The sequence below is a fragment of the Scophthalmus maximus genome, chromosome 3 (genome assembly GCF_022379125.1).
Source record: "Scophthalmus maximus strain ysfricsl-2021 chromosome 3, ASM2237912v1, whole genome shotgun sequence".
In the NCBI taxonomy this organism is placed as follows: domain Eukaryota; kingdom Metazoa; phylum Chordata; class Actinopteri; order Pleuronectiformes; family Scophthalmidae; genus Scophthalmus; species Scophthalmus maximus.
This window is the reverse complement of record NC_061517.1, coordinates 25,772,501-25,844,093: the sequence shown is the minus strand read 5'-3', so window position 1 is coordinate 25,844,093 and position 71,593 is coordinate 25,772,501. Positions and strand designations below refer to the sequence as shown.

Here is a 71,593-nt window from a genome sequence, read left to right as displayed (position 1 = left end):
GTTAATAAAACTGATAACAACTTTACCCATTCATCTACACAAGAGGTTCAACAACAGTCAAACCCCTTCGTGTGAGTAGTTGATAAATTCCTAAAAGTTCTACTTGGATCTTGACTTTTCAGGTTTATTCTCAACATTTATATTTTTTCCGTGACATTTCGACCTTTTTCTCAAAATGAATGGAAAAAAACAATCCTACTCTTCTTGCCTGGCCTTGATACTCCTCCCGTGAACTGTTTGAGTCACTTACAGTGTATTTTTTCTTTTAATTATCTTTTAGATTTTTTTGCGAATAGAAGTAGGAGTAGCTGAGGCCAAGCTTTGTTGTTCAGCTACACTCTAATCCCATTTCACGTTATAGCCTCCTGACTGCCAAATGATACCTGCAATCTTTTTGATCGGAAGAGGTGTGGTTCCCAGCAATGGAATAATCTCCAATGGGCCACCTGATAAGCGATGAGAGCGATGAAGAGGAGTCGGAGCCCTCAGGCTGGAAATCATCTGAGCCGAGGAGATTTGTGGGGGGCTGGTACAATCCAGTCCCTGCATCTGAAAGAAGAGGAGGAAGCTGGATTTTAGGAGTTAAGGTGAGTGTGGGATCTTCTACCTTTTCTCAGCTCTCACCAGCGTAAGGTTTGGGTCACGAGAGAGAACAAGCATAAGAAAAGTAGTGGGAAAAAATGAATCCCTACATCTGGGATGGAGGCCAACCAATCCAGTGAGATAATCTATGCCTTCCCATGATGCATAAAAAATATGCGTTATTGCCCTTTTTTATGATAGAGGGAATTAGGGAGTGATTTAAGAAGCTTTAGTAAAGCATAGTGAGCCAGTGACAGAATTTACAATCCAAGGGAAATTGTGCAGACTCCTTTTAATTCATAACCATGCCATCTTCTGTATGCTAGATATATGTGGTGTGCTGAATATGCTGTACATTGACTGTGCCATAATTAAACTAAACAATCATTTACATTTGTATTTCAAACAAACAAACCAGAACAGAAGTAGCAACGTTTTTGTTGCAATGGGAGGAAAATATTTCATGTCTCATGAGGGGGACCTCCAGTAGCTACTGTCTTACGCCCAGTGATCTTGTCAGAGCCATGGATTTTAACAAAGTGTAGGATCATTTTAAGGCTTAAAGGTGAGTGTGTATCCTATCTGGACAGTATTTTCTGTATCCTGATTAAAACACCTATGGATATTTATGACCTGGATTTATGAGAATCTCCACAGACATGTAGAGCCAATGGTGTTTGTGTTATACCTGATGTTTCTTTACCGTCACAGGGGTCAGGTTAGCGAGCCCAAGCTGACAGATGTCTATCAAGAGTGTCATGTGGAATGCAAGGATGAGTGTTTCATACAAATTGCAACTCATTCCTGGAAGTTTCTTCATTTCTAAATACACAAAATGTCAATATATAAGCTATCTTCACACTGTGGTGACGCATTTTGGACCCTTTGCAAGAACGTCCCTGCTTGTTTTCTTTGCATATACCCAATGCATTCATTGAGAAATATAATCTATATTCATTAATAATAATGTGAATCTACATAAATCACAGATAATAAACAGTATTTTTGAATTAGTAACTGTATGCGTCTCTGACATTGCAAAAACTATTTCTCAACTGCCTAACTTTAAAATCCAAATTGACATAACATAGATGTGTCATGATTATTAGCTCTGCGTTCTGATTGGTAGATTTTCAACTCTGCTCTTAATTCATCCATCTCTGGCTGAACATCTCTTCTTGGAGGAGATGAAATTCTCTCTCTGCATACAAAGTGGATGGAAGTTATCAGAGAAAGTAATGAGAATGAATCAATTTTTAATGGCACATTAATAAAATATATGTATTTTTTGCTTCACAATTTCCTGAGGCTGAAACGCAGCTTCCTTAAACTTCCCTTAGGCCGACTGCAAGCTCTGCTCTCATTACCGGAGCAATTTCCACATACGGCAATATATTCAGGGGGGGAAATGGGCACATGCTGCATGCCTCTTGTCACCACACCCACTGTACATACACACAAGTGTGAAGACACATTTACATCCGTTCAGACACATTTCCAAGGACACATAACATAAGCCTTAGTCAGGAAAATCACTTCCTGAGCTTATCAAAAATAACACACATGATGAAAGGTTATCAAGAGTATAGGAAGGGAAAAGTAATTTGCCTTTTCTTTCAAATAAAATGTATACATTTTAACCTGTGTCTGAAAAAGGGCTGTTTTCTTTTGCTATGATGCTAAAGGGGCATTCCACTGATTTTACACGTAAAGCTTTACATGTTTACATGCTTAGTGGCAATGACATTTTGTCTTGACATGTAACCCTATACATATAATCAACACTGTGCATTTGAAAGGGAAACTATCAGTATGAATACAACATGAAGAGCAAAAATATGTTATTCATACAAATATTTAACACTTTACAGGACACTTTACAGAAAGAAACATTGCTTTACGACAACTTTAATTACCTTAGAAATTAAGGGGTTTTATGTACAGTACAAGCCACATGAAAAATATTACAACGTGGTAAAGTATGTCTTCATGCAAGAATGCCAAATATTTCAAGGGTTCCATCTTTAAAGTGGGAGAATTTTGCAATTTTTTTCTTTAAAATTATTTTTAATAAAACAAAACATTGGACCGCTGGTTGGACAACACAAGCGTGCTATTTGTAATGAATATCAAATGGTATAAATTGTAATTGTTCTAATGACTTTTTTGAAATAGTGCATTTTAACTGTGGTATATACTTCCACTACTGCCTTAAACCTCTAAGGAACAGGAGGAAAACACCCCCTCCCCCACACATACAAACACTTTTTCATCCCCACTGAACCACTGTTTCCTTATGATAATGACATGAAGCATCATGTACTCTGTAGAATACATTCCTTATCATTTATTTATTGTGAGGGTTTCTAAATGTGCTGTAATGTGTACTAAACAGGAAAGCACTACCATTTCCCATGGGTCACATGTTGCAGATAATATATCCAGAGAGGAGAATGAATTAGCAGGCTGTCTCATCCACTTTGCTCTTGCATGGTTGGACTGCGAGATGATGTTTGGAGGGAATTTGGGCTTGTCAAGGTTTATCCGTCTGCACATCATCCTCACTCCACTGTTGGTTCCACATGTCGTGGAAGTAATGTGAATCTTGTTTATACAAACAGGTGTTACTTTTCCTCCTTAAAGTTGATGGTTATCAGAGACCGGCCATTGTCTTGACAATGAATTCCAGGTGATTAAATGGTTCAGTGTTTCCCCACAACCATCAGACCAGTGGGACATTAAAGCTCAGAAATCAAACCCTGATAATCACATTACTCCTGACATTCTGATGAATGTTGTGGCTTCCCACGGGCAACAGGTATAATTAACTGTCACTCAAGCAATCTCAAGCTCATGCATTATACTGACAATGAACAGCCCCTGAGACACTGATTGGCTGACTTCCTCCTTGAGACAAATATCAGCCCCATGTGTCTTGATTTTTAAATTGTGCAATTTAAATCATGGACATGAATAGAGATAGAAAAAAAAAGATTCATGACATGACAGTAATGACAAAAAAAAAGGAATCCCACCCAAACATGCCTCCCCCAATTGCTTGTGTCCTGGGGGTGTGGCTCCATCAGGGCTGCCATTTAAACAGGCTACAATGGAGCAGCATTCCTGTGGCTGCAAAACATGCCAAAATAGCTCCCACCAAGGGAGATCGAGCCAGAAGCACCATGCATGTCATGCAAAGGCATATGAGCACATGGTGTGCGCCTGAACTCTTTGGCTGTCCAGTCGCCCCAATTTCAACAATTTCTGTTGAGTGATCAACCCTTTTTGTGGAATGAAAACGTTACACAAAGTGTTTTAGAATTCAGCATTTTTTTTAACACATGCCTGGAAGGGATCCAAGGCTAAACGCCTCTTTTACACCTAAAGACCTTTCTGACCACGCTCATCAAGCATAACCCGACACAGTAAGAGTCTAGAATCATGCTCTTGGCTCTGTTAGGATGTAGCTAAAACTGATTTAAATGCTAGCATCAGCATGCTAACAAGAATGCTGGCATGCTGATTTGTAAAAGGTTTAATCTTTACTTTGGTAAAAAGACTTCCAGTCGTTTAAGGAGAACGTTGACAAAATCCAAAACTCAGAAAACCCCAAAACTAACACGTAAATATGGACAAAAACAACACTATGGGACAAAGAGCAGAGCGGACAAAACAAAGCATGGCTACGCAGAACGAAACAGACGAACCAACGGAGGCACAAAGACTATATCCACACACAAGAGGGCACAGGTAATGAGACACAGGTGAGACACATTGGGAACAGGTGCAGACGACTACAGGGAACACAGGAAATGTAAAGTAACAGAAAACCAGACACAGGAGCACAGGAAATGAATTTAAAGAACAGGAAATACAGAACTCAGACTAAATCACGAGGGATAACAAAAGTAACTTAGTGCTAGATACACAGGAAGGGTAAAATCAAAGAAATAGCTACACAAACCAAAGTTCACAAGAAACAAAAGAGTTCACAAAAGTCTTTACAAAAGCTCACAAGAGGTCTTGGTCCTAGCGGACCATGACAGGATGTTTGAACCCCAAGGCTGAAAACCACTATTGTCTTCTTCCTCCTTCTTCAGCATGGAGTGCAGTTGCTGGTGTTCTAAACATGTAGGTTCAAAAACAAGATCCTTACATTTCCACAAATTGCTGCAGCATTGACAACGGCTCATTTTAAAATACTGTATAATATAATATTAATAATTGAGGTGCTTTGGGGTAGTTAAGCTGCACGAATTGTGTGTTGTCAGGTAACCGGAAACAGAAAACCACTGTGGCGGATGTAGTCATATGTCATATAGGCATGGGCAGCGCCAGGATCTTTTCACTGCTGTTGCTTAGTAGTTGCTATATGACAGCATGATGTTGCTGCGGCAACCCATGCCTATAGGCTCTTGAGGAAACTTGTATGTCAAATGTCTGACGTGACAAAAGCCGATATGCAGCACCCTGGACACAAGTCACCAACCGGCTCACATGAATTCAGCAACAAATGTTGCCTATGCATAATTGATGGGCCTAAAGGGCAGCGGGATGGTCTCCCTTTCAATCTCATTCAATCTCAAACCTCCAGAGAGCTTGAAAATATTATTACTGGAAAGCATCATTGAATCCCTCCGGATTATTGCAATAACGGAGTGATGCCAAAAGGAGAATTTTGACCTTTAGCCCAGAATGATTTGTGTCTGCCACGTCTCATCTTGAAAGCTGTTCCTCAGATAGTCATCAAGTGGTTGTTGGTTAGATTACTGTCACGTTTTCTCATAACTGCAGACAGAGGCGCATCGATCATGTCAGAGTCTGCACTGCTGTAACACATACAACTGTTTGTTTTTCCGTGAGTTGACAATGCTGCTGGTTAAATATAATCTTTTGAAATGTGTGCATGTTCAACAAGTTCAATTAAATAGTGCTGGGCTGTATGTTGCATGTATAGCAGCACGTGACTGCCAGCACCACCTTTGGGGTATAGAGTAATATATGCAAATCTACAGGCCCTTCCATAAGCCGAGACATGTATTTTTAATGAGCATTTCACTCTTTTTTTTTCTTCTTTTGGCTTGAAGGGTGTCTCTGTGTTTGTGTGTGTGTGTGTGTGTGTGTGTCATTTCATGCCACTCATCTGCATGCAAGCGCACATCAGGGAAAACTCCTGCCTCACTGGCTTAATCAAAGATTCATTGACTACACTCATTTGGCACAAGCCTCTCCCATCTTGGCACTTGCCACTAATTCTCGTACTTGCTCTGTGCCCATGGGTAACAGGGAGGCCTGCCCGAGTAAACCATGCCTTTAGAGATATAATTCAGTGTGGGAAGAATCCATATCAATGTATTATTTAAGGTTTTAGAGATATTTCATTCCAAAGTCCCCATTACTCACCTCCCAAGTGATCTGTCACTGGGTTTATTAACATTGGCTGGTATGAATGGGTGCAATATGTGGGGCTTTAAACCGACCTCAATTGTGCACAGTGAGATCTTTGGCCAGAGGTATTTTTTTTCCAACTAAAGCACAAGAATCTTTCTTGTCTACCAAAAATGCACAACATATATTATTTCTATTAACAGGCTACGTACCAAAGGCATTTGAAAGGTTGCAGTAGTTCAGGCGGTAAACCTCTGCTTTAAAAGCTGACTCTAGACAAAAATATCTTAGCTAACTATAGACCCATATCAAACCTCCACTTTATTTCTGAAATCCTCAAAAGATCTGTTGCTAAGCAATAATGTGACTATTTGCACAGAAACAGTTTGCTCGAAGACTTTCAGTCAGGGTTTAGAAAACATCATAGTACAGAAACATCACTGCTGAAGGTTACCAAAGACCTTCTCATGGCCTCAGACAGTGGACGTGTTTCTATTCTCGTCCTATTAGATCTTAGTGCTGCATTTGACACCATTGATCACAAGATTCCATGAAACACATAATTGGGATTAAAGGAACAGCACTAGAATGGTTTAGGTGTCACTTAACAGATAGATTTATATAGTTTGTTGACGATACTTTTCCCTTTATATATGCTTCCGTTTGGCAAAATTATAAAAAAGCACCACATACATTTGCATTGTTACGCAGATGATACCCAGCTGTATTTATCTATAAAGCCAGATGAAACCAATCAGGTAGAAAAACTTCACGACTCAATTAAAGACATAAAGGCCTGGATGACTTATAATATTTTACAACTAAAAAAACTGAGGTCATTGTACTCGGTCCTCAACACCTCAGAGAAACATTATCTGATCATATAGTTACCTTGGATGGTATAACCTTGGCCTCCAGCTCTACTGTGAGGAACCTTGGAGGTATTTTGACTAGGAATCACACATAAAACAAGTCAAAAATTTAATGAAACGTCATATGCATAGCAAGTTCTGTGTATTAAAATGTCTCTTTGAACAATCTTTGCACAAAACTGACCTGGATGACGTAATATCCCCTGATGTTTATGCTTTGGCCACCAGTCGGAACAATTTGAACTTTGAAATTTCAGACAAATCATCCTTTGTCTGTCATATTGACAAGGCTGACTAATCAAAATACTGCAATACCCATATAGTCTCTGCGGCTGTTGCCATGGAAAAGGACAAAGTCAGCTGTAACAAAGTGCTCCTTTGTGTCCATGTGGTACAAAGCCTGGCACCATAGTGAGTGAAATCATCCAAAAAATATATCCACATGGCCAAATGTACATTCCTATATTCTTTCATCACAAAAATTCCTTCTGCACTGGTTGTGAAAAGATCCTTTTTTCCGTTTCTGGCAGAATCCACCATTCACTTGTTCTGTGCAAAAATGCATATTAAAGCTTGTTCAGCCAAAGTTCATATTCAGCAGCAAATATCCCTTTTAATGTTGCGAACGTTCGCCAGCAAGCAGACACTGCGTGGTGAAACACTGAAAACTGTGATCTGATGTTTTTTGAAAATACCTTTGTTTGATTTAAGTGTCCCAAACAACGCTGTTGCCACGCACGAACATTGATATTAGACAACTTTACAAAATCCTATATAAGCTTTAGTGACAACGTTTTTTATGCTATTACCTTTAAGTTCTTGCTCTCGACGATATCTGTGCACGGCAACTCAAGCATGGTTAAGGTCAGGGCAATGTTGTAGTCATGGCAAAACAACCAACATCAGGGTATGGTTAGGGTCAGACAACTGACATGAAATGGAAAAATGTTTGGTTGAATGAGCAGTGGACCTCATGACAACACATTCATGCAAATTCAAAGAAAAACAGTGCTTCCACTCTGCATCCAGGCATCGTCACTCTACTTCCATTAGTATTGACTGCAGCCTGTGCTGATGGCGGTGGTACGTGCTCCAGGCCAGAGGCAGCTGACGTATTGATCTGCCAGTTGGGTTGTCAGTACTGCTGGAAACCTCCGATGACAGTTATGGGACAGCTGCGATGGAGGCCCACGCCTGTGTGTGGAGCGATGATGAGTGCATTTAGATGCAGAGCAATCTCCGTATTCCTGAGTGCTTTATTTATTTATTTTCTCAGAGAGTGTGCTGCGTGTCATGTCATCTCCATCTTATTTGGATCACTGGATCACTGCTGGAATTGCGATTTGTATCTAAAAGCTGGCGAGTGATGGCCTGGTAAAACAACCAACCTTAAGGGAAAAAAGGTGAGGAGGGAAAAAACAAACGTGTGAAACGTAATCTGATTGAAGTCTTCCTGGCAGGAGACATAAGCTTTTAGGGCAACATATCTCACGCAAAGGAAACAGTGAGTTGGAAATGCAGTAGTTTATATATTTAATAATATAAATAATGAATTTCAGGAAACCAAAATCATCACATACAGTTCATTACAAAACCCTTGATTTGTGTGACACGGCATGTATCGTTATTGATAAATTCTACCGGTTCTGTGACTGCAAACATCTTTCTGAGACAAGATGGACACTACCGTATCAAGGCAGGGATAAAATGGTTCACCTATGATCTCCTTTTCTATGGAGACAGGGAAGGAGAATTAAAAGTCAGCACCCAGCTTTGGTTGGGCAAAGTTAAAAACAGAAAATTAAGCTAGAAATCTTAATGTAATCATAGAGTCGGAGACCTTAACTCCAACAGCCACATGAACACAATAACAAATCTGACAGTGGTCACCTGAAGATAATATCCAGGATTAAAGGACTTTTGTCTCAGTAGGATTTGAAAACTGTGACCACTGTGATGGTGTGATTACAGCTCTCTAAAAAACTGGATCAGACAGCTGAAGCTGATTCAAAACGCTGCTGCCAAAGCCCTCACTAACAACAAGAAATATTGATCCTATCCCTCCACTTTACGCTGGCTTCCTGTCTGTCAAAGAATTGACCTGATGTTGGTTTATAAAGCAATGAACAGTTTAGGGCCTAAATGTATTTCTGATCTGCTGCTATACGTTATGAACTCTCAGCTCTCAGTTTTCATGCTCCACACACCTGGAACAAGCTCCCGGAGAACTGCAGGCCTGCTGAAACTTTTGGTTCTTTTAAATCAATGCTGCTTGCAGAATTTTTCTCATTCGCCATGGCCTTTTTTGTACTCTGTGCCGTTGAGGACTTCAAAAGAGGAGCTTTGTGTTTGAGCTCCCCATCGCCCTGGCTCTGTCCGCATTTCAGCAGGTCGAGCTGCCTCCTTCAGAGCCCCGTTTTATTCTCTGAGGGACTCTATTCATTCATCACTTTAGTTAAATAGGGCGTCTGTGAGGCCCATGCACGGTGTCCTGGAGCAGCACTGCAGTCGGCCTGTGCTGTGGGACGTATTGAGAAGCAAGCCTGAAAAATAGAAACATACATTGTAGTAACATACTCTAGTTCCAGCTGAACACAACCTGCACACTATCGTCCTGCAGACAGGACTTGCTACTACTAATTGATCACCGTGATGCTGCCACATCCGTTTCAGTTGAGTTTGTTTGGGGTTAAGTTTGGTTGACTTAGACATGCTTGACTAGTTATGTTACAATGCAAATTTAAAAATGTTTAATCCATCAAAGAGACACTGACACTAAGGCACATTTTTCCCCAAGAAAACCCAAATGTAATCTTAAATTCATCCTTTTTCTATTTGTATTTTCATCTAACTATATCAGAACTATTGTATTTCTCAGTGGGGCTTACTAGATGTCAGAAATCATTGTAATTAAAACACGCATTGTCATGCACTCAACAAACCGAATTCAAAATGTTGTCAAATGGTGTCCAATCACAACGATTCCACAAGAAGACGAAGGGACGAGTTCGGGGCACTGCAGCCACTTTGCAGATAGATTTGTAAAAACAGATCAACATGCTCATAACAGCACACGGTGGCACTGCATACCTGTTATCAAACTAACGAGACTGGCTGGGTAGATATGCCGGCAAAAGCCGTGTTAGCCAAGGCTAGCGGTGATATTAACTTTGGGTACATCGGCAACGACATTGAGAGTCAGAATCAGAAATACAACATGAAACTATTTTATTGTGCTGGTATCAGCCTACCAATTTCCAGCGGGGCCTGCCATTAGAACACGGTGGAACACGAGCAGTAAACCACTACAGGGATCGGCTTATGCAGCAAATGCCACCAGTTACATACCATTTGCCACTTTTGGATCTCGGCGCTACAGGCCACTGAACATGGGCAGAATCAATCATGTTCACTGGCTGTGTTCCCCCTAAACCCATCCCTTTGTCTTCTTGTGGAAACGTTGTGATTGGACACCAAACAGCCAATCAGGTTTGACCTTCTCCGATTGGTTGATTTTCTGACACGTATGTAACGCTGTGCCATGTTGAGCGTGTGCACAGGCAAACCAGAGGTTGAGAGGGAGAGGGAGAGACACCGTGAGCGAGCATGCTGGATTCTGGTCAACATGCAAATCCTTTTTTTGAGTACAGAATATATTTTTATGATCTCAAAAGGAATTATTTTTTCCTTGCATATCATTTCTCTTTAAAATCGAATTTTGTGCTTGCAAAATGTATTTTCCTTTCGCTTCATTTTTCAAGTTGCTCGCTTAGGAAAGAGGCAAAAAAATGATGCCATAAAGCGGGTCTGTATAGTTCAGTATTTCTCCAGAATTGCTAGAATCTTTTAAAATCAAGATTGTTCCGAGAATTTCTGTGGAGACACGTCACTGTGGAGACACGTCAATGAAAACAGATGGAACTGGTTCGAGACTTTCTGACACCAGCTCTTGACAGATTCCATGGGGTAAATGGAACTGTCACTTCTAAACCCTGAGGGCAAGAGGAGCGATGAACAGAGGAAGTCAATTGCAAAGATCTAAAGCTAAAGTTAAGCTGCATATTCGCATCAGATTCATAGGCACCACCTTCCAATAAAAAAGCATCCACAGTGAGAATATTGGTTGACTTGGATGTGATTGGCTGTATCCTGGCTCATTTCTGGAAAAGTAGACTTCTCATATAGAATTCACGGTACTGTCAGCTAAAATGCAAATATGAATTGTCAATGAAAAAGAGGGTATATTATCTGCACCGGCATTCTGATAGATTTTGTGAATTGAAAGTCTCTAAAAACATCACATAATTAACAAAATAATTGATGAATGCAAATGTACATTTTTTATTTAAAGTGTTTTTAGGGCAAACAGCCGACCCTACATATGTCAGTACTGTATCTTTTTCCGCTCTCAGTTCAAAGAGATCACAATTCACCAGGAACTTTTTCCTGATATTTTCTTGCAACTGCTGAATATGAAAGGACAGTTTGCAATTTCAAATTTGCACTGGTTCTGATTTGACCTCCTCCTGCAGGTCCCCTGGTGTGGTCTGTCTGGTTTCGAAACATTACCTCCACGGGGAAGTCCGTCTAGGAAGCACCGTGACCAACTGACCCAACCACCTAAACCGTTAACCTTAAGTTGTTTAAATTCTTTAAAATATTCCTTATTAGATCGTCAGTGAGTCTGCTGCTCATGAGAGCAAGCGGCTGAGGCAGAAAAGAGGGGTTGGCAGGTTATAACAAGGGGGAGAAGCATTTTTATCATTATTCAATCGTCCCCTCTCAATCACCTATACTGCATTAATCTCACTTTACATGGAATTTGATCAAACATATTTGATTCATGTGACACATTCTACTGATATAGACACGGCAACTGTCGTGAAAGATGTACTGTTGTGGGGTATGATGTCAAAATGAGCATCAACAGAATCGGCTAAATTTGATTCGAAAAAGTATTTAATTAATATTAAAAATAACAAGGACTGAAATTCAACCGGGATTTGACAGCCCTAGTTGACCAACAGGTGGTTTCTTCCCGGCTGAGCGTGCCTGGAAAACAACCGTCAGCAGTCCCCCTGATCAGATACCCGGACCACCTCAGCTGGCTGCCTTTCAATGCAAGGTGCAGCATCTCTTCTGTGAGCTCCCGTTGCATATTTATCTTGGGTGAGTCCAGCCACCTGACAGAGGAAACTCATTTGGCCACTTTGAATCCGCAAGTCATAGCACAAAGGTCATGGCCATAGGTGTGGGTTGGCTTTGTCTTCCGGCTCAGCTTCCTCTTCACCGCAATGGGCCTGTACAACGTTGGACCACCACACTAATCCACTGAGATAATGAGACTCCCTCACCTGGTGCAAGAACTCACCCCCGACCGACGATGCTGTTAGAATCACACAGCTACTGTGGAATTGGAAGGTTCCATATCAAATCCAGCACATGATTAAAACTAGGATCAACCGTGACACATTAGTGTTCAGGCAATGATGCAAATCAACAGAAATACATTTTGCAGATGACAGAACAGAAGTTGAATGTCTGTTTTGATTGGCAGGTTTAGAAGGAAAAGGTCGATCCCCTCGGTGGAAATCTGTCTTGGCGCCCCAAAAAAGTCCAGGAACAACCCTGATCAGGACGAAGATATTCAGCCATGTGATAACGTCATTGTGAGCGGGATTTCTCTATGTACAGTACGCAGGACACTTGCTCTTCCGCCACGCACAATTTGACATGAAATGATTTCTCCTTCAAGTGCAAAAGGTTGTGGAAGCAACGTGGAGACAGCTGATCAGTCCACCAGCTTTTCCCTGGATTCCGAATTTTGTGGGCGAATGAAATGTCATCTACATTTAGATTGCTTTGGCTGGCAGAGTAAGTCTCGTCTGTTTTCCTGCATTCATCCACCCATCCATTAGCCACACCTCCTTATCTTTCAGGGTCGCGGCAGGCTGGGATCCTCTCCCAGCAGACACTGGACAAGGGAAACTGGATTCTCTGTTTGAGAATCTGCTGTTTGACTTCTTGTTCTTCTTTTTTTCGCTCGTTTCAATCCTACCATGTAAAACATGCCTGTAAAAGATGGAAGAGCATGGGACATAATAAACCCTAATAATCTGATTGACAAGCTTGTGTGTCTGGGACCCAAAGGTCAGCGAAACAATTACCAGCCTGTCGCAAAGCTTTATCACTAAATTAGCTGTAAGTGCCAGAAATAAATGGCATAGAACTTCTTCACACTCAAATATCATCCTCTCATCCTCATCCACTTGTGAGATTGCAATTGCAGAGGATTTATTAAAATATTGATGCCAGATTCTTCATCATATGCACATAAACCAAATGATCTGAGCCCACAGCTTTGCTTTTCAAACTGCAGCACCTGCCAAATGAGTTGCTGCCAGCAGATCACTTCACCGGCCGTGTGACCGTTTGAGAAGATTTGAGACAAACTGAGTGTTGGGGGCCACCTCTGTGCCCCCTTTGCTCTTGAGCTCCTGACTGCTACATTGGTCGAATGCTGGGTGAAAGGCCTGCTCCTCACAAAACACTGTCCCAGGTGTAAAGGGCTCTGCACCACAGGCGGGAGCTGCAATCATAAAACCAACCACCTCCTGGAGGCCACAAAGGCAGAGAGACGTGTGACGGTGAACAGGAGAGTTTGGCATATTTTACAACAGTCGGAAACTGGACGTGTTAAATGAGCGTGAGGCCTGACACTGCTGCACCCTGTGTTGCACTGGTTGAACGAACGTACATTTCCCTAGCCGACCTGTTATCCTCAAATTTACTAACGTCATTCATCCTTGGGGCTAACTAGGCGAAAAGAGCCTGGGGTTAAGTTGACCCCAAAAAACACTGATGTGTACAACAGGAAGCAGCGTTCGAGGCTTCACCAGAGTCTCCATGCGATGTTGCAGCATGTATTCCCCAACCCCTACACGCTTGTCTGCTTTCTTGTTTGGTTCTGGAAGGAGCTCCCCTATTGGTTGTAGACAATGTTCACGTCACCATCTGCGTGAGCGAAGACTCAAAACTAGCGATAATATCAAACGCGGTTGATTTTATCGGAACGTCAAGACGAGAAAAATACCGACTTAAAGCAGCTCGGATCCCCACCTTAAACCAAACGATCGAGATGACGGGAGCACGACTCAACTGGAGCATAACTATGTTTGTCTATTTTCTATGACAGTCAAGTCGCTTGAAAGTCGTTAGGTGTAAGGCCGGCATATGCTGCGCTAAAATATACATCGGACAACTGGAGCTAAATTCACTCTAACTGGAGCTCCACTGTTTCCAAATAAGGAGTCCTACATCAAGTGAATGTAAAATATCTTGTAGTACTGCGACAAATTTCATTTTTACCGTCACAATATCATAAATATATTCAATTCAATTCAATTTTATTTGTATAGCGCCATATCACAACATACATTGTCTCAAGGCACTTTACATAGTGAGGTCAATATTACAATATTACAGGGAAAACCCAACAAATCCCACAATGAGCAAAGCACTTGGCGACGGTGGAGAGAAAAAACTCCCTTTTAACAGGAAGAAATCTCTGACAGAACCAGACTCAGTTGTGGGCGGAGCTTCTGTCTCAACCTGTTGGGGTGAGGAGAGAGAGGAGAGGTGGGCAGAAAGAGGGTGGGAGGAGAGACAGTAGGAGAGAAGAGAGAGAGAGGACAGTTGTACAACCGCCGCTGTAATCTCTACCAGACTGATACTTATAATTAAAAAATACAATTATGTTGTTGTCATTATTAGTGATGATATTAATATTAATATTAATAATAGCAATAATAATAATGACGGGTTTGGGTCCTGCAGCTCTGGGGTCAGAGATATGAGAGCCTCTTGTCAGCAAGATCTCAGCTCAGGCTGAGCCGCTGGGCAGCCGAGATACCGGGCAGCAGCCCCTCAGTGCGTTTCCTCAACCCTATCATGTTGTGTTCATCAGCCGGAGTGAGACGGGACAGGCCGGGAGAGAGTTTTCTGTCCTGCTGTCAGTCCTCTTCAAGGACGCAGCATCAGCATCGGCCCCGGCCTGCGCAAACACTGTCCCGCTCCAGATCCGGTGTCAGTTCAATAGACGGGCAGCCCGGCCTGCGCTGCGCTGGCGGCCAACTGTGACGTTCTCCGGTTACAGTCATATCGACTTCTTTTGGTCTTCTTTATTAAACTGTCCACCATCACCTCCTCCCAGGAGTGCAGGTCTCCACACTGACAGATACGAGATGAAATGTTTTAGCATTTTCTTACTCCCAGCGAGGATGTGACTGCTCTCTCTGTGGCCATCCGGCTCAAACATTTGTGGAAAATAAGACCCCTTCCACCAACCGACGGTTTATTATATCGTTGGAAAGTCGATGACAACGTGCTGAATCGTTTACTCTTCCTCAACAGTTATAGCACCCGAGGAAGTGACTTACAGTTTATGAAACGGTGTCTCTGTTGGGAAATCAATGGCTCTGTGTGTGTGTGTGTGTGTGTGTGTGTGTGTGTGAAAACAATAGCTTATCTAGATGTACTTTATGGTCCAGTCACATAGGAATAGCTCCCTTGAATGCTGGTGGAGTTGACGCTTACACTAATTCGGCTCGCATGAAAGATATTGATTGTTTCTGCAAATGTATTTTTTGGTAATTTAAAAAGTTTTGTCAGAAAGTAAAAAAAAAGTTAAATTCCACCTGTAATGTCCAATGCAATTCAGAAGTGCCTTGACGGATTTCTGCCTGCCAGCTGAATCAACACTAAGTTGAACATGTGCCCCTTTGACTGACACACACACACACACACACACACACACACACACACACACACACACACACACACACACACACACACACACACACACACACACACACACACACACACACACACACACACACACACACACACACACACACACACACACACCATGGTGAATTCAGGAACAGAATGTCATTCCGTAGAGGCTTTGTTTGATGCAGTGTCATCTGAAATGTCACCTGCTGTAGCTGACAAATTGCTCTCAGGGAAAAGAGGAAAAGAAAACGGAAATACCTGCCCATCAGTCTCCCCTTGGGTAAATGCTGCAGAGACAGCAGGATTTAGAAAGTGCCCTCTTCAATAATGCAGCAGAATTTCTTCCTAACCCAACCTGGGACAATGGAAATTTGTCACACTAGCAAAAACCTGGGGGGGGGGGGGGGGGGGGGGGGGGGGACAGCTTAACATAAAATTGAACTGTGAATGAACCTTTTTTTCAGTAGAAAACACTGTAAACATAAACCATGAATGGTCTCACTGCAGGACACTGCCGCAGGAACACCGGAAAAGAGCCGTTGTGGAATGAATTTATTGTGGCTGAAAAAAAAATCTAATTTATCAGATCGAGTAAACTTTTCTTGCAGTGCACAAACGGAGCACCGTCAGAAATGGAAGGAGACAGCTTTATACTCGCCGAGCGAAATGAACGGATGGCACTCGGTCTTGGTCATATCGGTGCGGGTATTTATCGATCGCTGACAGAATGCTGACGCGCGGCGCAGCGGGAACTCACAGTGGAAGTGAACAGTGCCAGGCACAGTAAAGCATGCCGACCTGCCCGGGCGCTGTATATATCACCGTCATCACCCAGGGAAGCTACGTGAGCAGCTGCTCAAGAGGCAGTTAAAAACAGCTACTTTCAGGTTTGCAACAAGAGTTACCGATGTGTAGGGAAATTAAAGACCCCCCTCCAGTCGCGTTTTAAAGTACATAAAAAGAATCGTCTATGCCTAATATTTTGTTTGACATTGTTTCCCCCAATTAAAAAAAACCAACTTAACTCTGAAATGGGGCTAGAAAACATCCACTCTCTCTCACTCGCTGAGGAATTCTGAGACGATGAATATTCATGATATGCAAATAGCACAGGCCCCGCCCACCACAGCTGCTCGCGCCAGGTTGACTGGTGGAAGAGTGTTGCGCAACAAGATGGTTAGAGGCGACATCGGTGAGATTCAGCCGCAAAGCTTTCACGAATGCTCAGCGTCTGCTGACACACCTGCCGTCCTCTCGTGGATTCGCTGCCTTTGTGACGAAATTAATCTAGCCTGAACAGGATTCCTTTGGATTTCAAATTGCAGAGAAGCGAGACAGAAATGTGAAAACACCAGCTAAAAGTCCCTATAGTCGATGTCAGACATGTTAAAGGATAGAAACAGCAGAAAAACTCTTTTTTGAGTGGAGGGGGACTTTAAGCAGAAATTTTATCAGATTTTCCAAAGAAAAAAGATAGAAATATAGAATTATAAATATACATAAAAGCCTAATTGAGCTTGACGTCACAAAATGGATGTTTAAAAGTTCAGCGGAAACATAGATCCCATCTGGTTTTGACACTGGAGAGGTTGAAACTCATGGCCCCACACTGAGATGCCTTGAAATCAGGCATCTTGGTGTCAAATAAATCACAAACATGCAGGGATTAGGAAAAATAACAGCCAGAACATTAATATTCATCACCTAATGCCTTTTTCAAAATATATTATAACATATAAGCCATACAAAATCAACACCCGGAGCCCAGCATAAACAGACACATACCACCTGACACTGACAGGACTACTGATGCTAATCTATAATAGAATCTGCAGGGGTCAGCTTCTGTCAGTCGCATGTCACGTTGACCGAGGTAATTCCACACTATGTTTGTACAGTCCTCTGCCGCTGGGTTAGAGGGAGAGAGTGGGGGGGAGGGGGGCAGATCAACAAAGAAGGAGAGAGACGAACATTTTGTTCGAGAGGTGCTCTTGTGGGAAGTTGCCAGGCCTTGTCCTCGGCAGCAGCATGAGGCCGGCAGACATGGGCACGTTTATGGGCCAAGGTAAAAACTGTATATTATGATCCTCGTGTCCAGCAGAGTTCAATTCTGTTATATGTAAAGTTGACTTTACCAATTTGAACTTGAAATTTGACTTGTTGAAGTTTAGCTCAATTCTAAATTAGAAACGATATTAAAAGTGAAGGAGTCATTTTCTGCAACAAGTTACATCATCACTACAGATATGACCCTATTTTACCATGATGATAATACTGCTATCAAGTGTAACTGTATATGTTCTCTACCTCTACAGGGGCTCATGGCATTCTGGGTAGTCACATTGGGAGCACTGGTATACTGAGATTTCAGAGGGACATGTAAGAAGGGAGATGAATTCTACACCGAAGAGATAAATGCATGTGCACACGTCAGTCCTGCGACTATACTGTAGATACATAGACCGTTATGAAATTTCCAACAAAATAGTGATTGATTTGATCAATAGCAAACAGTTTTTTTAGGATCATCCACGGAGAGGGACTTGACTAACGAATCCAAAATGTCAGCATGCACACTAATGTCACCAAAGTTTGAGTCTAATCCCACATACAGTCATACTGTACAGTCAGCAAATCCAAAATCTTTAACAGATCTCCAATTTAAACACAATTAATGAGCAGTTATCAGGAAATAAATCTGAAGGGTGGCCCGTCAAGAAAGTTTACTTCAGTTATCCGCTGCAGTGTGCTCCCAATGACACAGTGCTAAGGTGTAGGGCCGCAACTAACGATTGTTTTCATCATCGATTAATCTGGCGATTATTTTCTCGATTAATCGATTAGTTGTTTGATCCATAAAATGTCAGAAAATTGTGAAAAATGGAAATCAATGATGTTTCCCAAACTACAAGATGATGTTTTGCACCAAAGATATTAAATTAAATAATAGGAGCAAAGAAAGCAGAAAATATTCACATTGAAGGAGCTGAAATCAGAGAATTTTGACCTTTTTCGACCGATTAGTCGATTATCAATATAGTTGGCCATTAATTTAGTAATCAATTACTACTTGATTAACTGTTGCAGCACAAGAACAGTGTAAACCAGGGTGCGAGTAAAAAAAAAGATCCAAAAGGACGTTAAAGGCAGTTAGTGCAATACCTTTAATATCTGCTATTTCTAAACTATTTTGACCCCATATTTCAGCAATGGAATTTAACACAGATGACAGACATAATGGCCAAAACTACAAAAGCGATACCCAGGGGGGGGGGGGGGGGGGGGGGGGGGCGGAAACTCCCTTTAAGGTCGTCATTAGTACCACAGTTGAATTTTGACGGATGGAGCAAATTCCAGCGTCTGCGAGTGGGATATTCTTTCACAGTTCACGTAATTTTGTGATTTAGAAAGCTGAGGTGTGCATTTAAATCTTGCCGAATGCAGTTTTCTAATACTGCAATATAGCTATTAGATCTTAGTTATTAGTTAGCTATTACTCCTTCACCCGCTTCCTGAAAGTGATCTCAAACCTTTGGAACCGGCTGTAAAAATTCCACACCCAATTTGCTTTCCCTCTCTCTCTCCACTGTCTGAATATAGGCAGAAGTCCTTATTAATGACTCGCTCTAGCCCAAGGCAATTTCTAACCCGAAGGTTAAGAATAGCTGGTGGCAGATGTAACCTCATTTTACAGTACTTTGCCTCATTTAGCTCTGCCTTCGCTAGCAGAAAAGTTGGCGCTCGGCGCGCTCTTGTGCGAAGGCAGACAGACCTTGGCCAAAGTTGGGAATAACACTTTGAGAGCATTAGCTGCTGGAGATCACCCGGGGTTAATGGTCCACGTCTCAAAGTTTAGCAGCATCGCAGACTGAAATCAGGCTTGATGAACCTGTCAAATTCAGCACTGCAGTTGGTAGGGGTGTGATGGATGTGGGGGTGTGAGGGGGGGTAACAGTGGGAGAACACAAGTCATTAGATGCTGATTTGTATTCACAACACTGGATCATACTGCAAGACCTTTTTAACCACATTAAATCAAAGTCTGAAGTGTGTGCTGGCCTGTAGCAGTGCCAGCAGCTCTTCAAGGCTGCGACCCCAGTGGGACTATGAGCTATCGTGCTAATTTTAGCATGCACAACATCTCAGCGCATGCCAACCAGCAGGTGTAGAGACATTTCAGCTGGACTGACCAACCAAACAACAGATAATATCAGCCTTAGAGCCATGCGGCTAGTATGGATGAAAACATATTGTAGAAGGTCAACTAGGTGAAGATGAGGTGTAGTTCGGATGTGACAAGAACTGACAAAGCTTTTGACAAAAACATGAAAAGCTGTCTTTGCCATTTTGAAAGCTCTTGTAAGACGGCCCCGAACTTAAGCTCCTCATTTTCCCCATTAACTGTCAAGTTCCACAAAGTGTCAGTGTCGGTTCAGTAGATAGAAAAATATGTTTTCACCGGTCACGTCTCACCTTCTGCAAAAAACATTGAAGTGTTACCGAGGGTGAATAGAGGGTCAACCTGATGTCACGGTGCCTTTTTGAATGATTTCCAGAATTGGAAACTGGATGATTATCACTGAGTGTGTGATATTTGGAGCAAATTACGTGAAAAGGTTGACAAGTCAGCAGGAGGAGGAAAAGGCAATGTCACCGCATTATCTATTCATATTTGAATAGCAGGTAACAGGCAATCAGGATATAGCATCTGACCTGGAGTCGTCACCCTCGACTGTATCTGCACTTTCAGTCTATTTCCAGCAGTTTACCTAGTATCAGACTTTAAAATTGATTTCTTTTTTTATGACGCTGTCTTTGATGTCAGCTTTGAAGATCCACATTTTGCCACGGAGCCCTCCATCAGAGCAATGCACATGTTGACCAGTTTGTGTGGATCCCTTCCAGCTCCACCACCCCCACCCCCCCTCAGACTGCAATTGCATCGGTTGACTTTTTTCAGCAGAGATTTAGCACAAGTCCTCATAAATATTCCAGCGGCCTCTTTGGCTATACTTAGCCAGTTGAATCATGCATCTTGTACAACAGATGTTTCCTCCAGCTCGGTTAGATGGATCCTCATTTGTCCCGAATGCGTCTTGACTGGAGGAGTGTGGGAAAAATGAGCTCGACAGTTGTGATATTGTTTCTGAAAATGTTTCATTGCAGGTGATGAAAGTGTGTGAGACCAACCAAGGTCACAAGTCCCACTCTGCAGACGGAGTATGGCTTCCTTACTGATTTCATGTACAGTCGGCGCATTTATCTCATGATTCAAGCAATATTTTTTGCTATGGTTGTCTATTGTCACAGCAGCATGTACTGAATATTGTGCTTTTCACCAGCCGAATCTCCAGAGAAGTTTCAAGAGGCCAACTGCTAATGCAGGTGGTATTTCATGAAGCAGATGGTGTTTCTCTGTTCTGTAATTGGTAGAATTTCGAATCCACCGTGGCTTTTACACCTGTTGGCACAATCCCCTGGCTCTTTCTGCCATTTAGATACATTAGCGAGCATCCACTCTTTTGTGAAAGCCCTTTTCTCTCTCTCCAGGCCCATCTACCCCGACCGGAGGCACGCAGGAACTTGAGTGGCCACGAGGGGCTAGTTTTGGCCTATAATCATTTCATTTGTCTCCTGCGCTGCAGTAAATACAGTGCGATTCTCACACAGCTCTTGGATGCACTGCAGAGACAACAGCACACACCAGCGTGTGCACACTAATAAATGGACTTGAGCGGCTCGTCTCACAGGGAGACAGATCCATTTTTTTCAACTCTGGGATGAATCAGTTCACCGGGCTCAGTCCCAATCAAACGGTAACCGAATCATTTCGCATTAGAGCGGGGTAAATATAATCGCAGAGGCAAACAAATTACATGCTGCCGCTTATCTGCAGCAGCACCGCCGCTTTCACATGAGCAATTCATATCAGATGAAGGTGTCTCCTGATAAATGAGATTAACAGAGCATTTACAGCTGTTTTTCTTTTTTTTATTCACGCTATTAATCAATTCTGTCCATATATTTGCTGCCTATTTTTAACTAGCAGCTTTACTTTGTCTCTGAAACAAGAAATTGTATTTCACATTATCGTTTAGTCATTTCTTGAGAACATTTGCAACGTAGGGTTGTGATAATTCACTGAAAATACTAAGCACCAAATTCTTTTCAGCTTTAACTGCATATGCCTCCATTGCACTGCGCCCTGGAGTTTGCATAGCACTGGACATTTTACGTGGGGTGGTAACTGAGTGACATGGCCAGGTTGTGGATCCTGGTTCCCAAATAAAATTGTAGAATACTTCTGCAGGTAAATGGCCCCAAAAATAGTCAATAACCATTTAACAGTGTGCCTTAACGAAGTGCATCTACAAGCACCAATAAACACTCCCATATCTACTCACTTGATTGAAATGCTTAAATTTTGTATGTGGTCACTTACATCATGTCAATTGATTACGACCAGTGAGACTGGAGGTTTTTCAAAGCCCGGGACCCAAACGGATCCTGGGAGCTCATTTCAATTTGCTCTGCCAGAATACGGTCTGGATCTCCCCCGTTGGGAAGTGATTTCCCCTCCGGGAGAAAACTTGCCGGTCCAATCACAACCGATTATCTGATAATGACCTGTTCGCGTCGCTCAACAGACGCCACGTGATTCGTTGCCCTCACTGGTTGTAGGTCTATCCAATTGCGTCCGGGAGGCATTTTGCTCTGCGTCCGTTGGTAACAGCTCTTGCAAATCGAAAATGAACTGAGAGGTCAATAGTAGTTTGCATATTACATATCTGTGTGGATGTGTGTGGGATGGTGCCAAACAGATTGTTCTCCATCAGAAATAACACTTTCCTTTCCAGTTCCGTGTGTGATTTCTTTTGCACTCCAGCTCAAGCTCAGTTGTTAGTAATTATGCAATTTCAGAACTATGGGATGTGTGTCATCAAAATGAATTTTGCTACATCCCCACCAGTCACCACAGGTGCTGCCAAAGCAGCCAGGACTGAACGATCTGAGGGATTGTATGTCATTTTGAAATCAATTTCAGTCAACAATAGAATCCGACGACAGTAAAACATCGCAAACATTGGAATCGGATCCTGAAGACACGTGACCATGGCTTGGCAGTGAGACGTACCGATCACCTCTACGTGTCCAGCCCCGGCAGTCAAACTGAGCGTCATATTGTGAATTCAGTTCAAACCAGTTCTACTTTCCCCTTGATTATTTTTCATCAGGTGGACATGCTCCCTCATGCATTTCCACCTTTAACGTTGAAAGATAATTACTTTAATATTTCTCCGCCAGAGACGAGTCTCCGTCAGTCACTGCTGTGAGTCAGCGCTTCCTCTCTCAGCAACCCACCCCCCCATACTTCTCATCTGACATCTCAACCTCAATCCATTCCCCGGTTATATCCGGCCCTGTTGTCAGAGGGTGATTACATAAGGCATGCATGAAGACTGAAGGTATGAGATATCACTGAGATGATTTCTCAGCGGTGTGACGGAGGGTGATGTGCAGAGGACACATAACCCGCCTCGCACTCCCCCCCCCCCCACTGTTCATAAAGTTAACAGGGTTATTCTCAGAATCACGGCAGGTCTCTCAAATCGCAGTGGGACCAAAGTTTCTAACTCCACAAACTGTGAGGCACAAGGACGTCCGCTGCCTTTCAGCCTTCCCGGCTGGAAAACAGATCTGTGCAGGTGTTCATCAAGGTGAATTGAAGGGCTTTAGATAGTGACTCTTACATCGCAGTTAACGGCCTTCGATTTCACATGCTGAGTGTAATTACTCTTGGGAGACAAGCAAAGTCAAATTATCTCCAATTCCGACACCGAGGGGAAGACGGATGACTGTCAGCAGTCATCTTCATCTATTGACACATCTTGAATGACTGAACGCCGCATGTTAATACCCTCCAAGTGACCTCACTAAGGATACATTTGTTTGTGCAGAATTGGTAGTGGGACAGAGAAAGAAAAGGCACTTAGTTGCCACTAGCATCAAGGCTACCGTCAGCTTTTGAGGTTTCGCAATTCCCGCATGTAAGCATCTGTCAAATGGTTACACTGGGTAATTTCAAGCATGGTCTGCTCGGTTTTTACGACACGGCTTCGGGACAGCTGGGGAATGTAAATGGATCCATATTGTCAAATGTTTGCATGAGAATTGGAATCACAGTCTCGGTGACAGCGCCCACAGGCATAGTGCATCGAGACGGTAGAGCCCCACGTATGAGACAAGAGTATCGGTGCATCATGTTCAGTGCAATTTAACACTACAATCACAACTGTGTAAATAATCTGTGGCGAATAACCTCACTGCTCACCACACAGGTCCATGTGAGGACCGGCACATAGCAACGATAACTACGACTGCACAATATTGTCCTATTTAAAATGACTTGAAAAGGGGGTTTCTTGTAATGACAAACCAATGGTAGCTCTGCAGACGAACATCCCTCCGACCTGAAGGGAGCACTTGTTTTAACCCAAACCACAACCTTTTCCTAAACAAATATAACTTTACCATTGCGTTTATGACGCTCGTAATCCAAACCCTGAGCAGGAAGCGAAACATGTTTACAAGTTTATTCAATTGAGACGGGTAGGGCGCACACCGAGCAATCCATTATTGGTAAGGATGGTGCAGGACCCAGACGCAGAGTGCAAAATAAAAACTAAACAGTCTTTCAGAAGTAACATTAATCACAGACGGAACAGCAAATATCACAGGACAGGTAACAAACGGGAGCACAGAGACTAAATAGACACCAGGTAAGATTGGACACAGGTGAGACACATCAGGAAACAGGTGCAGACAATCACAGGGGGAGGAGACACAGGAAAAGTAAAGTGAACAGACAAGAGACAGGGAAACAGGAAGTGCAGCGATACTACAAAGTAAAACAGGAAATCACTCCGTACGAATATATTCAACAAATGTAAATTAAAGCATAAACAGAATGTCCAAACAAAACCCAGCAGTCTCTCAAAAATGTTCTTTTAAGTTCAAGTCTTCATGACTATTACATTGTGTCCGATGACATCACACGTTACAAATTGCATTGTGTAAAAAACTGTTCCAGCACCGATCTGAGGGCTGATGGAACGTTATTCTGCTTTTCTAACGAAAACTACTAATACTGAACTGACGAAGAGGGGTTCATATCAGACAAACATGAAATATCAGAAGGGCTACACTGAAAGTCAACTGGCATTTCACAAATGCAAGAAGCTGCATGTGGTGACATTTGTGCCTTCCGAGCACAGCGGCCTGAGTCCTGATCATCAAAGCTTCCGATGAGCGGCCCCGTCGCGATCCGGATCTCGCTGACAACGGCGGAAGCTTCGCGAGGAGGAGAAACCGTCTCATCTAATCGCCATCTGAGGAAAGAGGATCGCCTTTTTTCCCCCTTTGTTGGCAGGCGACAGTGTGCGGGGAATAAAAAACCCACTATCTAATCTACGCCCCACTGCCAAAATGTGGTGTTAACAAGCCGTGGCTGATTCAGAGCATCTTAACACAGGCGGGAGAAAAGTAATTGCCACCACTGTCTGACCTATAGAGTCGTATTGATCTGGATGCAGTGTTGTTTTTTACCCCCCGCTGATGCAGAGTCACTCATTTGTTAGAAAGTAATTGAATTCTTCCTTCGTGATGGGATTCAAATGACCGTCTGTTCCAGTCTATTGTGGAAACTGATTCACTAAAGACTTTAAAATGTCGGTGGCACTATATTCAGCTGTTAAAGACAGAAAATGGCTTTTTCTGCACGTGGATAAGTGAGGATCAATGGAGTGAGGCTGACTCAGCTTTGTGTTTGGGTTTGCGGTTTTTTTTTTGCGACTTTCCATTTGGTATATATTTAAAGGGTTTCGATTCAAATTGATCGAAAACTGTTACGGTGCAAGGCAGCAATGGCGCCGTGTCAGCGATTATGGCTCCCAAGGTTTTTGGATTCAGTTGTGAAACAGTAGAGATCTCACTCGCAATGAACTCAGCGTGAGATCAATGTTTCAGTAACCGTGTTTCATGTACCACCTCAACTACATTTCCAAGTGGCCTAGTCATGTAACATTACATCACCAAGCTGCATGATGCTACATCACGTTACAGTATGTTGTTTTCTGTAACTCTTTCTTTTGCTGCACCTCGCCGTCTTCCGATTCAGCAGGGGAGTCAAGCTTTCTCACTGTTCTTGACGGCGTAGAGCGGAGGGAGTTTTTCCTCACCCGTGTGCAGCTTCCTCTTGATTTCTTCCACCAACAAACAACGTTCAGAAGCCTGAATGAGGTGTTCACATACTGTATAATCCAGTACCTCCAAAAACTGATGGGTGCGTAAAGATATTTGCGTGCGTATAACATTAACACACTACACATAAACGCACTCATTGACGCGTGAATTGGTACAATAGGGACACTTGACAGTCACTGGATTAGTGTGCTCACATGCACAAGTCGAGCAAAACGGGGATCCAATCATTACAAAAAAAATGTTACTGCATTACATTACTGTGGCTGAAAATTTCTATAGGGTAAATTGAAGTACCTCCAATATAGTCGGTCCCTGATACTACACTTGTATCTAGCTATGGAGATGGTATCAGTATTATTCACCAGAGTTTAGAGAGATTTCTGCCCCAGTGTGGGGTTGAATTCAATTTTGGTTGTAGCACGCACGGAGATGAAAAATCATACTTTGAAAAGGATTAACTCAATCGGCGTCTTTTCAGAAACAGCATCACGGTTACTCTGGATTATCCAGAACAAGATTATCCAGAGTAACTGGGGCGCCGTGCGTGAAAAAATACACATGACTCCAGCGTTTTTTATAGATTTCATTTCATTTCGACTCATAAAAAATAAAAAAAACATAATCTCACCAACAGTGTTGTAGACTTTAAAGTTGTAGATGGGGAAGCTCAAGCTTCTTTTAAGCGATTTCCCGTTCCATAAGTGTGTGCAAGGCTAGATGCCCACAAGGTGCCATTAAGACTAATAACATGAATCTGTCCCTTTGTTTTTTTGTAATGTAGGTTAAATTTGGTTGTATTCATGACAGATTATTACAGATGAAGAAGGCTTTCAGTGTTTCAGCTATGGCTCCTCACCAGTAGCATGAGTGCAGCTGCCATTTATCCTCGTAGATGTAAAAATGGCAACACAAAGCCCGCCATGCAACACGGCATGGGCCGGTGAGCCACTTGGCCATGTGTGTTGCTAGCCTGCCGGAGATCTATGGAAGACACATCCACACTCTAAAGTGGCTAATAATTCATTATCTTTTAACTGTAGATATCCACCCTTTGCCATCCATCACGGCATCAATAGTAATTCTCTCTTTTTCCAGGAGGAGAAAATTGAACCCATCTCCTCGGTGCAGAGTGTGAGAAGGAGAGAGTGGAAAAATGTGCTTCCCGGGGGCTCACCTGGAGAATAAATGATAGATACGATCGTCGCGTTTCTCCCCGATCTGCTGGAAGCTTTTTCCGAGAGAAACCTGACCTTCCAAAATGAGCCCATCCATCTGCCAGGTCCAGACGAGGGGAGATGGCCCGATACCGTCTTTCCCGGCCTCTCTGGACCCTCATACGCCTGACTAATAGACACACAAAAAGAGAAAAGCTGCAGTGTAATGGACTGCAGAGGAGGGAGATCAATATCATTTTGAGAGATATTGGCTTTTATAAAAAATCTGATCATGGGAAGCTTGGGGGCTGTCCCACTCTGGAATTATGCAGCTCGTCTACGTGCATATTTAGATCATTAATCTTGCGGCGGTATCATTAGTGTAGTGCTAATGCTATTTGCTCGTGTTCGCCTGCAGTTTTACAACGTATCAATCTGTGATGCCTAGTTCAGTCCGGGATGTGTTTGGGATAAAGGCTTGTTTCTTCAGTTGCCGTATATCCACCATCACTCATGTCTGCTGCTGTTTTGTACATTTCTCCCGTCTGGCGACAGCAACACGTGTGAACCTTGGCTGTATTAAGGGATACACAAGGAATCCAATTGTCACTACCTCCGAGAGCGTTTGTTCCCAGAGGGGTTCTCTCATTGCAGCAGCAGACGGGGTTGGTCAGTAGACAAACGCATGCTTGTGCAGGCAGAAGTGGACAAGTCAACATTAGTGCGGTGGCTTATGAATCAGTTGTTCACTTTTTTACGCTTTTGCCATGAAATCTGTCCAGCAGGACCTGTTGAATCATCAACATGAAGACAGTACAATCGTTGGATGCCATCAAATCCCAGGTTGTAACATACAAAACATAACTGTTTTGCTCGACTTCTTTTCTGCTCCAACAATGTATGAATGTAAAAGCCTCGACGCCTCTCTTCCATTTTACTTTCTTTAATCAACACTCACATCAAATCTCTGAGCGGCCTGCAGAAAGCATCTGACGGCGGTGAGAAACTGCAAAAGAGGAGAAACAGACACGGATTTAAATATCTGATTCGAAAGAGAGTCCCCCAGTTCGTCGCTCGATCTCTTGGTAACTGACGAATCATAATGCATTCATGCACCTTCTCAGGCCGGGAACAGCAGCACCGAAAGAGAGGAAGAGGAAATGGCTTCTCATTATAAGCGGGAGACAGGTGCCGTGCATTATGTGGAGATTCTTCAGCACCCTCGCTCAAAGGTGTTACACAAAAAGAGACGACCCCTGAGAGCTGTTACTCATCTGCGGAGTCGGGGGAAAAGAAGGGGACGCCTGTGCCGTGTCAGATATTGCTTCATTAGAATCTGGAGTTTGTGATGAAAGCGCCGCAGCTCCAGCGATGTGGCCTGAAGCTGTTGATCATGTTAGCAAGTGGGCAACTGGGCAAGTGGCTCAATTCCACCCACGCGTTCGGCTGCATCACCAACAAAGGGACACATGTTGATAAAATATAAAAATCTGTCTCCATATCAAACAACATTAAGGCTTTAAATATAATGATGAATACGCTTACAGGCTACAGCTTCATCAGGGCATCTTCCAGCTCAGTTCTCTGGTCACAACTTACTGTTCTCGCTAAGGGTCGACCGATTATCGGAAGATTTTGGACACCGATGGTCAACATTTTTACATAGAAAATGTTTAAATTGTGCTACGAATTGTCTCTGATGAGGACTAAGGGGGCTTGTTCCATCTGGCTTGTAGAATGGAGGTGGTGAGCTGGACAAGGCAAGGCAGCGCTGGACCTGGAGCTGGACCTGGAGCACACAGAGGTCGGGGTCAACACAAACCAAAAGCTAAACAAAAGGATGCCCGGTTATGCTGATACCTACTGGGAATCCTGACGGAGACTCTTTTTAAAGGAGTTGCTGCACGGAGGCACATTTTCTAAGTTGTCCCAGTCAAGGTTAGACGTTTGCTCCCGTTCATTTGACACAGTGCATTGGCTTAACGACCAGCCATAAAATGAAAATTGGACAAAGCCATTATTTGTCGTATGTGACGACACTAAAACACCGAATGGTTCACACTTTACGCTGATGAACGGCACAGGGTGTTTTGGCTATTACAGAATAGAGCACCGGGCAGTCTGTTTAATTCACTTTCTCCTCTGGCAAACTTGACCTTGACTTCCACTGTTGGGACCTTCGACTCTCTCAGACCTGATGTAGTGAGAGTGTCTGTGAGTATGAGAAGACTCTGTTGGTCCTTGGCTTTGTCAGATCAGGTTGCCGCCGAGTTATCCCACAGCGAGCAGGTAGAAACCAATATATACATTCCTGTTTGGTGTGGATAAACCAATTGTGTCTTTTTAATAACCCGTATTTTCATCTCACGTGCTGTTAAAAAAATGTGGTTTTGTGTGATGGCAGAGGAGGCGGGTGGCGAGTCCACAGACATCCGTTATCACCCTGAAGCTGCACCGCGACTGTAAACCTATAGCTCAAGCTGCTTTTATTGCGTCTTTCTGCAAACTGTCCGGGAAAACACTAAAAGAGAGAAAACATTAAAGTGTAATACAGAGCAAAGTGTCAACACTTTCATTTCTCTCTTGGCTTCCCATCTCATTTCCCACCTCTGCAAAGATTCTGCTGGGTCCTCAGAAGGTGATTAATCCACACACAACGGCGGCCCGTTTCTGAACTTGCACCGTGGCCCCGCTGCGCAATCTCTGCCTCGTTTTTAATAATTCAATTGAATGTTCTTTTTTCACAAGCCTCCCCACAGATAGAGGCTTGACTCGTGCTGCAGAGTCACGGACGAGAGCCCCCGGCACGTGGGAGACGGGTGTGCTGGATTAAATCTCGTCATTTCCCAAAGATGCTGCCCTTAAACCGGTCAGTGTTCATCCTGTGCGTTCACCATGCAGGATGAAAAGATGCCCTGCTCAACGACACATTTAAACCCTCATTTCGATCTTGGATGAGGAACAGACTGCAAACGATCATGTTGAACTAAGTTCTAATTCTGTGTTCACAGCAAAGGCGAAGCATCTTTTTGTGTTGGGTTGCTCGCAGGAGTTTGGCCGGTGGATCATTTGTGTTTTCTCGTTGCCTGGATGTGAACGCAGCATTAGAGCCCATTTGATTGCAGTCTGTTCCTCATCCAAGATTGAAATGTGAATTTAAGCGTCAAAGAACATCCAACCGGTCCTCTGACGGACGTGGTCGCAGGTGACGTCAGGAGGATCCCAACGCTCATTAGCTTTCTCGGATATTTTTGCAAGAGTTTCAAAAGTTTAAATTCAATTTTATTTGTATTGCACCAAATCACAACACACATGGACTCAAGGCACTATACATAGTGAGGAGAAACCCAACAGTTCCCATGAGAACAGCTCGGATTATTATACTGTGTGGGGGAGACACATGAAACAATAGTCTACAAAACAACCTCACCTTAAAAAGGTCAAAGGGACTAAAAAAAGGATGAATCCAATGTGTATAACTTAACTAACCAGCACCAATAACCTAAAGAGATCAATAAAAGATGAGGGAGTGTGTTGTTTGTTTCGGCCTGCTTGGTCTGATCTCTTTTCCAAAAGCATACCGTGTCCGTTTGAAGGAGTCATCCCTCGTGACCTGGAGCCCGTCGGGAAATGCACAGACTGCTTTATCCTTCATGCTACTGCACTCGTCTCTTTCTAGTTCCAGAAGTACGTGGGTTCAGGAGAGTCAACCACCGAGCCTTGATCTGTCTGCGCGAGAAACCTTTTCATTTCCTCTGAGGTGACAAAGTGCCTCTCATATCTCAGCAACGTGAGGCAGGGTCGGCGTGATTACGGTCTTGTGGAGTGAAGTGACATATTGCATTTGAAAAAGATTAACGTCCCGGTAATTGTTTTTCCACCCTCTGGTGTTCCATCACAAAAACAAGCTTTGCACAGTCCTCTGAAGATTTGTCAGAGTTCTTTCTGGGAAAACAACACCAGGCTCTTTTTCAAGAGTCAAAGCAAAGTATTGAACTCGTGGGCCTCTGGAGCTTTGGCTTTCGTTCCCCTAAAACGGGAGGATGGCATGGGCAGAGAAACAAGAACCCGTCCACCGACAGAGCTCTAACTAGATTAGATCCTCCTTCATCACTACAGTAAAGGTCAGTCTGCACCCTCACAGGGTTACAGTGGGTCGACAAAGTGCCAGTACGTGGCCCGTGTTATTCAAACTGATGTATGAGACTGATGTGGCCTTTAATTAAAAAAAGAAAAGGATTTGGTCAAGTCACATTTGATGGATTCGATGCATCTTGTAGAGGGCAAACAGTATTTCTTGAAAACACACTTGAACATTTTTGGGAGCCTTCAAACAGGAATTGCTTTTTATTCACAGTTCGCTGTTTTGCAGTTATGTGCAGTATCAGAATTAGTAGCATGACTATGACTTCAAGTACACTACATTAATTATCTAATTGACACTCAAAATTCCCTTTAACCTGCAATATCAGATTTCCTTGGATTCCGCAAGCGATGAACACAAAGATCCCCATCATCACCTGTTGAATTGATATAGCCGACTTGCTAGCAAACATTGACCTATTAATACATTGAAAAGACAGAACAACAATAGCATTCATTTAGAATGATGTTTCTGACAAACTGATGATATTTTAATCAGGAGGGAAACGAATGAGCATAAGCAAATTAGAATAAAATTTGATTTATTGTGAGCAGGAGGAATAGATTTTGGCGCTTAGACCCAAGCAGATTATATACTGGGACTAGATTTGCAGTATAGCGTTTACCACATGTGGCTATGGAATGACCTGGCGAAGACTGAAAAGGAGGAAGTATGGAAAAGCATGGAATTTGATTTTAGTAACTTCCAGGTCTGGATAAGTATTGAAAAATATTTGTGTTTCCAGACTGAAGTCTAAACAGAATCCAAAGATTCTCGAATACCAACGAACCGTCTCAATCTCTCTCGTCTAGTGAATCATTTTCCCACGGTCGGTGATAAATGTCGCCATAGCAACACACTGTAGTTCACATATGACTATGACAGGTGGAAGGATAAGTAGTTCCTATCAACTGGGCATTATTGAGATTATCCTGGTTACAGCTAGTTACTTTGTACTGTTGATGATAAAATACACATTTACCCCAAAATTACTGAGTTTAAATATCGATATTTTAATGTGAGAATCAGTCCAAGAACTGGTAATAGTATCAATATGTCAATGTCACAATCAACTTTCTGGAGAAATTGTGAATTTCTGTGTATGAAGTGCAACACAATCATGACATAGTCAGAATGAAAATTTTACTTAATAAACATCTAGCTATTTGTCGTCGGATGTCAAATATGGTCCCAGAAATCGACCGAGAAGAAGGAAATTTGAGTCTGGACAAAGTCTGGAATTTTGAAATGGAGAATGTGTCGGAACCCTGATTTAACCAGCCGCAGGTGAGTCGTGGCAATCATCAGGAGGAGCAGCAGGTCAACCGGTGAAGTGGCGGGAAGAGGAAGTAGGTCAGCCACGCCCAGGCCAGCTGAGGAGCACACACACTGAAGACAAACAGGGGACAAAAAACACCGTCACAGAGAACACTAGGAGACAGGGAAACTAGTATTTTCCTTCAGATCAAGCACAATGTGACCCATAACCCATACCTCGATCCTGCTTTATTTCCCCAACCTGTAAGATTCTCTCCAGACCTGCTTCGAGACACAGAATTGCAAATATTATGTATGTCTCACATGTTTTATTCCACACTAGATCTAAAAAAAAAAATACTTAATACAACATCTACTCATCTAAAGTCCAAAGTTTAACTGCTGGACAAATGCTTTCTTTCCTTCACTGAAAGGTCCGTTCTCATCATCAGATTTCTTGCGTTTGGACCGTGGGTGGTCTGCAGACTGCATGTGGTGCTTCATTTGCAATGTGCCCGTACAGTACGTGCATGTGTTGAATCTAATATGGTCTCAGAGAATCTGAAAACTGCCTGCTAGTGTCAGATGCTGCCCAGTGAATTTCAGTGAAGTAACAATGAGCCTTTAACATTTTTTTTGAGATTAGGGGGACTTTAAGCATCCCTTGGTTGATATATTTGTAGGAGACTGACCTCCACCAAAAATACGACCAGATGGGTCATTTTTAAGCAATGTATTACAAATCATGTGATTATTTTTTTATAGCGGTGGACCTGGCAAGTCCGTCAAGGTTGTGTATTTAAATGGATTTCCTTCAATAGACGTGAAGTAATTTTGATGAATCTCTGCCATTTCACCCTAACCATGACCATCACCCTGACAAACTCATCAACCATGCGTTGGTAAAGCAAATAAAGCCCCACAATGCTCTGAGGCGAAAAAAAGTATTTGTGGTGTACCACCTGTAACCTGTAGAGGCGCTGTTTTAGGAAACGGTCGATTTGGTCGCTTTTACCACATGCGACATAGTTCGTCGTATGAGTTGGAGGATGGTGGTTTGTAGATATTGTTCAAAGTGAGAATTAAAAATATATATTTACACTGGTTCCCCCTGAATCCCTGCATCACTATTGAACTGCTGAGCTGAAAGTGTCTACACTCCACTCATGATTCCATTAGTGCTCAATAACTGATGTCCACTCTCAAACCAAGTGGTAATTTGATCAGCTGACTGTGGGATCAGGGAGTGGCCGGAGTAGCTAGTTTAAAGTGGCATCTGACATAATATCATCATAATGGATCTATCTGCAAAAGAGCAAGCTCTCACTAATATCAAACTTTGGAACGAGAACTTTTTTATTTCGGCGCGCACACAGAACCGACATTTAGCAGACCATGAGGAATTGTTCGCTGATTTTTACAAAATGTGCATTGCTTTAGAATCGCTTACCGCCCCTTTAAGTAAAACGTCTTTCACCACATGGTGGGCTGTTATCTATGTTTTGGTGAAATACCTAATGACAAATAATCAATTTTTCAGTGAAACAAAAAACCACTCTCTTCTATTAGTTTTTTTAAAAACTATAGTAAATTAATTTATATATTTAATTTATACACATAAAACTTCCAAAATGGCAAAGTCATCTGACACTTGAGGGCAGTGACATTTGTCTGCCTTCTCTTTCCATCACTGCGATCATTGATGAGTTGATATAAAAAGTGAATAATGAATGGCCTTTGCAGTCAATGCCCGGAGATTGCTTCATGAGATGAAGTAAGACAGGCGGAAGATAGTTCTTTGATGAGTCTGGTGAACAGACTGTTTAAGGCATCGACTCGTTGGTAAAGAGAGAAAAAAACTGAGGACTCTCCGTATATGATAAATCTTTCTGATTAATTGAAGCACTCCCTTTTACAGAAGCCGGATTTATGGACCAGCTTGTGGTGCTTCATCATCCTCACCTCAGCGTACTCATAGTCATTGGAAGGAAGCAGTGATAAGTGGAGAAGAATCTACTCCTGGCTCGAATTAAAAGTTGAACTGACGTATGAAACTAATCAACGCAGGAATGGAACTGAAACTGAGTGTCGCTGAAACAACAAAAGTGTGCACACACAGGCTGATGTATTGATTGCAGCTCCCTGTTATAGTACATTCAAGAAAACTTTAGGAAAAAGAGATGGCTGACCAGAGAATAAATTGTAACGGAAACTCAATTCTGCAGAACACTGAATTCATTTTAACACCTACCATTTACAGTGTGGACCGTCCTACATAGAGAAGAGCAATTTATCATTGAGAATGAGGCTATTAGGTGGGAGATACAGCACAGTGTGTCCATGAACATAGACTAGATGCACCCAAGTACGACTCCCTTACATGGCTGGACTGTCCAAGGGTCTAGGTGAAATTTTGCGCTGCTGATACAACGATGAAAGGCCAGGCTAAATGGGTCTCACACTGCAAGACGAAATGGGCTGGGATCAGTGCAGGGTCTTCTAGGCACTTGTGGGATTACAGATGGATCAGGTGAGGTCAGATGAGTGTGATGTGATTGGGATTAGGCCCCTTCCACTGTGCAGCTTGGCTTGATAGTTTTGGGGACTTGGGGCACTTGGCTGGCAGTGAGAATGCTCCTAATCTTCTTCGTGCCTCTTGAAAGACCATTGTGCCGTCTACAAGGTTTATTACAGGAGACCTGTGGTCACCCACTAGTTGAGACTGTGCCCTTTGCTGATGGCCTTTCAATTGGCACTTTCCCCCATCATTCAAACAAAAGGAAGAAAAGTTGGCTGCAGAGGCCCAGCAAGGCCCGCATACCGTATCGGTCAGGAGTGAGTTAATAGCCAAAGGCGGCCATTACCACGGGAACCCCGAGTGTGGGACCATCTGTCATCACATGACAAGTTTCCAGACTTCCTTACTAGATCACGTGATGACAGCTGAGCTGTGTTGCTCCCAAAAATGGTATTGGGGAGATTGCTGCTACAAAAGATGAATTATTGTCCACATTCAAACCTTTCCATTGTGCAGCTTTGAATCATTTCATTCACAGTTTTTAACATGTTGTGTATTGATGCTCACTATATGAGGCATTCTAATCTAATCGCAAATCTCTTTTTGTTCTTTCTCTGGACACTCTTGTACTTCACGTTTCTCAACTAGTGTGGTATTAATTGACATTTTCCCAAGATTGTTTCTCCAATACACTGTTTTCTCTTTCTGGCTTTCAAGTATTTTAGGACAGTGAAGCTAAAGGAAAGTGTCTTTCCTCCATTGTCGTCTCTAGTCAGTTCCAACAATGAATGTCCCCAACAATGACATGGAAAATGTATGGATTAGTACAAATCCCCTGTGATCAACTAAAAAAATAATTATTTATCAGTCTTGGGAGAACCTGTTTTGTCTCAGTAAACACGAGTGGCAGGTGTGTTATCTGAGACACACCCTTTGTAATCAGATCTTAGAGAAAGACTCCATGAAGTGGCCATTTCGCTCAGTGGCGCAGGTTATTCGAGAGCTTTTCACTGGATCTTTTTTGTCTGAAGTCTTGCGAGGTAATTGACAAGCCCGTCAAGATGCTGTCATGGCCCAAGCATTTCCATAAACGCTGCTGGTTAATACTGCATGGGCTAATGTGGAGGCATAGGGCAGATGTGTGCCGGGGGATACCTGCTGAATATTTCAGCACTTTTTTCACAGGTATCCCTGACATTACTAAATGTCACGCCTCCTGCTCTCACATTTCAAACGCATTATGGGACATGGGCATGAATATAACCCCAGCACTCATAAGAAATTAATAAATAGAAATACTGAATTGTTTATACAGTCATACAACTGTAAATGTTATTGTTGTTTTGTTCATTCTGTTTCTGTTAATTCCGGGGGTTGGCTGCTGCTCTCCCTGCCTCACATTCCATGAAGGCTGATGGAATGGTAGGGAGATGTGCTCTCCCTATCTCAGGCTTTTCACGTAGGCAAGTGGAAGGGCAGGGTGGTCCCAGTACAGAGCCATACCACCAAATGTAACTATTTGCTGTTATTGAAATTAATTTACTTTGATTAAAGTGGTCCTGACTGAACTAGGTTTGCTTTCTAGTGTTTACATTTAAAGAATGTCATTTCAAGGCGATAGGGTGGTACTGTTAGCTCTAGCAATACATCATGTTCTATGTTACTTGCAATTATAGATTTATGAAATAGCAAAAGAGTGCAGAGATAGATAGAGCCAAACAGTACCAGTGGTTGTTTGACTAGTCTTCTGTAAAACTGTTAGGTTTGCAGAGTGTCTCCCTCACGGGACAAAGCAAACAGTTTGATGTCACAAAGGAAGGAATTGGATGTCAAGAATTTGACGCATTGTGGCCTATGTACACATGTCATATTAATCGGCCGGTCGCTTGGGCTGTGTTAAATCAGGTAAGCTGCTGATTAGTATTTGGATGGGCTTGAAGTGGCATATTATCTCTGGCAGGTTAGCTGTGACTAGTGGAGGGTGCAAATTAAACGTTTCTTATCTCCATTCTGCACAGGGACAACTGTCACAGTGCTGAAAGGATCTTAACAGAAATCCAGATTGGTTTAGATTCAAATATATTTCAGTTAAAATTCGAGTTTTGACTCAAACTCAGTATTTTATCCCACTTTCAACAAACCGATGGAACGTGCCTCGCTATACAATTAATCAACAGGTACTTTTATTCAGTCTCCGGGATCTGCATGAACCGGAGCTCCCAGGAAATATGTTCACATCTCTGCAAATGTAATATGGATATCATATTATTTTAGTACAACTAATCTCCCATCATAGGTATTCCTCATAGACATCAGATTACAACCAAGATATCTTTGTACCAGTGCTGAACGACATCAGATCCATCTTAGGGCTGCCAAAGTATTGGATTCAGGTAAGTAATTTAGATGATGATGTATTAAGGTCAGTGCTGATACTATGTTGCAAAGAGCTTGTGGATAAAGTCTCAGTTGGAAGGATTACTAATGCAACCAAGATCAGCCATTAATACTTCAGCCATGGACAGGGAGGTGAAAATAAAATGTATAAAAGGCTCGACCGAGGTTTGACCTTCTTTATGACTTTCAAGCCGCCGTGCCAAGTGATCATTAATGTTATGGTTAGAGCCATGGCAATGTCAATCGGTGTGGCCAGATCCTTGGTCCACAGACGTTTTCGGACAGACATTCATGGGCCACACAAAATGAGACCTGAGGATTTTGGCGATCACCTGGCTTTTTAATCTTGCGCCACCATGCGGTCACTTTCTTCTTCACCAACTATAGGAAGAAATGCCATGAAATTTGCTGTTCCCCACAGGATGAATCCCAATGATTCGGTCGTATGTCTTCATTCATTCACTAGCTGTGCCGTAGCGTCTACCACATGTGGCTGTGGAACCAAGTGGCGAACACTGAGGAGCAGGACCGGGTGTTCGAGCAGGAGCAGGTGAGTCGGGGCGATCATCACGACGAGCAGCAGGTGAAGTGGCGGGAAGAGGAAGTAGGTCGGCCACGCCCAGGCCAGCCGAGTAGCACACAGACACAGACACAGAAGAAGAGAAACAACAACCACCACCACAGAGAACACGAGGAGACAGGGAAACTAGACGCCCCTAACAGTAACATAAGCACAAACACGATGAGATTGCTAATAAGGACAAGCCAAGTGGCATGTACTCAAATTAAATCTTGAACATTCTGGCACAGAGGGAAGTGCCGAAGTTTAATTGATCGATTCTCAAAACTCGGCAGACTAAATCTAAATAGACAATTCATCACTTAACTAGAAAAACAGATCTGCAACTGTAATCAGAAATGTAATCCACTGGAATAACAGTCGTTAGCGCTCGTGGGTTGCCGTGCCAAGAATCTGAAATGTAAGTATTTCATTTTTAGATTTATATACATTTGACTAGCAAAAGCAATTTTCTAATGTGAAGGGTGTTTTTTTTTTTTTTTTTTACTGTGACTATAAGAAAATGTGATTTTCGTCTTTGCACAACTAACACTGTTAATGAGAAGTGTAAACACTGCGCTGTCAATGAGGCATCTGGACAGTTTACGGCGCATCACGTCACGCTGCGACATGACAAACGGACCCTGAGCACCCGTCTGGCTGCGTGGCCACGGACAAGGACGCCCGCCCGCGCAGCCCATGGCGCTTCGTTAATTTCTCCACAGACAGAATGTGGCACATACGACATCCTCCGCCTCCCCCCCTCTGTTCGACGAGTCGCGCCCGCTGCCAAAACCTGTGTCTTCTCTTGGTGATGCAGGGCCATTAAACCTTCATGCCGTCCACTGTTGCTGCATCCCAACTTGGCTGTAGGGGTTCTCAGCGCGCGCCCCCCCCCCCCCCCCCCCCCCCCCCCCGGTTGTTGTCGTTCCGTGAGGCCTCATGGGAATTAACCATGCACGTCCTCTCCCATCTGACACTCTTCCGTCTCTCTGGCTCCAGCCCATCGAAGCACTGTGAGTGACAACAAAGGGGAAGGCGCGCAGCCTCCAGGCGTCTCGCAGGCAAGGGATTTTCTCACCCTATCTACAGATCTGAGATCTGCTTCCATATTTTCAAGCCGCATGCTGCTGCGAACACAAAAAGGGGATGCCTGGGGTCATTACCATACTCGGCCGACTGTGTGTGTAACCTCTGCACACTGCCTACAGTTTCACCGCACACACACACACACACAGTGTCATACACATCAAGTTGAACTTTCTCGCCTTTTTCAAGTGAGTTGTGTGGACAACTTGGTATTTTAGCAAGTGTTCAGGTCGGTTCGGTGCAGGATAGATGGCAGAGCTGACCTTCACCCAGGCCACAGATCAGAATAATGGCAGTCGAGCGACAAGGTGAACTTGTGGCGATGACCCGGTTCTGTAGGCGCCGGTGTGCATCCATACTTCCTGTGACCGAGGGCCACGTCTTGTTCCTCCTGACGGGGTGAGACAGAAGCGGGTCAGGGAGGGGAAATCTCCTTCTGAAACAGTCCAGAGGACAAATGAGATAAGTGGATATCAGCTCGGGTTTACGACAACGCTTCGGTTGCAATGCGGGATTTGACTTCCTGTTCTTTCAGAGAGGAAGTGAAGGCCTCATGACTGCGCCACAGACGATCCTCTGTCTGGTACATGCTTCTCACGGGAACACATCTGTTGAAAACTCAGGAACCGAAACCCCCCCTGGCCAATGTCCTGGCTCAGGGTTGCGTGAGGTCATTTTCGCGCCACTCTAAGCACCACGCACCGTCACATCCACTTCCATTTGCAGGCCGAATGGACATGTAGCATTGTGAGTCTACACTTTCACTTCCCGCCTTTGACTCACGCTACTCAAGGCCCCATGTGGAGGCCAAGCACACACACACACACACACACACACACACACACACACACACACACACACACACACACACACACACACACACACACACACACACACACACACACACACACACACACACACACACACACACACACACACACACACACACACACACACACACACACACACACCTCATTGCCTCTGGCCTCTAAACGACAATTGAAGTGAGAATGGCCCCTGTCAAATGCAATGACCATATTTCCGCTCGTCCACATAATTAGGAGCCTGCTGTTGCCGGCGATGCCCAGGCAGAGAAAGACACGGCAGGTGGAGGAGGATGACATCAAATTCAGAAAGAGGGAGGCGGAGGAACGACCACGGTGGCATTAGATTACAGCAGCGAACAACAGAAGTGTCTGTCAGTTTAGCCTGAATCGCTTTTCAGTTTGATGTCCTCTCTAAAGTCTCCTCTGACTCTTTCTTTATGCACATCACTTCTAACAGGTTGCACATACTCGAGGGAGAGAAACTCACCAGGGACGTCATGAGGAACGCCTCGGCCCCGTGCTTATTCCTGCAGCCGGGTCCGATGAGTGTGGACGGCTGCTGAGGCTGCAGAGATGGAAGGGTGAGAATTGAATGAGTCCAGGCGGGTGGTGGTGTAATGGCGTGTGGAAATGATATCTTCACACTCTTCATACCAATCAATGATCATTTGCAAGCCGTGGCCTATTATTGCTGACCTGGCTTTTACTAACAGCTACTTCCGGCGTGAGAACGGATCAAACTGAACACCAACGAGACGGTCGACTTCGACGTCCAGTGTCGTTCGGATCGGGGAACTCCCATGGGAGGATGATGAACACTGTGAAACAATCGTATGTTCGGGGAAACCTTTAATTGCCCCAGAAAACATCTGAATAATTTGAGACTCACTCTCTTACACGCAATAGATATTTTTTGGATTTTTTTTTGAACGGCTCATTCTTTTGATCAGATGTCAAAAGAATCCCTGGCACAGCATGTTGCTCATGTGTTGTTGCCTAACGGACTCGACCGAGTACAACAGGGACTGAATAACAGTAAAGGAATCAGTGTAATGTCTCAGAGCATTGTTGTCCTCTCCCGCAGCAAGAATCCAACACAGTCACTCATAAGCCTCCGATCGGTTTCGCTTCGCCGAATGACAAATAGTGGAATTAAGAGAGAGTAAAAAATCAAACAATGACCGCTGAAATCTGTGCAAAGCACAATGTAAGGCATCAGCGTGCCAGACAGAAAACAGCTCAGGCTGCTGGATGCAATCGCAGGAAGTGCTGTTCCCTCGCCGGATGGGGCTCTTTTGTTTTATGACATCATGCTCTTGTTTGGTTGGAGGTCAGTTATCGCTGCTTCGCTGCAGGACAAGACTTCTTTACCTGTCTCTTTGATCAACATAACATAATATCTATTCAGGGCCTTGATGTTGTATTATGTGCATGTTAGTTTCTATCTGAGCCCCACAGGTGGAGTACACGCTCTGGCCACTAGATGGGGTGGTCGGACAAAGAATCGGAAGGCGTCGAGTTTTGCTGCAGTTTGATGGAGTTGCTTCAGTGAAATGTGGAAAAAAAAACCAACGTATGATAAAACAGTGCATTTTGTACTTATGGCAAACTCTAAATTAAATACACAGAAGTACATTAAAATACAAAATGAAACACCCCACCGAAAAATGTACAAACTGCAGTCTATTAATATTTATAAATTAATAAATCTCCTTCACTGGACTTGAACGCAGGACCCCAGGTTGGCTAAATAAATATGAATAGGCCTTTTTCATAGATGATGCATTGACATGTCACAGCAAGTAACGCACAGGTGTAAATAACAAAACTGGCAACGGCTAAAGTTCATTTAGTCCTTTTCAGGGTTTTAGTATCATTGTTATGAGCACTCGTGCTTTTCCTACTATGACTTTTTTTCATACTATGACTTTTTCAAACGACTGCGGTAGAAGAAGAATAGTTTGAGAGGTCTAGTTCCAACAAATTAAAAAAAAGAAAGAATAAACATAATCCCACTTTGAAATACTATATTTGATTACAAACAGCAGGACATTGTTTTGTTGATGATATATTTTACTCTGGCTCTTCCGTGACTCAACGTTGATGCACCATATGGCGAATGCATGGCATTCATTTCTGTCAGCTTGTTCCTTTCATTATATTTTACAGGAATGAATAAAACCGTGTGTTTAGTCTGGTGAAGTACGGATGTAAACGGTTCTATATGAAGGATTCCACAGGGAGCATGATCAACGATGACCGCCTATATTTAATCAGATCCAGATTACCTCTTCTGAATATATTTTTGCTGTGTGATATCTAATTTAGATTTTTTTTTTTCTTTTTTGAACTTGGATCAAAATATTCATAAAGTGGCCTCGGAGGGTTAAAGCGAGGGAGAATTGAACACCAGGTGGCGCTCTCCACATTGCAACCACACTGGAGCCTTTGGACCCGTCACTGACTCCAAATACCAATTAGTCTCAGCGGGTCAAAGGTCACACCAAGCACCTTACACACGTCACTTACTATGTCATTGTGATGCATGAGGCAGACAGGTAGGAAAAATTAAAGCTAAGTGATATATATATATATTAGGGCTGCAACTAACGATTCTTTTCATAATCGATTAATTTGTCGATTATTGTCTTGATTAATCGATTAGTTATTTGGTCCATAACATGGTGAAAAATGCAGATCGTGTTTCACAAAACCCCAAGATGATGTTTTGTTTTGTCCACACACCAAAGATATTTGATTTACTGTCACAGAGGAGCAAAGAAACCAGAAAATATTCACATTTAAGAAGCTGAAATCAGAAAAAATCTGACTTTTTTATGAAAAATCAAAATAGTTGGCGATTAATTTACTAATTGATTAATCAATTAACTATTGTAACTCTAATATATATATATATATATATATAGATAGATAGATATGTTTATACTTATACACACACACACACACATATATGTGAATATATATATAGTTTATATGTTTATATTTATACACATATATACTGTATATACACGTGTGTGTGTGTGTGTGTGTGTGCGTGTGATTTACAATATGACAGCAACAAAAATAAATTTCAGCAAAATCCTTTTGAAAACCACGTCGATGCGATTCAGAAGGGGACTGTCACGCCGAGCAGAGCGCGTTACACTGATCTGACCTGTGGCCTTTCGTGTAAGTCGTCAATCCAGACTCCATCTGGGCCGTGATCCATACACAGATCAGTGACACACAGAGCGTTTGTTGGGAGCGAGGCGGCGCGAGTTCACAGAACAAAGGAGGAGGAGGGGGGCTCTCGTTTTACATGCAAAATCATGAAAACTGGTTGGAGGCAGTTTTCATGCCGACTGGCTGGAACCAGTTTTCATGCCAGCGGTAATCTCATCCATCTCATCTCAGTGTCCCGGCTCCTACAACAACAACAGCCACCACGCAAAGGAGGCCACACAGACCGTCCTCTCTGTACGCTTCCCTCGTTTCCATCATTCACTCACAAACAGTCGAGCGGTCTCTCGTCTTTCCCCCGTGGCTTTTGGCCGACCACAAGCAAACACATCCAGGTGTGTGCAACCTCCTGATGGCTTGGATTAGTCAAGTCAAGTCAAGTCTATTGTCAATTCCTGCAATATTGTTCCAGACATACAGAGGAATTGAAAAACCGTTTATCTCGGACCCACGGTGCAATAAGTACAAAAGTACATAAGAAATATATACAATAAATACAGTGCAAAAGCAAGAGTAAGGCAAAACCGCCCACGGGATAGAAACGCTAAAGAAATGGAAAATGTGCAATAGAAAGGAAATACTGTACAGTGTGTGTAATATACGGGAAACTAAATAAAAAGAATCAATTGAAAATGTGCAATAGAAAGGACATGCAGATTAAATGTAATAAATGTAGAGGGGTTGCAGACTGGTCCAGAGGAGGTTCGGAATCATGTGAGATAAGAAGTTACTTCAGCTTTGGAGAAACTCAGTAAACTCAATCCTTGGGATTAAATATGGGCCGGGTACAATTTAAATCAACTTCATGCCGCCCCCCCCCCCGCAACCTGGCAAACTGCCCGCAAGCTTTGAAGAGACGGGCCTCCCGAGCTGTGACATAACTCCAGCCGGGGTAAATGAATGACTCACAATTGTGGGCAATAATAAGCTTAGTGCGTCCGCCTTCTTGCACTGCAACCACGTTTGGCTCCATAAGAAAACGTCTGGCTGCTTTTTTTCCCGACTCCCAACAACCGAACAAACGCCCTGAAAACGAAGCTTCGCGAGGAGAAACGGAGAGAATCCCCAGAGTTGTGTCGCCGAGGCACAAAGTCCGGCTCGCTCGGTCGAGGTGACCGCTCTGGGTGCGGTGCGGTGGGTCCGTTCCGGCCAGCTGACAGCTGATCTGCTTATAGGCTTTGCTGCTGCAGGTGGCCGGCTGCCTGGATGAAGCGGTGGTGCGCTGCGGCGCCGTTTGCTCCGCTGTGATCTCGCCGGCTCCCTCTGACTTGACCCACAGGGTTAATCTGAACAGGTCTGAAACCGGTTTCTTGGGCAGGCAGCCTGGTCCGAGCACACGCAGGCAGATAGGCTGTAGGTTCTACCCAACACATTGTCGTGAGTCCAGCATTATGTTCGCTCTGCGGCCCGTAGAAGCCTCATGGAGAGGCTTTATTGTGGAATCATTTAGGGTGCCACGCCAGCAGCAATGTGAGGCCTTACTGTAGGCCGAGCTTTGCGCTAAATGCTAATGTCAGGAGGCTAATATGCCCGCAATAATGCTGGCAAGTGGAAGTTTAGGTGCGGTGTTAACATTTGTTGAATAATACTGAATCATCCTCTGGGGATAATGAATATCCGGAGACAAATCTCGCGACCCGCAGCCGTCATGAAAAGACATTTCAACAAAAAAACGCAGACGTACACCGCACCAATCAGAGGATACGCAATCATGTGGACTCAATATCTGGGAGGGACGAGTCTGTGTACGAAGTGTTGTGCCGATCCATCCAGTTGACGCTGAAATATTTAACTGAGCAGCTGAGGACGTTGGTTCGCTGTGTACAATATACATGAAGAGAACCCATGTTGGGAAAATCTGCTGAAACGGCTGTATTTCTCCTGCTTACATGTACAAAATGTGCTCCACAGAAGTTATATAGTTAATGCTAAGGTACAATATACATTCAAGGAGTTCCAGGGGCGTCAGATAGCTCGCACACCGGCTGTCTATCAATAACGACCTTAAAAGCCCCCAAAAATATCTTTAAAAAGTATAAAGAGTGTTCCACTGTTTAAATGTTGTACTGTAAATTTCTTTGAAATAAATAAATATTTGAAATTACAAAAGACATTTCATTGCCTCTCTTTTCCTTTCTTTTGTTCTTTATCAGAAGTTAAATGCTAGATGGTTTGTTATTCAAGCAACCCGTTGCCGAAACACTCCAGAGTCCATTTTTCCACTGTTTATGTTCAGTTGAATTCAGTCCAAACTCCTCATATCATCCCACAGCCACTATTGACACCGGCACTGAGAAGGGGAATCCATGTGTTTTCTATGCATTAAATATTAAACATATATATTATATTAAATGCAGCCTCTCACATCACACTGTGCAACAGAGGGATGATTAAATACATATCTGAGCAGGTTTCTGAGGCTGAGCTGCACAGACCTAATGGTAATGCCATTTTCTGGGCTCAGCTTCAGAAAGCAAAAAGGAAATCACCCTGTGTCTTTTATTCCCCCTGCTACCATGAACTATAAATACTGTAATGTCAGACACATTAACTGTTTTGCTGTGGGCACGGCAATGTGTCATCTGTGTCGCAGAGGCGCTCGCATGGCTGCAGACTTTTGTCAGGTGAGCGAAAGTTTTCACATCATTTGCAGAGAAGAAGGATTTCTTTTCACCCGGAGGTATGTCTCCTCATCAATTTTGATGAACATAACAGACGGACCACTAGTATTCTGAAATTGAAAGGTTTCAAGTGTAGGTAACAGCTTAAGAATTACATGAGCATCAAACACTGTGTGGGAGCTTTGAGTTTTACACGCAGTTTTCTGCTTTCTGTCTGTGCACGAGATCACTCAATGAGGCATAGCGAAATCACACAAGTCAACAAAATCACTGCCATGTCCATTGTATTGCATGACCCGATGAACCGGCCCCAGCAGCTGTTTCACACATTAGCACCAGCGTAGACCATAGAGCTGAACCCAGCCCACACCAAAGTACAACTGTGGCAGACGGACTGCGTATCCGCTCTCCCAGTGGCATAAAGCCTGACGTTTGCTCTCTCAGATATGGATATGCTGCGGCGCAATAGAGCCTTATCAGCTTCCCCTTTCTTAATCAAGGTCCTGTTCCAGCTGATGGATGTCTTTGTGTTTGGAAACGACTTTTGTTGTGTACATTTCACCCTGGGACATGGACATTTGTCCGGGAGTAGTATCCAGAGAGGCCGGGATGTACACAAACAAAGGTTGTCTTTATTATTCCTCAGTGTGTATGGCAGCTATGTATTGTCCAACAACATTTTCCCTTTGTGGCTGACATGACGGTTTGATAAAAAAAAAAACAGCTGTAAAACAAGAAGAGCTAAAATTGCCATGCACTCTTGCAGATGTTTGACACATTTTGTGAGACGACAAGTCAGTTGTAGTGAAAGATTGTGTTGCTCAGCATTTACACCTGCAAAGATAGGAGACGCGCATTTACCGTTTTATTACTTTACAAATTGACTGCCGTTGCTGGAGAATTAGTTCCAACACAGAGCCCCCAGTAAAAAAACAAAACATGTTTTGTGACTTAGTGACTTTTTCTTTATTTAGGTTTTGTGATCGGAACTACTTTAAAGACGTGGTATGGGATTTGCATTTGCCAATGCTCAATTTGGCATTTTCAGCAGTATCTGGTATCAAAATCTCTAGTTATCTGTAAATTTTGCTTGTACACTTATCACTTTATTGAAGGTGCTTGATAACAATCCAAGAAGAATCAGTAAAATAACAGTTTATCTTTTTGTTTTCTTTATGTTTTGTTTTTGCACCTAATTTGAAGAGTATATTTTACTTAAAATATGTGGTTTCTTTTTTACCGTCATTTATTTTACAGTGTGTGCATCAGCCATCTGAAGAATACAACCAGGCGGTACGTCATTGTTGGTTAGAATGACACGTACCCTTCCTCTGGGTGACAGGCTGATGTGTGTCATGGACTAGCTCATTGAACTGTGTGTGTACTGTAACTTGTCCCATCCGGTCCCATTCTGCTCTGTCTTCACCTTTTGAGTGTCATGACCTGCGGTTCTCTGACTAAACCGGAGCTCCTTCCACAGTTCTGTGAACAAAATCAGTTTGGCATTGTCAAAGGCCAATGTCACATTCAACCTTCCACCAGCACCCACACATAAGTACAGACATCACCTGACAGCACTGTGGATTATCTGGACACAAGACAGACAGTTTGGGTATCCACTGTTTTTTACTGTTTTATTGTATATGGTTAATAAGTGGATTGTAATTATTTAGCAATTTTCTAGTCTTATCGACCACCCAAAGCACTTAACAGAAGTCAAGTTCTTCTATTCACACACACATTCATACAGAGCTTCTATTGAACAGAGCTTTTTCTATCACATCATTCACACAAATCCGTCAGAGGCAATTTAGGGTTAATGTCTTGTCCAAGGACACTTTGGCACGTGGACAGCTGGAGATCGAACCATCAACCATCTGGTTCGTGGACACACACACTCTCTATCTCCTGAGCCACAGCCGCTCTGTATTGCCGACTGATGCCACATAATTGCGAACATCATGTCATGAACCCATGTTTAATTTCTTATTTATTTATGCATGTTTATTATGATTACAGAAATTGGCAGAAACAAAATCTCCTTTAAAAATGTTTTGACTCTGGGATGAACCGGAGAAAATATAGAATGATAGGAATAAGTAATAAAGGCAAAAGAAAAATGAAATGTTGGAAGATAAACAGAAAGACATTTCTAGCAGAGAAGGTATAGTACATGGAAGAGTATATAACTATAAGTTTTATCAAAGTTTTAAGTCTAACCTTGAATGTAGAGAGGATGTCTGCCTCCTGGAAACAAAGATAGGAATTAGTAATAAAATGGAATGTTGGGGGCCTAAGGAAGGAAAAGGGGGTGTCAGTACAGGGTGGACCAGGCTGGTCCAAATTAATTAATTTGCTTTACTTGTTACAGTATTTAATTGGTGGAAAATTACGTTTAAATTAGAGGCCAATTTGGAGCTTCTGGGTGGCAGGTACACAGGAGGGGCAGATCTGTTGCAAGCCGATAATTGTGACTCTTTGTGTCTGGTATTGGCAGAGCAGCTATTAGACTTTCTAAAGGTGGGACCAGACCCTCCTCCAGTTGATTTCGATACAGTTATGTTGATTTTAGCTGCTTTGGAAACGGGCGGTAAGTGGGTTGGCCTCAGGATGTTCTTATGACTTTGTGTGAACCTTGATGGGCGAAGGGATGTCTTCTGCACAACGAGCCTCGTTGTCTTTTCCGCATGACTGAGGTCTGTATCAGAGAGCCCTCCAGCACTGAGGCTCCTCAGCCCCTTTTCCTTGTAGTCATTTAAGCGCCTGTATCTCTGCTGCTCATATTCATTCGACCATTTTGTCTCCTTTAGTTTCTCCTCTCGCAACTGCAAATTGATACGTTTCTTCACCTTGATATGTGCCTTAACGTCTGCCTGGTACCTATGGGCCTCAAACAGGCTGTTGAGTTTTGTGATATCCTGCATTTCGCCCATTTTCTTCCACAAGTCAGAGTCCGCACATTCCTGGGGATACCTGGTCTCCTTGTAGTCATTTAGGCGCCTATATCTCTGCTGCTCATACTCTATCAACCCTTTCTTCTCCTTAAGTTTCTCCTCTCGCAACTGCAACGCAATAGGTTTCTCAACCTTTATATGTGCTTTAACGTCTGCCTGGTACCTATGGGCCTCAAACAGGCTGTTGAGTTTGGTGATGTCCTGCATTCCTTCCATTTTCTTCCAAGGGTCAGGATCTGCACATTGCTGAGGATACCTGGTCTCCTTGTAGTCATTTAAGCGCCTATATTTCTGTGGCTCATATTCTATCAACCCTTTTTTCTCCTTTAATTTCTCCTCTCGCATCTGCAACGCGATAGGTTTCTTCCCCTTGATATGTGCCTTAACGTCTGCCTGGTACCTATGGGCCTCAAACAGGCTGTTGAGTTTTCTGATATCCTGCATTTCTTCCATTTTCTTCCACAAGTCAGGCTCCGCACATTCCTGGGGATACCTGGTCTCCTTGTAGCTAACCTGGGATTCTGAGGTGATCCTATCACCCTCGGCATCTGGAAGATAGACGCTTCCTTCTGGGGAAGGACGCCTGAGTTGATTACTCTTCTGGGAACTATTATTGGCCATGGCTTCCTGCTTGTTAAATGTGAGCTTCTGTTTTTGTTGATGTAATTGACTGATGAAAAAGATAAATATTTGTTATGACAGATAATGGGCTCTTACAGATTTTGAATCAAAGGAACCGTGACTCACTTTGACTCTGATCACAGCAGTGTGACAACTTCAAATTCCTTTAATGTTTTCCTTCAAACAACGTTTTATGCTGATGACATCATCACATTCCACTGCTTTATCTGACATTTTTGCTAAGGCTGCACTCCCGGCCGGAAATAACTTCTTTGTTACTCCAAAACAGCTGTTGCATTGTACTGACATAACTGGTAGTACAATGCAAAAGTTGCCATTTGTAAAAAATTATGAACAGATTATTTCCTGAGGATATCGCAATTGACATGATGATTCATCATCATCAATATGATTCATACATGTTTTGCGTTCTTCAAAGAAATGAAGTTTTTTTCAGACATTGATTTTATATATAACCACACAACACACACACTTGCAATATATACAGTAATGTTAATTACATAGTTAAAGTCTGATGTTAGTACACTTAACTTTTTATATAGTTCCAGATAGTAGTAGATTGTGTCAGTATATTTGAATATATATTGGAATATAATATAAAAAATGTGGGTATATATAAAATTATATTTATTTTTCACCAGGGCAAACTTTGCTTGTATGGTATTTACTGAACTGCCTGTGATGGGCTATATAAAATTTAAGGCATATAAAATGTTACTGTGTGTAATTAGTTGACAAAATGACAAATGTTCTTCATTGAAGTCAATAAAAGGTTCCTCACATATTACATAAGTGTCCTAGAGGTCACTGACTGGCTGCTGTGTGCTGCTGTTGTTACGGTGGGTGTAGGAGCTGGACCCAAAATGAACAGGTGCAGAAGAAAAAACTATTTTTTGATTAAATAACACAAACACAGACTTACTGTGTCCCAATAAAACAAAACCAAAATGCAACTAAAGGTGCCCAAGGTTGTGGGAACAGAAACAGGTAATCTAAGGCATAGGCAGCAAACACAGGAGCCAAAAACACACAGGCTGGGGGGGAAATCACAGATGAACCAACAGACACGAAGGGAAGCGCAGAGACTAAATAGACACAAGGTGGACGGGGCTAATTGAACACAGGTGAGGCACATTAGGAACAGGTGCAGCCAATCACAGGGAAAGTAAAGTGAACAGACAAAAGAAGAGGAAACAGGAAGTGCGGAAACACGAGGAACATTACTTCAAAATAAAACAAGAACCAACAACAAGTGATCAAGAAAACTAATGTAACAGATACACTAGGAAAAGTACAACAAGGGGATGATAAAATAAACAAACCAGAGTCCACTATAACTCAAGAGTTCATGGTCCTCAAGGATCATGACATTCGTTGGCCGAGGTTTGAACGCACATGTGACGTGTGAGAGATAGTGTCGACCCTTTGCCCTGCATCCACTCATTACATCATGCATTTATTGCACTTACTGTGCACAGTTGGCGTCCTAGTCACGGTGTTCCCCTGCCTCTTGCCCGATGTGTGCCGCGACGGGCCGCAACTCTCTGCTGAAACAACCCGCTGAAATATAAAACAATCTCTGTGGGAGATATGGGTTATTTCCACAGCACATATTAATATGTTATAAAATCGTGCATATACTGTCAATTCATTGGACAATAAATGTGTGAAATACAACTCTGCACGCAGGTCAAAGGGGGAATACCATAACCATGGTGAACGCATCTGTATGCTGACACAGGGAATTTTTTACAAAGCAATGTGGTGACAAAACCCCCAAAATAAGAAGTCAAATGCATAGATGAAACAAAGAATTGACACATAAATAGGACCAGAGTTCCTCTATTGTTTCCTAGGCCCTGTGCTTCCTGATCTGTGGCCCCACAGATCAGCTGCACCTGCAGGGGCAAGAGACCGCAGGAGAGGGTGGAGGTGAAGGGGGTCGGGGGAGGTGGGTTGCTTGGCAGAGTGGAGTGGACAAAGGGAGTGAGGGGCAGAACAATAGCAAGGCCTTGTGGTGGAACTGGAGCGAGACAGCATGTCTGCGGGGCCGCCGGCCGCCCAGCCCTAGAAGGAACCTCCAGCGCCACACAGGAAGAGGCTTTTTCCAGAGCTGCGTACAACACACACACACACACACACACACACACACACACACACACACACACCTACACGCACACACACACACACCTACACAATATGCAAACACAAAGGGAGACAGACAAACGCGAACAATAGAGGCCCCCATCCTGACCGAGCCCTGGACATGACTCTTCTATAACTCCAGGGACTCATCTCACACAAGCTCACAGAACAGTCCGTCCTGTCAGGGAGACAAGTGTCGCACATGCAGGGGGTTACACAAGTATTGTGCGAACGCTATCTGCTTACACGGCGCTGGCTCTCCAAGGAGGGTCTCGTCTCGACTGGATGAGGCCGGTTTCTGTCATTTATCTCAGGTCTGAGTCAGGCAACATTTGAGACACTCGAGCTGCACAGCCAGCACGACCTCCTCCTCCCCTCCGATAGTCCCAGGGCATCGCTATCAGCGCTGTGTGAGGGACGACGGGCGGCGGAGCGCGATCTGTAGCTCTCAGTACACTCGAACTTGAACTTGGTGTGTTTGGATAAGCAAAGCACTTTGGTTTGCAAGTGTAATTTACTGCAGTGTGCCACGTCCCAGTTCTGCATCCAGCCAGGCACCTTTGTTGCACGCAGAGAGACATGCAAGGGCCGAAAAAGTTAAAACGATTAAAGGTGGCACCACATCAGGGTTTGAAATCTTCATCCTCCTGAACTAGTTCGAGCAATGCTCCCTTCTTGTTCCGATGCTCCATCCGGCCAGTAAACAAGCAGACTCGCGTACACACCGCTTGACGGCGTCCGACAAACATGCCAGATGCAGTCCAGTTGGATCACACGTCGCAGTGTGTGGGTGGAAAACTCTTTTACCTGGACAAAAGGGGGAATCGAGTCCGTCTTGTGCAAACTCTTGCATTTCCTTGGAGCGACAACAGCACTTCTACCAAATATAGTCACATTTTTTTTTCACCACTGCTCCTGTCGGTCAGACCAACAGGAAGGTTCGCCGTCACAGACTGTCACAGACGTTTCGTATGGGAAGTGGATGCAGCGTCACGGTGCCTGCGTGGTGCCCTCCGCGGGCTGCCGTCCAGCTGGTAGGGGTCATCGTCGCCGCGCGCCACTGACGCAGCATGTATGCCGTTGATAGCGCGAGGGCCGGGGCAAAGCGCGCGCCAGAGCGGAGGGCGAGTGTGCAACAATAAGCCGACTCAGCCAAAAACAACAGCGAGGACTGAGCTGATCTGCCGCGGCACAAGGACAATCGGAGGCCCCGAGTGGGCCACATTCCTGGAATCCATTTTTTGCTTTGGATGCTGAGGAATGTGTTTCGTTTTCATGCCGGTGTCTTTTGTATTCCCACCATGAGCTAATCCGGATGATGCCACTACACACACACACACACACACACACACACACACACACACACGGGGCCCCAGTGGGAAAAGCTGTGAGTCAGACAGGCCGGCGCTCCGTGGAGAACCCGAGCGCAGCTAGTGTCCATTCTTTTCCCGCATTCTTCTTCTCCTCACACATTGACCCCTCGTCCTGCGTCTGACAACCGCCGTCGCCCTCTGACCTTTGCTCTTTGCAGTCAACCAGCTGCTGTTGACACGCGGTGCAGAAATGGGGGCGGCGCTTCGGACTGGCTGTCAGTTCGAGGCAAGCAGAAGGGCGCTTGAGGATTATAAAGGATCTGAATTTGACACACTGTTCGAGTCACTCACGGCAGTAACGACTGCGTCAGGCAGAAGGAGTCTGTGACTGGTGATTAGGGAGAATCATCTGAATGAGACAATCCTGCTCAGAGGATATAAAATCACAGGGCTTTGAACCAAAAACGAAATGGTTCAGGTAATAGCGAGGGGAAATCTTCACCTCCCTGTGGCATTAAATGAAAAGTCAGGGGATCCACCCAAGTTCCTCCTTTGAGCATCATGAATATCTGAACCACATTTCATGGCGGTGCATCTAAAGATTGATAAGAAACTTCTTCAATAAATGTCTAGATATCCACCTTCAGTGGGGCTCTGCTGATCAGGGGTCAGTAGGATTCATCCTTTGGGGGGGAAATGAATGTCTGTACAAAATGTCATGGTATTCCATTAAATCATTGCAGAGATATTTTACCTTAAACCAAACCCAATCGTCACATACACACAAGCCCTTGATTGTATTTCAGGACTCTCATGGCGATCACTCACTAAATCTTGTACTCGTACTTTACAGTAAATGAAGCACTGCTTCATTATTTGCAAGCTATTTCCAATAAAATGATATAGCAGCTGGTGGAGTTGGCACTTGAAAAGAGCAGTGTGGGAAAACCTCCGGATCACTGTCCGATGCCTTTTCTCAAGAAAAGGAGATGGAGCAGATTAGCTCAGATTTATGATTGAAGCAGAACAAAGAACAACCAAACTAAACATAGAGTTCGGCAGAAGCCTTTTGATGATGTGACGTCGGCCAAGTGTCAAAGTCCGAACCTCTTCCATCAAACGAGACAATGACTTCGGACGGGGGGCAGTTTGGTTCTTGTGGCAGGACTTTCCAGCGAAACACTGACTAATCCCGAAGCCCGTGCTCAGCTCATGCTCAGTTCCTCGTCGCAGACCTCGGCCTGAACCAGTTTGCACCGGAATCGAGCCGACTGCCTCTCCCTGCACTGTAATCACGCTGACGTCGCGCCTCTCCTTCCCTCTCGCTCCTTCTTCGTCTACACCCCCACCGCCCGCCTTTATGTGAGTGGAATGATAATATTTAACTCCTCAGGTAGCAGGCCTTGTCGTAGCTTGCCACACGAGGAGTAATGATGTTGGAAGGTTACAACATCGGACAGAAGAATGCACAAGAGCCTCTCGTGATCATGTATAGGCTTATATTCTTTATGTGCATGTTTTTTTGGAGCATTCGGACTCTGAAGAATTAATAATATTGTGCACTTTCATTTATATATATATACACTACCGTTCAAAAGTTTGGGGTCACTTAGTAATGTCTTTATTTTTGAAAGAAAAGCAAGTTTTTGTCAATGAGGATAACATTAAATTAATCAGAAACACAGTCTAGACACTGTTAATGTGGTAAATGACTATTCTAGCTGGAAACGGCAGATTTTTAATGGAATACCTACATAGGTGCACAGAGGCGCATTTCCAGCAAGCATCCCTCCAGTGTTCTAATGGTACATTGTGTTAGCCAATCGTGTTAACCCATTAATTGTGGGTTCGATCATACTCTCCAAATGGCCAGAAAAAGAGAACTTTCCTCTGAAACTCGACAGTCTATTCTTGTTCTGAGAAAATGAAGGCTATTCCATACGAGAAATTGCCAAGAACGGAAGATTTCCCACAAACGGTGTGTACCACAGCACAAACGGCCTCTAACCAGAGTAGAAAGAGAAGTGGGCAAGAGGACAAGTACATTAGAGTCTCTGGTTTGAGAAACAGACGCCTCACAGGTCCTCAACTGGCAGCTTCATGAAATGGTACCCGCAAAACCCACAGTGCAGAGGCGACTCCGGGATACCGGCCTTCTAGGCACAGTGGCAAAGAGAAAGCCATATCTGAGAGTGGCCAATAAAAGGAAAAGATTAAGACGGGCAAAAGAACACAGACATTGGACAGAGGAAGATCTCAACCCCATTGAGCTGTTGTGGGAGCAGCGTGACCGTATGGTACGTGAGAAGTGCCCGTCAAGCCAATCCAAGTTGTGGGAGGTGCTTCAGATGACCTCAACAAACTGACAGCTAGGAGGCCAAAGGTCTGCAAGGCTGCAATTGCTGCAGAAGGAGGATACTACGACGAAAGCAAAGTTTGAAGCACAAAATTATTATTTCAGATAAAAATCATCATTTCTCACCTCATCAATGTCTTGACTATATTTTCTGTTCATTTTGCAACTCATTTGATGAATAAAACTGAGATTTCATGGAAAACATAAAATTGTCTGGGTGACCCCAAACTTTTGAACGGTAGCGTATATGTGTATACATGTATACACATATACACATATGTATATGTATACAGATATACACATATATGTATATATATATATACATATTCATTTCATCATGTTATATTTTGTCTTTTAAATAAATAATGTCATACCAATGAATGTCTCAGTAGGTTTTCAGTGCAACATTGTGACTCTGTCACGGGTTTCAACCACGCAAAAGTTGTGATGTTTTCATGTCATTTGTCATATTGTCACATATCATTTTTACAGTACCCCTGCCCCCGCTCCGCTCCGTGCACACACACACACACACACACACACACACACAGACACCTCCGCCCTGTGTCCTCCTCCCTCCGCGGTAACCGTCCTCCAGACTCGAGGGCTGTCTGCCACAGTGTCTGTCGACATCAAAGCCTGCGTCGTTCCTGAGGCCGTTGAAAGGCAGGAAGAGGGAGGGAGAGCACGGGGCCCCTGGGGGCCCCGGGGTCCAGCGCTGCACACCGCTGCCAACGCGGCCGCCAGGACGGCCGAGACAATTGCCTCGAATGCTCAGCCCTTTCTTTTCCTGAACAATTGGATAACCCTAAAAGGGAAAAGGGGGGGGGGGGCAATAAAAAAAATGTAAAAAAGGCGGCCTGGTGTGAGATACACGAGCCAAACAAAAGAGACAGCTGCGAGATAAAGGGGCAGAAATAGCCGGCATGATTATCAGACGGTGACACGGCCGTAAATTAAAAGGTGACCTGTGACCTCTTGACCTCGGCAGAGGAGTGTTATTGAAAGAGAATATCTTAGTATTTCAGCGCTGCAGAAAAAACAAAACAGAAATTGGACACACCTCACTTCATATCAATCTCCATTTTGTGTGCATTGTTGCTTTGATTATTCTATACTTTTCCCCCCTAAATGTCGATCCCTCACCCATCTCCGGCAGTAACAGAATTGCAGTGTGAGCAAAACAACCTCTTCTTTTTTTTTCCTTGAACCAGTCAAAGCTGATTGGTCACCAGAGGGTGAACTGACACCCGAGCTTCCCGTATCTCTCGGCACACGCGAGGAGCGACTACGCCGTCCGATGTCGTCATGCACAACAACCCAGGGAACTGGTTTGAGCCGGGCGGAGCGACTATCAAAGCCTGCAGATTAGCAGGCTGTCGCTCAAGGGATGTGTGCGTAGCTGAGTCTTGTGTACACGCCCTCGCCCCATGTTGAAATACTGTCAAATGGGCCAAAAAGGGCCTCGAGTTGGGTGTGAATGCAGCAGACAAAGGGGATCTTGTATTCCTTCACTTGGAGGTGAAGAATCAGAGGGGGGGGGAGGTGGAGAGAAGCCTCCTCCCGTCTAAACCCTGTAATGCTACTTAGACGGGCTCTTATCTACAGAGCAGGGATGACTAAACAGTCAGAAAACACACTGCGCGCGGAGAAAGCCGTCACCACCCCGCCGCCCCCACCCTCCCTGGCCAACCTGAGCCAAACTGGTTCTCGCCGGTCGGATGAGGCATCAACAGCACTGCGAGGGGGAAACCACATCCTCCCCACGAGTAACTCCCTTTGAATGCCCCCAGCTGCTCCACAATAACAGAACAATGGCAGACAGAAGTGATCTCGCCTTTTCTCGTCTCTTTGTTTTCTTATCGTTACCACGAAGCGAACACTCGCGCAATGACATCGGTCGACAGACATCGCTGTGATGTCTCCATCCGAACAAAGAAGGCACATCAGTTTCCTTTCTCCCGGGGTGATTTCAGGTTGTTTGTTTGACCCTAAGAGGGGCTTTCCCTGTTTGTGACCAACACAGAGGTCACGGCTGCTCAATGGCAGATGGTCAAGATGTGTTTTGTGTGAGATCGTGTTCACAAGAATCTAATCTTGGATCCAGATTCACTGTCACTGAATTTTATGCCAAAATTTGACTAGTTACACGCTGACGCCTGATGTTTTGTTTTCTGTCTGTCTGTCTTTCTCTCTGTCCTCATGGTTGAACTCCTCACTGATCCTCAAACCATAAAGGTCAACACCACTGGGATGCTCAGTGTTGGTTTTTTTTTATATATATATATCCTATGGATTTTATACATCATAACAGAAACAGGATTAGACCTCAGATGTGTGAGATAATCTGCCATGATTTCACAGGATGAAGCCTCACTAATTAAAACCCATGAAACACGAGGAATAAGGACAAACAGGGGTTTGACTTTTGTAGACAATTGCAATAATTTATTTTTTTAAAAATGACAAATTTACGAACATAGCAAAATGCAAATCATTGTGCGATAACAAATTTGGTGACAACAACAACAACACATTAGTGGCCACCGATGACACAGTTCGGATAACAGAGTGAAGCTTGAGACAAGGCATGTGTGTTCGGGACAGGCTTTCACAGGCACAATACAGTCTCGTTGCGCAGCGGTGCGCCAGCGCCAACACGGTGCCGCCGCCGCCGCCGCCGCTGCGGCTGCTTCCCAGTCGCGCATCCACAGGAATGCATTCGTGAAATCAAGTCTCGAGCGGAAGACAGTGGATTCATATTCCCAGTGAGGTCGTCTCGCTCCATCCGCGCCGGGCGGGACTCTCCGCGGTCACCTCGGTCCGCGAGGCCGCCGCCGCCGCCGCCGCGCGATGCTCTCCGGGCGGCTGCTGCACGGCTGCGCACGCTCCGCGCACCTGACGCGCGGTTCCAGGCGACCAGCGAGCCGCACCTGCGGCCACAACCCAGGCAGTGTTTTCACATTGGGCTCTCACACGAGCCAACACAGAGACACAGGCGCGACACAGGTCACCGCAGGTTGAGCAGCTGTCGGACCATACCCGCGATCTGAAGGAACTTGTCCTTCTTCCGCTGCTTCAGGGCCATCAGGGCCCGGGCCGTCTCCTCCGGGTCCTGGGTGTAGGAGAAGATGCTCCTCACCCTCTCCTCCGCCTTCATGTCGCCCGTCTTCTGGAAGAGCCTCATCAGCGCGTCCTGGTTGACGCTCTCGAAGATGTTGGCCACGGCCTTCTTGCGGTGCGCCGTGTCGAACTTGTTCCCGTGGACGGAGGGGCTGACGCGGCGGCACTCAGAGGACGCGTAGGTCGACATCGTGGCTCTTTGGTTTGCTCCGACGCGTGTCTCGTGGCCTCTGCTCCAAAGTGGGCCCCTTGCAACTCGGCGCGGCTGAGCTGTCGGCTGCGCAACGCTTCCAGGGGCGCGTCCGTCGGCTGCGGCGAGGGAGTCGAGTCGGTGCCGGCGAGCCGAGCGCCGCGCGTATTTATGGCGCAGCGGCGGTGACGTCACCGGTCGTGGAGCAGACGGAGGCGCCGCCTCTCGGGGCGCAGCGCGGTCGATGGTCCGCTGCAGCTGGATGATGGTGATGACCCCGCAGAGCCAAATATCACTGCATGTCTCCGACGGCCGTGTGGAATGAAATACAAATATAGACTGCCGACATTACTGTCATTTTGATTTATGTACAAAAACACACACATATACAAAAACACACATATATATATACATACACACATGTACTGTATATATACTATATATATATATATATATACATACACACATATATACTGTATATATACATTATATATATATGTGTGTGTGTGTGTATATATCTTTTTATAACTTAAAATATTTACATTGAATGTGTCTGATTAACACTTTTAATAGCTTATATACCATTTTTCTAAATGTCAGGGAGCGTCCTCACAAGTTGCCTATACAGCAGCAGGACAGTGACAGTAAAGAATCTTGAAATGATATTCCATTGATTGGTTTGGTTAGTCTCAATATAGGCTACTTTATTGTTTTCATGTAGACTTTTTGTTCTGTTCACTATTCGATCGGCTGTTTACTCGCTGTTCGCTTGATAGAACTTTATTTTACTGCTGGCAGTGGTCAAGTAAACCACAAGCAGCTCACAAGGGTATACTTCAGCACAGTCAGAGCCGACACTAGCCTATATGGGGCCATAAGCAGAATTTGATTGGTGGCCAGGGGGCCCTAAGCAGCCGCTTAGTTCGCTTATACCTTGGGCCGGCCCTGTGTACAGTCGTACATATATTCCACCACTGATCTACTGTTCAATCAAGGGGAAGAAGACGTGCAACATTTATAAATCGACCCATGGTGACCTCTGATGTCTAATGTGTGATGTGTTTGGATTATGTGCCGGACACAGACGTACCGATCGAGCCCTGACGTCTGGGCTCAACTGAGTCATCTGCGTCCGTTCACTTGTTGTCGTGGCAGGTTGCTGAGGAGATGGGCCAGTTTATAAAGCAGGAAATAAGATAAATACAGTCGTTGGTCTGCTCTCTGTGTTTACTGTGAGAGTGAGTGTATTTTTCCCGTTGGGACATCCATCCTACGGCACCGAGTCCAACTACTGACCTCATGATAAGGATTTTACTATCTATAATATAATACATCATAATATAGATAGTCTTTTCGTATTAAACAATTAACACTGTAATTTATTATTGACAGTTGATGGAGTGTTATTTTACAAGCTAAATTCAGCACAGCTGTGTCACCGAGTTTGCTGTAAATAGATCATATCTTGATCCTTTTCCAGTTAGCGGGGCTAAAAATATTTTTTTGGCTTACATTTTCTCCTTCAGATGGGAGTTATGTTTACAAGTGGAGTTGACCCGCGGCCCACGCAGCCTGCTGATCAGAGCTGATAAGGCCGCGAGGCGTTCCCCCCCCCCGAGACAGAACTCCCCCCGTAAACAACATGTGTCAATCTCACGCTGGTGTAACTCTCGTGTTTTCCTGAAAGAAGGCTGCCCGAAGAATGTCCCCACATCAACAAGTGTGATCACAGGCTCGGGGCCTTATATGGGGAAAGCCAGCCGGGAGCAGCCGTGGCCGCAAGTGGTGCAGGAAGCATATTTTGTTCCCGTCTGGAGGTCTGCAGAACGGAGCTCGTCATGGTATGCCCGGCATGTGGCGCGGACTCTGTGTGCTCGAGTCGAACAATGCAGATCCTCGCTGAGCCCGGAGTCGAAACAATACCCAGATCTTCGCCCTTGCAGCCTTGTGTTCCAGGGGTCTGTCGCCACAGGATACCCGTCTCGTCTCGAGCTGGTACCGCGGTTATGACTGGAGACAAAGAATAAAAGAGTCAGTCGGTGGAAACGGCATATTTATGACCCCAAAGGTACGAGAGACGAGCAGCGCACAATGAGATTTCAGCAGATAGGCGGAAGCCGGAGCCTTGATCCGCTGACCCTGTCCTCCTGCGCACACACTTCATCATAACAAGAGGGACACAAGTTTAGACGGGGTCAGAGTTCTGTTATATTTTTCCCCATGGGGAGGGACTCTCAGGAGACACTTGGTTTACTCCCTCACACATCCCTTAATGATAAGCCCCCCCCCCCTCCGACCACAGATGCTGGACGTCCCAGTTTGGCTCAAATTGCATAATCGCTCTCCAAAACGTCCCAAAAATAGAGTCCAGGTCAAAGATAAGGCTGCTCGCGGAAAGGGAGGCAGCAGGCCGAGACTCGCCAAACGTCCAAAGTTTGAGTGCTCTTGATTAAGCGAGGGGGCCAATGTTCCGCTTTATCTACCGAGGCCAACTTTCCCTCCTCGTCGCCGCCGCTTATGGCCGCGCTGTTCTCCGGGCAGGGAGAAGTGCACTTCTCTGGAACCTACCGCCTCCAGAGGTATTTGTCAACCGAAGCACCGGCACGAGGTGTCGAGCATCCTCAGATCGTTCTGCTTCGTGAAAAAATAAAAACAAACCTTTTGCAGTCTGCCTCCGCGGATATGGAGCACAACAGTCGGCCAGTGAGCCAAAATTCTCCGGTCCTAAAATGGAAGTTCCTGTCGGACGGCGATGAAAAAGACAGTACGAGTAAAGACACAACTGACGAACAGAGTGATTTTAGTTGTTATGGGACGTCACAGCATGTTGCAACTTGATTATGATTTGACCTGAATTTTGAAAACTGCTCTGCCAATAAAGTTATTATTAGTATTAGTGTTAGTACTGCCTGTTAAATACGAAGCTACTACATAGCTTGCCCTGGAAAGTGTCCCTTTATTTCATAAGCTTTGGACAGAGCTTGTAAAATAAGATGAGATAAGATATGAGAATATTTCACCTTAATTATCAGAATGCTCTTATGAAATGTGTCCTGCTTCTCAAAAGACGTACACGGCCTCACGTAAATCACAACAAAACCAAAAACCATTTAACAAATATATATATATATATATATATATATATATATATAATATTATATACACACCTAGCACATCACACATTATGGATAGGTGGCTGCTGTGCTATCGTTATATTATCGCTCCCCTTCACATGTAGTGGGGACACCGGGGCCTATTCAGAGATCAAACTTTTTATTGAACTCTTTTGTTCCTCACTTTCGTCAAAATGTTCAGTCGAGCCAGTGCGACTCGAAACCCTCTGCTCGACGGCACAAACTGATGATTATCTTCAAATAAGATATGAGCGTGTGGGTTTCCCCATGTGTCGAGTCTGTGTGCCAAGGTAAGATACCGTCATCGTCTTCTGGCGAGTGCGAGCGTGTGTGTTTCGTAAAAACGCTGAATTAGTCTTTTGAGGCAGCAGAATTATTTATATATATTTTTCCGTAAAAGCCTTTAATTGTTTTTTTTTCTTATTATTTCCCGTAAAGTTTTACACATGACGTCAAGTACGTCTCCGGGAAGAGCTCGAGCAAACACTGTACTTGAAAAACAACAAAGTGTTGCAAGGAGACTAAAGGAGAGGACTTGTACACGGGATCCTCCTGTCAGTCAGAGACGCCCGCCGGGCGGCCGCCTTGTTTCGTCGGGCGTTCTGGACACGCAGTGCTGCGGCGGCGCCCTCGGCCGCTGTTTGCTGTTCTTCTTGTGCAATCGGCCCGGGTCCCAGATGATCCCGCCGCTCAGTGCCTGAGGTAAGCAGAAACTTGTTTTTATCAGGGGAGGGGCTCGCGCTCGCGGCGAGACTTCGACCCTGGAGTTCACAGTCGATCACGAGATTCTCAACAGGAGAGTACTGATACGGGGTCAGGGGGTCAGGGGTCAGGGGTCAGGGGGAAGGGTCCCGGAGGGCACTGTACCGGTCCGGGCAACGCGATATTCCAGTTCACTCGAAATGAGAAAAACAACATTGCTTTGATTCATGGAAAGGAGCTGGAAGCCGTTTCATCGTTTTGTGATAGTAAACCGAAGTATCTGGCATCTGGACGGAACCGCAGCACACACCAGAGATTACGATTAAACAATGAAACTCAAGGAGGCCCCCTTTTTGATTACAGTAAGAGAAGATATGTCTTCATATTGAGCCTGTGTTTATATCTGACTGAAGGGCCTTACTGGAATCCCAGCGGCACGTCTGTGTGGCGAGCGACGCCTTGTGCAACACGAGCACAGGAAGGGGAGGACCAGGCGAGTCGACCGAGCGCAGCTCGCGCAAATTAGACTTTGAAATAGCGATTTGCAAAATGCGAATTTCCCAGAAATGGGCTAAATGGGTTTTTTTCGGTTTAATTGTAGTTCGCAGAAATTCCCGGCAGGCCATAAACACAGCAGGACTTCGACTTTTATTTCAAAATGAATCATCCGACAAACTTCAAAAGGGTTCTTTACAGAGTCTTCTTTTGTTTTCGACGTCTTGCTCACGTCTCACTCACACGCACCTGCATTAAATGCGGTCATGGTGGAAATGATCACCACCTCAAGTTAAATTACTTACACACTTTAAAGGAATCACCCCCTCGTTGTTTTTCTTTTCTTTTCTTCCACCGAGGCAGGGTGGAGCGGGACGAGTTTCACAACCTGCTGGGGTGAGCAGCGGCATCAGCGCCACAATAGACCAGGCGGTAACACTTGCACGCAAAGCAGAGTTCATGTTTCCTCTTGGCTCTCCTCCACCCCCCCCCCCCCCCCTCCTGATCCCCCCCCTCCCCTCCAGGGACCAGCCTGTGCATGCAGATTAAATGACCCAGCGCTGAGGCAGCATGAACTCCAGGGCTACGCAGGGTACCACTGAACCGGCTCGATCTGGCTGCGGCGGCTCGGTTCACGGCTGGCTGCACTGCAGGGGCCCCCCGGGGCCGAAAAACACCAGCGTGCATCTGTCCGCGTGGTGCGCCTCAGTCCGGACCCTGGATCTGTGTCCGCGTGTCCAGGCCACCGCCGGATCAGGCGGATCATATTAAGGTCGTTTTTTCCTACGGGGTTGGTTGCCGAAGCACAGAGGGGGCCGAGGGGACAGTACAACCAGTACAGAAGGTTGTGGTCTCCTTCCAGCGCCCCGGGTCGATGCGTGGTTGAGGCCCTGTCGCTGCCCTCAATGCGAACACAAGCTGCTTGTTGTTGTCTTCGCATGTGTTTCATATGAGCTCCAGCTTGAACGTCTCAATGACAGTTAGGAGCCAGTGAGGCAAGTGGAGGGCATGGAATGGAATGGAGAAGAGTCTTGGATGCAGTCCACAAAAAGTGCAAAAACAGTTGGATAAATATAAAAGAGACAGTCACTGTAAAAGTGAAGGCACAACATTCCACACATACAAGACATTCACGACACATCCTTATGTTTTACAATAATTCCCGTGGTGTTTGAGTGCAGTTATGGCTTTTGGATACAAACTGCCCCGAGGGGCGGCGGTTCAAACGGAGGGTGTCTGGATCTCTTACTAAGCCCGGGGCTAATTTTGAGGCAGCGGGAACTGTAGCGATCTTCCAGGGAGGGGCGAGGTGCAGCCAATGATGTGGCCCTGGTCACCATGACACTGCAGCAGCAAACAAGCAGTGACTCAGTTGATGAGCGGCTCTGCTCTATTACACAGCGGGGGCAGGAACAGTGTGTGGAACCAGGGCGAGTGTCACACTCTGCTGCGCAGGCTGGAAAAAAGGTGGAGTGTAATCATTCTGCCGGCGATATTCCTGAATCGGCTGCGGAGGCGGTCATTTGCCTGCTGTGACTTGAGTTTGTTTTACGCACAATTGTTTCAGAAACAGTCAATAATCATCCGTTCACGTCCTCCCAATAAGCCCGTGTCGCCCTTTTGTGAGTCCTTCGACGCGGCCAAGCTGCTCTTCGGCCTGCTGACTCACATTCTGACACCGGGCGGCCTCCCAGTACGACCGCAGGTCTCACGCCGTGAGCCGCGTCTTCCCGCTCCGCGCCGCCGGAGCGCAGGGAGGCGAGGTGGTCGAGTGCGCTGACCCCGTATTAACTGAACAATGCAGGAGGGAGCCTCGGGCATTGATGTGGCTTGGTCCGGCGCCAGGTGAAGGAAAGTGCCGGAGTCGGTCGACGGCGGGCCCCATTGTTCATCGGGGCGGGAGGGCAAGGTCATCACAGAGAGGCGGGGGGGGGGGGGGGGGGGGGGGGGGGGGGGGGGGGGGGAGTCACGCAAGTCTGACTGATGAACAAATCGTTTGTACGGGGGAGTCTTGATTAATCTGAGGACATTGTACACAAGTATCACGCTGAGTGTCTAGTCTGGGTTTTGTATTGATTTGTAGTTCAAACACATAATGAAGACTCTACCGACAAAAAAAAATGAAACAGATATTATTGATACAAGGATTCGAGGGAGCCTGATTCAGACGCTGAAGTTTCATTTCTGGTCTGGAGGACGTCTTCTTTCTATCTTTTCGTGGTACCTACTCTGAAGGTGCTACGGCCAAACGGCTCGGTCCTCGATGGTGGGACGAGCTCCTCGTTGGCATCGGGACAGCAGAGTCCCTTCAATGCTTCGGGGAAAAAATAGAAAATGGAGTATTTGTAGACGTTTTGTCTACATGATAAATATTCCCTCATGATTCTTGCACTTATGAAGTAATATCTTCATGGTTGAATGTAGTACTTGTAAGTCACTTTGTAAGTCAGCTAAATAAATGACATGTAACGTTAAAGAATAAGAAAGAAAGAAATAAGAAATAGACCATTTTATTTCCCTTTTTCGGAACACATTAAGTTTGAGTACAAAGTATCAGTTACTGTATTGGTATTGGCAATAGATAATCAGTGGTACCGCACATCACTGAAAACGACTACTGACAAATGACACTGTATATTTCATAAAATGTCAATCTGTATATATATATATATATATATATATATATATATATATATATATATATATATATATATATATGATATTTGAACACCTACCGGTTGTGTGTAAAATATAACTAGACCCTGTTTGAATAGGACATTTAATTCACTTCCAAAACCTAAATGTTGGTTACTGCTCCATTGTTTAACTAAGGAGCAAATTGAAATAAACAGGACATACCCTTGGCTCATCCTGCTGTCATTTGTGTCATTTAGTGAATTAGTTATTACAAATAACTCTTCATATTTCATTTCGGTACTCTGGTCCTTCTTTTCATCACCCGACACTGTGAAACAAATGGATGAATTCGTCCTAGACTGCTGCTGAGACGGAGACATCACTTATGAAACGCTGATTTACCACCATCAGATATTTATTAAACGCGGAGCGTTGCCGATTGAAAGGCCCTGGAGACGCTTTGAGAGGTTCTTCCTGCCGGACACTTCCAGTGTCTGGGCTCCAAAATGAAACCAACAGCTCAGGCCGAGGCCCTATGGTGCGGATCTGCTTCCTGAGGGGTGTCTATGAATTAGATGACGCAACAGAACAATAGACGAAGAATGTAAAATGCCTTTAGTTGTGAAACTCGATGTTGAAAAAGGGAAGCTGCTCTTTGAGGAGGGTCTGTGAGCTCTGCCCGGGCTTAGAAGCGCTCAGTGCGGTAGCCTGGGTGTGGAAATGAGAGCCGCGGCTGGTTTCGGCTTCAGGCCGGTTCAAACCGGTCCGTTGGTGAGAGACGCTCTCTCTGTGTGTGTCGACAGTGTACCCACGGCAGATGATGGAGGAGGGAGCGGAGGGATGGACCAAAAAACCTCTTATCTGAGCGCGGGCCCCTTGACCTCACGCGAGGCGCGTCAGAAAGAATACGTGACGGTCGAAGGCGCAGGGCTGAGAGAGAGATAAAGAGGGACCCGCTGAAATTAGGTCAACAGTCACTCCATCGCCACAGCATCAGGGAAGAGCGGACATGGCCGAAAGCAAGGTCTAGGATGTGACAGAGAGGACCGTGCAGCGGCGGCACGGGGCGTAGCTGTCTGCGAGCACTTCCCCAGCCAGCAGCCACTTGAAATGCAGAAAAGGACAAATGTGGCGTGCACTCGATATTGCGAGTTCCCCTCCCGGGCGCGAAGCGAGACGCGAGCGGCTCGAGGACACGAGGCTTTGCGCCGGAAGGGGGGAGATTGGTTGCAGAGGTGAAAACGCTCTGTCCGGGAGTTGCGACCGAGCAAAGAGGAACTAAAGAGACCAGGGTCCATCTGCATGTTCACGCCACAGAGCGCGGCAACAATGTCCCCTGGCAACAATGTCCCCTGGCAACAATAAAACGATGTCCAGAGCGGCTTTCATCAGTGGAGACATGGCATTCATTCATTTTTATTTTTTTTTATCAACTCCACCTGACCAGTCATCATCAGACCGTATCCCCTACATAGGGACAATATTTCTGATTTGTGATATAATCAGATTTTTGCTCCACTGCAGCGATTTCAAAGCAAATATGTCAATTAAAACCAAAAGAGGCCGCATCGTCACCATGACTCAATGTCCTAAGAATGACTGGAGCAATGAACGTCTTTCTACAGAAGCGTTAGAAAATAAGTCCCCCTCCTCGGAACGGCTACATATGGATGCATCTTACATTATGGCTGCAACTTACCATTATTGTCATGATCGATTCATCTGTGGACAATTTTTTCGAATAATCGTAGTTGTTTGGTCCATCAAAACTACTTGAACCGATTGATCAATTATTATTTAGCAGTCGATTACCTGTTGCAGCTCTACTTACATTTTAACACCGATAATAAAAATGATACATTGTTTTACCATACTTTTACATAACAATATGTGCGAAAAACAAAAACGACGGGCCTTCCGGAGGGTTACATGTCCTGCTTTACTCAATAACAAATTTAAATTTAGTATTTTTATGTTATGGTGATGCAATTACTTACTACCACCACTGGCCACCTGTGTTTGTGTTCGGGCTGACGCGGTATAATACAGTCTCATTTTGTACAGTGTCTACATCACACGGTTCAGCGGTTTCTTTAGACGACCAGGGAAAACAGATGGCAGCTGGTCAACATTGCGTAGCGGCTTCTCTAAACCACTCGTGTCTCCCGTCAGGTCGGGGGTCAAGGTCAAGACGAAGCTGCACAGCGTGGTGGCTTCACCTGCTCGGCAGAACACTGACAATATCCTGATCTTTTTGTTCTTTTGAAAAGCAAGAGTGAAAAAAGGGGGCCACAGTACAGTGTGAAAAAAAATGGATCAGAGCTGGTTCCATGGCCGCGATGAGGTATGGATCTTGGCCCGCGGGGGGGAAAAAACTTGGAAAGGCTCGCGGCATGATTCATCCGTGATGATGGAGGTCGGACCGGCAGAGCGGAAACAGGCGTCGGCGTCGCTGGCAGCGCTCCGTCAGCAACACAGTTTACATCGTCAGTAAAGTAAAGTCCCTTTTCCTTTTTCCTCAGAGGCCCAGTCACGCAAGCCAACTGTCCTCCCACCGCCCGACTGTGCCGGCTCACAGATACTGTACACAAACTGCATCGCTGGTGTTCACATTCTGTCTCATCCTGAGAGCTAATAAACCTCCCGTGACCGCCGACATTCCTACACCTCGATATAACATCACGGCCTCAAGAAATCGCCAGCAGGAAACTGTTATTTCTAACCCGTGTCTGAGCAGAGGACTTCATGTGAGGGGCCCCACTGCAGGCGGCCCAGCTTCACCGCAGGCCGGAATGAAGAGAATGAGGAGATCGCCCTCTGGTGGTGACGGAGCAAAGTGCAAGCCAGCGGTCGTGGAAAAAGAGGAGGAGGCCGGTTCATCAGCTAGTCGCCCTGCCCTTAGCTTTGAAAACCACGTCAAACATCTGCGCAAGTCATCCTTCTTCCACCTCGCGGACATCGCCAGTCTCCGTCCCGCGCTCGCCCTCTCCGATGCCACAAACACTCGTCCGCGCAGTCTGCAGAAAGTCCAGCATATACACAACAGTGCTGCCAGGATCCGGATGCGAGTGCGTCAATGTGAACACACAGCCCCCCCCATCCTTCACGCCCTTCCTCCAGGACACAGTACAAAAGGGCTCTCCTCACCCACCAGTGCAGCCATGGCAATGCTCCTCTCTGCCTCAACGAACTCCTCACCCAGCACACATCAACCCAGGAAACCTCCGTTCACAAAATGGCGACCGCCTCCATCCCCCCAGGACCAAGGTCCGGACCATGGGAGCCGGCGCCTTCTGTTCTGCTGCCCCTCACTGCCTGACCTCCCGAGGGGCCCGCAGACGGTCCAAGCCTTCAAAAACAACTTTTCTTTTAAAAGAAAAAACTTTAAACTAACTGAATTTTAAGCAACTGTTCTTATACTTGTTTTATTATATGATCTTGCTTTTACTCTGTAGCACTTTGCGATCTGAACAACATGAAAAGTGCGTTATAATAAAATGTATTATTATCATTATTATTATTATTATTGTTATTATTATTATTATAACCCCCGTAATGTAAATACTTAAGAGTCGACCTGAACTAAATCATGGTCACGTTGTCAGATGAGGATAAGACCTCCATGATGTGACGCTACGGAAATGTGAGTGGGAATGAAAATCACCCAATTATTACACGTGCATTATACCTTCATCATTTAGCAATGTGTTAGAAAATTGATCTGATTCTGATTCAATGGATAAATGTTCATGGGGCCACTGTTGTTTCGCAAACGGTCAATGATTTCCTCTTGATTTTTTCCCAAATTGACTTTTGATGTTTGCTAATGTCTACTATTATGAGTTAATAAGTTAATAATCATGACCGTTATCAACCTCATTCTTATCATCATCATCGTCGTCGTCATCATCATCGTTGCCATGGGCACACACACAATTCGATATCCTGTGTTGTTTCCGCCTGGTAAACAAGATGTCACGGGGCAACAGGAAGCCTGGACTTCACGGTTCAGCGGTCACCATCAGTAAAGTTTTAGTTTAAAAGGTCACAGATTAGTTAATATTACCGTTACTCATTAAAAGAGGTGTATTCTGGAGGAGCTGGTGTGAGTTTGAGTCAGAAACCTGGTTGTTTTAATGTTTACATATAATAATATGATATATACATATATAATGATGAGAGCAGCTGTTTTGTACCTCATGAGATTTGAGGGTTTAATGTTTTCCCAGCGGGATATTTCTGTCACTGAAGAATCTTCAGACGTTTAGATTTGTTCATTCACAAGGATTTAAAAAAAAAAAAGCCCCCGTCACAGAGAACAGCAGAACAAGATTAAAAGCACTTTGTCCCGGACGAATCATTGATGACAGATTAACCCTTGAAATGGGCTTCGTGAACTCACGATCCAAGCTCACAGGACACAGCAAATGTCAATGTCCGTCCGACTCAAGGCTGCATCTGCTCATATCTGTCTGAAGACAGACGTCATCTACGCGTCTCTATCATCGTGTATTCGACGACACAAGCCTACAGCTCACTGAAGCTCAGAGACCCCCGAGAGTCACTGCAGGGTCACGACCCCGGCTTCCTGTGGCCACTGGGTCCACCGGCGCCAGGTGTTGACCATCCGCTGCGGCGCCGCTCAGAGAATCCGACTCCACTTCCACTAAACTACGTCGTCACGCGACGGCGGATGTTGTTGATGAAGTACAAAAACCTCAGCGGCTCCATCAGCACGTTTCAGTGTTTCACCACCGTGTGACATCAGATGTATATGATTCATATGTAACAGTAACTTACATGATGACGTGCGTCTCTTCTGGGTCATATTCATACTCTTCCTTCTTCTTCTTCTACTTCAGATTGAATCGTTTACGTTCGTTCTCGGCGCGTCACGTTAAATAACGCTGCCGCAATGAATTGTGGGTCGTCTTTATCTCCTTTCCTTTCGCATAGGAGGCTCCAAGTGTGCCCTAAGCTAAAGGAGATAGGAAAGGAAGCATTGGAGCACCTTTCCTCAACATTTAGAGAATCCAAACAGCTCTTATCGTGGCTGCCGATGAAATACTTCCAGATTTCGGAAACTTCCGAATTCCCAATTTGACAATTCGACCTCCCCCCAGGGCGACAGAGCTCAGCAGGTTATATATCTGAAGAGTGGGAGCACAGAACACAGGTGAGACACATCAGGAACAGGTGAAGACGATCACAGGACAAGTGACCAGACAAGAGACAGGGGAACAGGAAGTGCAGCGACACGAGGGCACACGACTTCAAAAATAAAACAGGAAATAACTAATTTCGACAGTAACAAAAGGCAAGTTCACTAAAAACCTACAGACACAAGGACGACCACGGGACACAATCCCAAAAGCAAAAATAAAGATGGTGACTATGACTATGACTTTTCCTAGCTCCATCATATGTCAGCGATATTATATTAATTTTTTAAGCATGACAATGGGACAATGCTTTGACAGAATGACACGGTGGCCTGGTCCGTCGGCTCTCAGCCAGAACACTGTTGGTTCCAATCCCGCCTCTGCAAGAGGATTTCTTTGAGACGATTGGTCAACTCGCCGCAGGAAATTAGCTTTCTAGTTTGAACAAAATTTTACTTTGTATCTCGCACAACAACTTTGCACATAATATTGTTATTGTAAATAGTGTTTGGTGTTGTAATATTTTCTGGCGCAGTGTGTCTCAGATTCTGTTTTTTTTTGTGTGCTGCTGTGTCGATCCTGATCAATAAAGCTTCATCTTATCTTGTATCATCTCATCTTGTATCATCTCATCTTGTATCATCTCATCTTGTATCATCTTATCGCAACAGCCTGCGAGGCGCTCGAGGGCGAGGGGCGGTTTCACCCGTCATCATCGGGTCAAACGCGACGCTCGGGACACAACTGTCGTTCCCATCGGCTCCACTCGGTCAGCGAATTACAGTGACTTGCGAAATGCTAAATGAAGGCGGTCCTGTCCACCGAAGGTTTAGTGGAGAGAAACTTTGGGTGTGTAACGTTAGATGTGTTTTATGGAAAGTATAAAGGACTCACTGTCGTCAGTGACTGTGTTTGTCCTCTCAGCTTCTGAATGTGTGCTTCTGTGAAACTCCTGAAACACTGTATTTTCTCCACTGAGCACTGCACAGCATTTTGAATTGGCGAGCGAGCTCTGATGCAACTTCCTCTTTTTTTT

The 71,593-nt window shown here is 44.6% G+C and overlaps 3 protein-coding genes across 6 annotated transcripts in view; all 3 read right to left on the bottom strand.

Moving 5' to 3' along the window:
• Positions 1 to 32,189: 32,189 nt before the first annotated feature.
• Positions 32,190 to 49,376, bottom strand: LOC118314505. 3 transcript variants are annotated; one of them, XM_035641002.2, is made up of 5 exons: positions 48,098 to 49,376; positions 47,925 to 47,951; positions 47,131 to 47,186; positions 32,691 to 32,735; positions 32,190 to 32,585 (listed from the first exon to the last, which is right to left on the bottom strand). In XM_035641002.2, the coding sequence occupies exons 1-5, from the start codon at positions 49,277 to 49,279 to the stop codon at positions 32,501 to 32,503; spliced, it is 1,395 nt and encodes a 464-aa protein (XP_035496895.2). In that variant the 5' UTR covers positions 49,280 to 49,376; the 3' UTR covers positions 32,190 to 32,500. The 3 variants fall into 3 exon arrangements, with proteins under 3 accessions (XP_035496895.2, XP_035496897.2, XP_035496896.2); XM_035641004.2 differs by lacking the exons at positions 32,190 to 32,585; positions 32,691 to 32,735 and having other exon boundaries at positions 46,613 to 47,186; positions 47,925 to 47,997; positions 48,098 to 49,372; XM_035641003.2 differs by lacking the exons at positions 32,190 to 32,585; positions 32,691 to 32,735; positions 47,131 to 47,186 and having other exon boundaries at positions 47,322 to 47,997; positions 48,098 to 49,372.
• Positions 49,377 to 57,534: 8,158 nt separating this feature from the next.
• tcima (transcriptional and immune response regulator a) lies at positions 57,535 to 58,591 on the bottom strand. Its single transcript, XM_035640984.2, has one exon. It carries the CDS (start codon positions 58,425 to 58,427, stop codon positions 58,125 to 58,127), a length of 303 nt encoding a protein of 100 aa, XP_035496877.1. The 5' UTR covers positions 58,428 to 58,591; the 3' UTR covers positions 57,535 to 58,124.
• A 419-nt stretch (positions 58,592 to 59,010) lies between these two features.
• ppp3cca (protein phosphatase 3, catalytic subunit, gamma isozyme, a) overlaps positions 59,011 to 71,593 on the bottom strand; it is a 55,780-nt gene continuing 43,197 nt past the window's right edge. The window contains exons 13-14 of one of the 2 annotated variants that reach the window (XM_035639836.2): positions 61,086 to 61,166; positions 59,011 to 60,437 (exon numbers count right to left, since the gene is read on the bottom strand). In XM_035639836.2, coding sequence (XP_035495729.1) covers positions 60,154 to 60,437; positions 61,086 to 61,166 — 365 coding nt within the window. In that variant the 3' untranslated portion in view covers positions 59,011 to 60,153. The remainder of the gene's footprint in view (positions 60,438 to 61,085; positions 61,167 to 71,593) is intronic. The other variant, XM_035639837.2, reaches the window with a different exon arrangement.

Excerpts from the sequence above, each read along its gene's own strand:
- LOC118314505 (XM_035641002.2), bottom strand. The coding sequence starts at position 49,279 with ATGGCCAATAATAGTTCCCAGAAGAGTAATCAACTCAGGCGTCCTTCC. Across the intron at positions 47,952-48,097 it reads AATTGGCCTCTAATTTAAAC|GAGGCAGACATCCTCTCTAC; the intron begins GTAATTTTCCAC and ends CTTTGTTTCCAG. Across the intron at positions 47,187-47,924 it reads ACATCCTCTCTACATTCAAG|AACTGTGGAAGGAGCTCCGG; the intron begins GTTAGACTTAAA and ends TTTTGTTCACAG.
- tcima (XM_035640984.2), bottom strand. The coding sequence starts at position 58,427 with ATGTCGACCTACGCGTCCTCTGAGTGCCGCCGCGTCAGCCCCTCCGTC.